At 45.2% G+C, this 61,949-nt stretch overlaps 2 protein-coding genes, 2 long non-coding RNA genes, 1 other non-coding gene and 1 pseudogene across 5 annotated transcripts; 3 read left to right on the forward strand and 3 right to left on the reverse strand.

Annotated features, from left to right (window-relative positions):
• Positions 1-6,585: 6,585 nt before the first annotated feature.
• On the forward strand, positions 6,586-33,607 carry LOC146890759 (uncharacterized). Its single transcript, XR_014998449.2, has 3 exons — positions 6,586-6,792; positions 12,193-12,272; positions 32,589-33,607. It is a non-coding gene; the product is annotated as an uncharacterized LOC146890759 (long non-coding RNA).
• Positions 33,608-36,927: 3,320 nt separating this feature from the next.
• LOC148119112 (non-histone chromosomal protein HMG-14 pseudogene) lies at positions 36,928-38,067 on the forward strand (annotated as a pseudogene).
• Positions 38,068-39,553: 1,486 nt separating this feature from the next.
• Positions 39,554-39,625, reverse strand: Trnae-uuc (transfer RNA glutamic acid (anticodon UUC)). Its single transcript has one exon. It is a non-coding gene; the product is annotated as a tRNA-Glu (tRNA).
• Positions 39,626-40,755: 1,130 nt separating this feature from the next.
• Vma22 (vacuolar ATPase assembly factor VMA22) lies at positions 40,756-44,846 on the reverse strand. The gene is made up of 5 exons (XM_048430394.3): positions 44,587-44,846; positions 44,401-44,504; positions 44,239-44,321; positions 43,391-43,522; positions 40,756-41,772 (listed from the first exon to the last, which is right to left on the reverse strand). Exons 1-5 carry the CDS (start codon positions 44,695-44,697, stop codon positions 41,660-41,662), a joined length of 543 nt encoding a protein of 180 aa, XP_048286351.2. The 5' UTR covers positions 44,698-44,846; the 3' UTR covers positions 40,756-41,659.
• On the forward strand, positions 44,813-50,523 carry Imp4 (IMP U3 small nucleolar ribonucleoprotein 4). Its single transcript, XM_048430393.3, has 10 exons — positions 44,813-44,934; positions 45,079-45,275; positions 45,392-45,500; positions 47,726-47,809; positions 48,404-48,513; positions 48,589-48,721; positions 48,795-48,949; positions 49,041-49,135; positions 49,239-49,312; positions 49,401-50,523. The coding sequence occupies exons 2-10, from the start codon at positions 45,273-45,275 to the stop codon at positions 49,511-49,513; spliced, it is 876 nt and encodes a 291-aa protein (XP_048286350.1). The 5' UTR covers positions 44,813-44,934; positions 45,079-45,272; the 3' UTR covers positions 49,514-50,523.
• A 3,776-nt stretch (positions 50,524-54,299) lies between these two features.
• Positions 54,300-56,939, reverse strand: LOC125397861 (uncharacterized). The gene is made up of 3 exons (XR_007231207.3): positions 56,537-56,939; positions 56,165-56,211; positions 54,300-54,445 (listed from the first exon to the last, which is right to left on the reverse strand). It is a non-coding gene; the product is annotated as an uncharacterized LOC125397861 (long non-coding RNA).
• Between the last annotated feature and the right edge of the window lie 5,010 nt (positions 56,940-61,949).

Consider the following 61,949-nt stretch of genomic DNA (forward strand, 5'->3'; position numbering starts at 1 on the left):
GCTGGCTTGCAACTTCCTATGTAGACTAGGCTGTTCTCAACCACACAGAGATCTACCTGTCTCTGGTCACTTTTATTTTTTATAAGTAAGTGGAGTTCTTACTTGTTGGGTTTATATGTAACTTAAATTTATTCTATGAAATAAATCCATCCCTGAATTTTAGAGCAGCTTCTATAGATGCATTTGTAACTTTGACGAATTGTTCTTGCTGAAGCAGTTTGAGCTCTAATTTGGTCATGTCTAAAGTGGATTTGGAAGAAAGTCATCTTTAACATTTTTTTTCTGTAAGAATGGAGAAAACTAGAATATAAATTAAGGAAACTATATATCATAAAAATCTTTTAATTCTAATGTATTGTTGGTCTTTTGTAGGAAGGAGTTATGCTCTTTTCAAAATTCTTTTGTGCCAACTTTCCAGACTAATTCCCATTAGAACTGCTGGTCATATTCTGGCAAGGTAATAGCCATAGTTATTATAATAACCTTAGTTATCACCTTGTGCCAAAGTGCGGCACTGGTCGTTGTGAAATGCAAAGCAGAATTACAAAATTTAGAGGCTGCTTTGGTTAGCCTATTGAATTGTGTGCTTTAAAAATGGTTAATATCATATTATACAGATTTCATTTTTACCAGCCTCTCTAGGACTAACGTATGTGTTTTATGTTATTAATTCTGCATCTACCATTGATGACCTTCCTGCTCATTGATTTCAAAAGGCTCAGTCTAGACCATTCAGGGCAGGCTCTGTTAATTTCCCTTCCCCAAAACACCAAAGTATCTTGAACTTGTCTATACAGGAAATTATAAACTTGTGTGTGTACTGATTCTGTGTTGCTTGAGGTTAAAGTCCACCTTTGAAACCTCCAAATGGACGCCGTATTTCCCCCAAATGCCTGAGTGGAATAGTGCTTTCAATGGTTATTGAAAGAATAAATGGAAAAACTTTAGTCCAGAGAGTAGAAATTGTGAGAGCTAAAGCTATGTTCTAAGTTTTAACTACACTGCTTAAAAGATCTAGAAAAGAGAAGTGCCTCTAACCTGTGAGCCCCACCTGCCCAAGGATCTGCCAGACTTGCTGGGGCTGTTGTTCCTGTAAGGTAACAATCCACATGTTTGCACTTCTGTGAACAAGGTTGGTTGACCCAAGTACACAGACTGTGCTTGATTACACGTGGGTGGGAGGTACATAGGCAGGAAGTACGTCAGGATATATGCGTGCCCACAATTGGATGAAGGTGGGAAGTCTGTAGTCTTCTGGGTTTTGCCTTTGTAAGCAGCTGGCTGAAGTAATTTGCAGCCATTCTCTGAGAACTCCAGGCATGATCCCAGCAAGTATTTAACGAAGCTTGCTTCAAATTTGGCTCAGAAATTATCAGTGGTCTTATTGCAGTGCTACCAGGAAAATGGAGGGCGTTCTGGGATCTTAGTCTCATTAATTAAAACTTTAAGGCAAACTCCAAGGAAAGCGCAAAGAACATTTTCCTAGAGTTTAAGAGGTAGAGAACAAAGCTAGCAAGCTGTTAATATGGGCATCTGCCTGGAGGAGGGGGTGCTGACGAGAAAGAAGAGTGAGCCATGCCTTTTGCCATGGAGACTGGCCAGCAGCTACAAGAGGGGGCTGCATGGAAGAGAAGCAAGCACAGGGTAGGGGAAAACATCCTTGGGATTTGGGGCCAGTATCTGAAAGAAAAAGAGAAGGAAAGATGAAAAAGAATGTAACATGAGGGGCTGTTTGTTTGTTGGGGGTTTCTGTCCTGCCCAGTACCCCACAGCCGGCAAGCCCAAAGAAAACCACACAAAGATTTCTATTATTTATAAAGCTGATTGGCCCATTAGCTCTAGCCTCTCACTGATTCTCACATCTTGATTAACCCATTTTTCTGATCTATTTTAGCCATGTGGTTCAGTACCTTTTTCAGTGGGGTAGCTCACATCCTGCTGCTTCGGTGGCCTGGGCAGGAGTGGGAGGAATCAACTTCCTCCTCCCCAGAATTCTCCTGCTCTCCTTGCATCATTTCCACTTCCTGTCTGGTTTTCCCGCCTATACCTCCTGCCTGGCCAATCAGCGTTTATTTAAAACATGATTGATAGACTACAGACAATTCTCCTGCACCAAAAGAAAAGGTAGACTTTTCTGAGTAACTCAGAAAGGTCAGCGGGTTCTACGTGCCGCATAACGGAAGAAGTACATTATCTCATAAAGGGATATCAGCCTTTGCAGGGGCCCACAGATGTGAGTGAACCTGTTCCACCTTGGCTAAAGAGAGTTTGAGCTTATTTTTGCTCTTTCAACGTTGTTGACAACAGATGTGGCTACAAACAAGAGATCCTGACCTAGGGTGTTGTTAATTAGTATTTTGGGTATAGAGGTGGATCCACTCCACCCAGACCAAAGGTTGGATAATTCATGTCTATTCCTTATAACATGTTAATTGAAGTCTGTTGCGTCCCCTGCCCCCTTTGGAGTGAAGGATATAAGTGTGTGGAAAATAAACACGGGCTAATCAGTATTCGCTGAATTTCCATCCCAATGCTGTTCTATATTTCTGTCTTTTATTCCTCTCATATCTCGGTTCCTTTTGCTTAATAATTCTAATCCTCACCCTCCTACCCTGGAACGTGCGAATCCTGTCAAGGCTGGACTCCTAAAAGCCCTTCCTCCGCCTAAGTATGTCTACAGGTGAACTGGCTTTCTAGGGGCTGGATCTGACCAGGTGATTGACAGGCTCAGCTGGATTATCTCTTGAAAGAAGGCAACCATAGTAGGTAATGCCTGTGGTGGCTTAGAATGTCATATTCCTTACAAGGGCCAGAGGCGAGACTTAGATTCTATTCTTTTGACTGGAGGGAAATTGCTTCTTTGAATGGATATCAGCAAAACCCAGGGATGCCCTTCTTGTCATTTGGTAACTTAAAGCAATAGGAAAACTGGTGTTTACCTTTCTCTTGTTACCCGGGAAACAGGAGGAAGGGTGCAAAGTCAAGCAAAAGGAGACAGCCTCTTTGATAGCCTTCAGGCTGTAAACCCCTGTAACAGATGTGCCCTCCCCAGCTGCCAAATACAATTCAGAAAGGAAATTGACTTCTGATGGTATCATCTATTTCTGTCCAGCACCTGTTGTTTGTGGACTAGAATTTTTTTTTTTTAATGTGGCATGCCCTCCAGTTCTACATGAGGGGTCAAGCAATTAGAAAGACCCAGAGGTGGGAAGTGGAGACAATGGCGGTCGTCTCAGACACCAGAGATACCCTTTTTTAGTTAGGAAATACAACGGACTTGCCTAATGAGATGTCGGGTGATCGATTGGGATTGTTTGAGGTGATGTGGAATTATAAGAGGAAATCGACCTTGCTAGAAGCAGGTTGGCCTTTCATCGGAACTATCAAGGGCAGCAGGCTCTCTGTGGGAGAGGAGACTGCACCTAGGCGCCAGGGACTTGGATCTTTAAAGAGCAGAAAAGAGAACTTTTAGGGTGGGAGACCCCATCTGCAGATCAGTTCCCGAAGGAAGACTCTATGGGGTAAAAATATCAGCAGTTGGTCTGTTGATCTTATCAGAAGTTTCTTGGAACAACAGCCGTGGGGGTTATCAGTCAAGTCCACTTTCCTGTCCAGTTTCTCAGCCCACTTGAGGCTCTTCGTTCTTTAACCCTTCACCAAGAGCACCACTGCGGAGGGGTCATTAGCCCTTATCAGGGAGAAACTGACCAATAATTGTGTTCCTTCCGGTTTTCACAGCCCGCTTAGCTTCCTGGATGCTGGTGTGGCTGTGCGAAGACGGTGCTTCGGAGGGAAAGAGACAAGGATCAGCCTTAGTTTCGTTTTAAGCGAAAGACTGAGTTGGTGTGTTTTGCACCGTTGAATGGATGAATGGAGGTTTGACGTCGGCAAATGGATAGAAGTGCAAGTGTTGCTCTCTAGGGGCAAGAGTGGGACCTGACAGTGAGGAAATGCAAAAGGCAGGGGGAGGGGAGTAGATGGCGGAAGCCAGCGAGCATCCCAAAGATGGGTATCCTAGGGTGGCAACTTCTTGTTGCCAGAACAACATTGTGGCAGAGGATGGTGGGAAAGAAAAATCCAACAAGGGATGAATACCAACACCAAGGAGAAGGGAAAGAGCCCTGCATGTGTTATCAAGTTTGAGGGTCACAATCTTTACCGAGTGGGGTCTGGCTACACATCCTCAATAAACCAATTAAAAGAGCCAAACTTAAAAGTAGAAAGCCGAAAAAGGAGATTTATCCAATGAGATATATTCTCTCTCTCTCTCTCTCTCTCTCTCTCTCTCTCTCTCTCTCTCTCTCTCCCTCCCTCTCTTCCTCCCCATTTCCCCCTCCCTCTCTCTTTCTCCCTTACCCCAGGTCTTACCATGTATCCCTTGCTGCCTAAAACTTGCTATGTAGATCAGGCTGGCCACAGAGCTCCTCCTTTCTCTGCCTCGCAAGTGCTAAGACTAGAGGTCTGTGCCACCATGCCTGGTAGGAAGACTGTAAGAAAATTAGAATCGTGGATCCTGTGGAGGTGGGCTTGGGCACATGCGTAAGATGTCTGACTACACTGTTCAGAGCCATAGGCTCAAAGCGCCAAATCCCTTGTGTTAAGTAGATGCAGTCTTTATTTTCTGAGCTCTAGGGGCTTCTCGTTGTATCCTTCTGTGGACGCTACATGGGGTATCCACTGGGAGGAGAGGAGGAAGAGAGAGGAGAGATATAAGGGACAGGGAAGGGAAGGGCAAGAGGAAAAGAAGAGGGCCCCAGGGAGGAGTCTTCTCTTAGAAGGTCACCCTCTCGAGTTAGGATGCTGCCCTGCTGTGGTAGTTTGAGTGAGAATGGTCCCATGGGTATAAACATTCCTCTGTCTTTGCTTCCTGACTCTGCACACAGCATGACTAGCTCACTCATGCCTCTGCCACCATACCGTAATCTCTGCCACGATATTCCTGCTGTTATAGTCCCGGGGAAGAAGTTACAGACCACAATGCATATAAAGCCAAATTAGAGTCTTATATTAGCTGGAGACTAATATCTTGGCACCAAGCTCAGGAGTACAATGTTTATAAAGGCAAAAGCCAAAACAGCATCACAGTCAGGTACAGGTCAGGGGACCAGGTAGCATGTGTTTGGGCCATGCACTCAGCAGCTATTGGCGGTGCATCTGGGCATGGTCAGGTGTAAAATGAGCAGCAGGCTGCGTCCCACCACCCGGCTAGCTTTACCCGAAATAATTACATGGAAACTGTATTCTTTTGAACACTGCCTGGCCCATTGTCTTCAGCCCTTTATTAGCTAACTCTCATATATTAATTAACCCATTTCTAATAATCTGTGTAGCACCACTAGGTGGTGGCTTACCGGGAGGATTCTAACTCACATCTATCTTGGGCAGGAGAACCATGGCGACTGCCTCACTGCCTTCTTCCTCCCAGCATTCTGTTCTGTTTACTCCGCCTACCTAATTTTCTGTCCTATCAAAGGCCAAGGCAGTTTCTTTATTAACCAATGAAAGTAACAAATAGACAGATGACCCTCCTCCATCAGTCAGGGTCTTGGGAAGTCCTGAATGCATTGACTGTTTGGGAGTTAAAGGCAGATAAGTAGGGTCAGGTTAAGATCAGAACGAGGTGGTGTTACCTTGGCCACTTCACTGTAAGCCAGCGTAAACCCTTCCTTCCCTAATGTCCCTTCATTGGACATTTTGTTGCTGCACTGAGACAAAAATTAATGTAGGATGTGGAATTGGGGGAGAAGAGTCGTTCTTTAAGCTGTATAGGAGACAAGCAGACAAGAATAACAGAATTTGTTTCTCTATTCGGTTCCACCTATAAGCATTGCTTTATAAATACTCTCTAATCACAACAGATACCTGTCTGACATCTCAAATACAATCATTGGGCTGAAGAGATAATACAGAACTCTTGGTTTAGGTCAAGACAACTGTTTGGAATACCAGTAATAAAAACAAGAAGACTTTGGGGTTGGAGAGATAACTCAGTGGTTTAGAGTTCTTGTTGCAGTGACCCAGGTTTGATTCCCAGCACTCACAGGCTGGCTCACAAACACCTATTACTCCAGTTCCAGAGGACCCAATACCCTCTTCTGCCTTCCTTGAACACCAGGTGTGCATACATATACTATGCAGGCAAAACATTCATACACATAAAATGAAGTAAATATATATTATATATAAATATATTTATTTTATCTATATTATATATATAAATATATATTAGAATATGTTTTTAATATAAAGGCTTGTGTACCTGAAATGCACTTCCAGAGCACTTGAACTCAGGCACGCCAAGTTACTTGCAGGTGCTTGGAAAGGCCCAAGGCATTACTGTACACACTGGGCACAATACTCCAGCCCTGAGAGCGGTAACTGCTACCTGCCCCAGGAGCGGTCAATCTCACGCTTATCAGATTGGACGCTTTCGCTAGTCGTCTCTTCTACAGGGCACGGTTTGTGTTAGCAGCAATAATTTGCATGCGGGCCACAGATTCATATCTATGGCTGAAGTCATAGAGCTGGCGCTGGGGACTGTGGGCCAGAAGAAACCTTTGTCTGGTGCCGCTGTGTTAAGGGGTGGCTCTCAGGCTTTCAAAACCAGCCACCTGAGATTTGACGACCTGAAACGCCGCAGTGTGACCTCCCGTTTAGAGGCTGCTTGTCACTTTCAGCTCCTTCTTAAAATACAACTTTGGATTCTTCGCCTAAGGATTTCCAAACCACCTCTCATTTCACTTAAAAGAGAGATTCACTCTTCTGGGTGGGATCCTAGCCAAGCCCATTGAGGTGAGTCTTGTTGTGGTTGCCCTAAGTGACCCACGTAGCTTATGTGACGTCCAAAGTATAACAACCATCCAAGGGCAGATTTTGCAGAATGAGTAAGGGAAGGTTCCAGGCATATCTTTGTAACTCAGGGTAGGGGCCTCACTATCCTCAATAAATATTTCAAGGAGAAAGTGAAACCGTACCCCGACAGTCTAATTGTTTCTCCTTGGAGCAGCAGTCACACGACCTTGTCTTTCTTCCCCACCAGGTGGGTTCTGTTTGAGTAGATGACATGCGAGCTTGTTTCTGCCTGGGCAGAGGGCACGGACCAGATGGCACATAATACCTGGATTCAGGTGTTTATCCCCGTCATTCATCTTAGTTAATTTTTAACTTTATACCCGATCCCTTTTTAATTAAACCACATGAACATGTGCTATAAGTAAACATAACCATAAGTCTGACCTTATAAATTGTGGTCAGTTTTGTGGTTAGATGGATGTGTGTGTATGAGGATATGGAGGGGGGATGTGTGGAGAGGCGTATGGAGGACGTGTATGGGGATGTATATAGGCATGTGTATGTTCATGTGTGTGTATACTAAGATTCAATGGCCAATGGACAATAATTGCAACTCTTCCCATCAGTAAAGTCACTGCGAACACTAGAAACTGTTCTGTTGCTACATTTAGGTCAATCCCTAAACCATGTGAGTCCGTCCCTGTTGAAATCCTAGCACACACGGGTTTCTGCTATCTCCACTTCCTGTCAAGCCTCTTCTCCCATCTACCATGACTCCCGCCTGACTTTCGGGCCTCTGCAGACATTACAAGTAAAGAAACAAAGCTTTAAGTTTGAAGCCATAATCCATACCTGAGAAAGAATATGTGGTGTCTGACTTAATGAAGCGGTTACTTCCCTCTGCATAGTATTTTCCTGCTCCATTGTGTAGACGGACCACACTTTCGCTGTCTGTTCATCAACCGATGTGCACTAGATTGGTTTCGTTTCCTAGCTCTGTGGATAGAGCAACAGGGAACACAGGTATGCAAAGGTCTCTGCTGCAGGAACCAGTTTTTTTGACTATCTGCCCATGAGTGACATTGCTGAACCATACAATAGATCTATTTCTAGTCTTTCTGAGAAACTTCCAGACTGATTCCCATGGTGACTGTACTATTTTACACTACCACCAACAATCTATAGTGGTTCCATTTTTCATATCAGTATTTTGACATTTGTGTGCTTGATGATGGCCATCACAACTGGGATAAGATGAAATCGCAGAGAAATTTTAATCTGCGTTTTCCTGATGGCTAAGGATGTTGAACAGTTATGTAAGAGTTTATCAGTCATTTATTTATATTTCTTCTTTTGAGAACGCTCTGTTCATGACCTACTTTTTAATTGGGTTGTTTATTTTCTTGATATTTACTTTTTGAGTTCTTGGTATTTTTGGTTGTGAACCTAGTTTTTAATGGCTCAATCTTCTCTCCAAGTCCACTTTTTGAATTCTTTATATATTCTAGGCAGGAATCCTCTGTAAGAAATATTGCAAAGATTTTCTCCCATTCTGTGAACAGTCTTTTTTTTCTGGTTGACAGTTCCTCTTCTTTACGTAGTTTTTTAGTTTCATGAGATCCTATTAGACAACTCTCAAGGAGTTGGTGGATTTGTAAAAACACAAGCTACACATGAGTACTAATTATATATAATTTGTCAAAGCAGTAGAAAAGGCCAATAGAAAAATAGAAAAGACAAGTAATAGATTTCAAAATAAGGAAAAATAATTATAAGAGATGTTCAATATCTCTCATAATCTCAGTGCATCTAAGGTAAAAATGACTGCGATGACATTTAAAAGCCACCAAATAGGACAGTGGTGGTACACACCTTTAATCCCAGCACTTTAATCCCAGCCAGAGGCAGAGCCCAGGCGGATCTCTATGAGTTCAAGGCCAGCCTGGTCTACAGAGTGAGTTCCAGAACTGGCTCTAAACTACAGAGAAACCCTGTCTCGAAAAACCAAAGTAAAATAAATAAATAAATAAAGCCACCAAATAAGCAAAGGTAAGTTTTTGAAACATTTTATTGTAGAGGTGGGAAGGAAAACGGTATGGCACCAAATAATCAACTGATGTACTTTCTGCCCAGTCATTCCAAGCAGGTGGCCTAGACCTAGTCACAGTCACGTAAAGTGGCATGTATACAACCCTTCTCACTTCACCATTGTTGGACAGACAAAAGTCTTTGAAAACAGTCTAAAAGCTTATCTGTTTTGTTCAAATGTTTTTTTTGAGATAAGGTCTTGTTATGTAGACTATGGGAGGAGGAAGGCTGAACTCAAATACATAATCCTTCATCCTTCATCCTCACATAGACTAAGATTACATGTATGGACTACCATGCCTAAAGCAATAATTCTCTTGGGTTTTTTTTTTTTCGGGGGGAGATGTAGCAAGGCCACAGAATATATAACATTGTAAAATCTCATTAAAATGTATTGAAAATATGTTGAATCTTTTTGCATATGTAGGGTTAAGGGCATAGTTGAATGGCAAAACACGTGTCTAGCAAGCCCAACGTCCTGGACTTGTTCTCCAGTATAGCAGCAACAGGAGCATGCCCAGTCTAGGAAGATAGCTCAGTGGTAGAGAGCTTGTGTGAGACTCTGAGTTCAATCTTCAGTAATTGTGTGTGTGTGTGTGTGTGTGTGCGTGTCTGTGTGTGTGTGTGTGTGGTGTGCAGTACTCTTCTACTATGCATATGTTTACAATTTAAATGACATACAGTTTCACGCATTTTTGACTTTCAGTTTATTTTATATTAGTCAAAGTCCACAAAAAATCACATTATCACACCTGTGTACTTGACACCAGCGAGTTGTTCCACCACCACCACCTCCTCTCAGCTGGTAGGTTTTTTTTTTAACTTTCATGACTACACATTTCAGGGCAGGGGAGGAGGGTGGGAGAAGGCATGCATTCTCTTGCCCTAGTCTGGTTATTCATATTCATCTGTAGCTTAGTTACTGAAGTCTTCAGCTGGCTGGTGGGTACCACACACCTCTGTGCTTGGTTCTTCCGTTACATAAGCCTTGCATCTTCGTCCTGCGAAGCCAGCTTCAGCATACTTCCAAACACCTGGACCTTTTCTCCCCTGTCACTGCTGAAGCTCATGACTCATATCCCCCTTCAACCCCTCATAAAAGTTCCTGCCTCTTCACTTTTTCAGAAGTTTGAGGTGGTAACATGTCTTAACTCGATCCCCATCTCCTCAAGGGTCACCCACATGTTCATGTAGCCTCACTGTCCCCATTATAGATCAAGGAGGAGATCCTGTCTACCCAAATCCAACCTGCTGGGGTCTTCTTGCCTCTTCACTAGAAACTGTCCCTCTGTAAAGGATCGCCCCTCTGAGTGCAGAGTCTTCCACATTTGTCTCATCTAAAATTCCTCCCTGATGGAAGGATTACTTTTGTAATCCTCGTGCTTTGGAAGTAAAGACAGGAAGATCAGGTGTAGACGGAAGTTTCTGTCCCATCCAGTTCCATAGTCATTCAGTCCCAAATAAACACACAGAGGCTTATATTAATTATAAACTATTTGGCCTATTGCTTGGGCTTATTATTAATGAGTTCTTAGGACTTAAATTTACCCATAATTCCTGTCTATATTTAGCCAAGTGGCTTGGTACCTTTTCTCAGGAAGGCATTCTCATCTTGCTTCCTCTGTGTCTATCTGGTTGATCACTGCATCTCTGCCTTTCCTCTTCCCAGAATTCTCCTAGTCTGATCACCCTGCCTATACTTCCTGCCTGGCTACTGGCCAATCAGCATTTTATTAAAACAATAGGAGTGACAAATCTTTACAGTGTACAAGAGCATTCTCCCACAGCAATCAGAAGTTCCAGGCCAGCTTGGGTTGCATGAGGCCCCGTCTCAAAAAACTAAAAAGAAAAAAGAATCTTTTTTCCTCTCTCACTTCTGGTCACCTCCATGTAAGTGAGGCTGCGCGCCTCCTCCTTTGCCTCCACAGCCTCTTTTCCTTCACTGTGGAATTCCCAGTGACTTGGTGTCCACAGTCCCACTGTTCTAGTTCAAAACTGTTCTCGTTAAGGTTGTAACTGTCTCCTCAAATGTTGTAGCCAATGGCTAAATTTCAATCTTTATCTTAAGAGACCTGTTCCTGGGGGTTCATTCCCATAACCAGGAAGTGCATTTGTTTTTCCTTCCCTTTTCCTTCCTTTCTTTATTTTTTTTTTCTTTTGGTGGTGGTAGCAGTAGCAGCAGGAGTTTGGGAGTAAGACGAACTTACTCTACGTAGCACAGGCTAGCCTCATACTTACAATCCTCCTTTTCTGCATTCAGTGCTACAGTGATTTTAAGACTCTTGATATGTGATCCTAACCCTGCATCTCTAAAGATGAACCTTCCTTCCTAAGCACATACTTAACATCTTCATGTGGGTACAGCATGGGGCACATCTGAGCAAAGAAAAATGCATGTCTGACCTCACTTCCATTCTACTGCCTATGTCATTGTCACAGCAGGAACTTGATGGCATGCTAACATGATAAGAATAAGAAATATGAAAACCACAGTGTATAGGCTGGAGAGGGGGCTCAACAGTTAAGAGCACTTGTTGCTTTTACAGAGCACCTGGATTCCCACATAGTACAATCATCCGCAACTCCAGTTCCAGGAGATTTGATAAGTGCACATGGTGTTCTTATGTCCATGCATGCAAAGCATTCATATACATAAATTTAAAGAAATAAAATTTTAAAATAAAACGTGAACACCCCACTGCAGCGTAAAAAGGCTAGTTGTAAAATGTGGATGGGGTTTGGAACCAGAAAGCAATGGAAACAACTGCTTCTCGGAGGGCAGAGAGCCTCGAGAGCACGCCTGGAGAGAAGAAGACCTAATGGCCGCCATCATCCTGCTGGGAGGGAAGCAAGGAAGGCAGATCTCAGGCTCATCTTCCTCCTACCCTTTTAGCTTCCACTGCTTCCTTTAGTTGGTAGAACTCTATATGCAAGAAGACCGGGTGCTGATTGGTACTGTTCATGCCACTGGAGAGCTCAGTCTAGAAGGATGGAGAGCAGACCAGGAAGACCAAATGGAAGCTCTCTATGTGAGATGCTGATCTTGGTTGCCAACCTGGCTACATCTGGAATTGACTAAAACCCACGCAGATGAGCACACCTATGAGGGATTCCCTCCCTCTTTTAAAGTCATTTGAAATAGGAAGAACCATTCCTAATCCAGATCTTTAAGGTGGGAAGACACACCTTCAGTCTGGGACATACCTTTCTATGAAGGGTGTGGAAGAGCGTTTGCTCTCATTTTGCCTGCTTGCTCTCGCTCTCACGCTAAGGCCTTTCCTTGCATTAAAACCTGCTTCTTTGGGATTCCAGTGTGTACTGAAGACCATATGAGACACCCAGACTCACGGACTAAACAACTACGGGATACTGGATTCTTGGACCTTCTGTTGGTAAGCAGCCATTGTTCAAATAGCTGGACCACAGCCTGTAAGTCATTCTAATAAATTCCCTTTAATCAATCAATCTATCTATCTATCTATCTATCTATCTATCTATCTCTCTATCTACCTATCTCTCTATATATAATCTGTTGGTTTTTGTTAGCTCAGTGGCTACATCTGAATCTACTGATATTTTAACTATTATGTGTGGTTCCTCAGTCAGCACCCCACTGCTCAGGTCATGGTCTGACAAAATGTCAGGTTCCCCAGAACCCAGCTCTGCCATTGCCACCAAATGTAGCTTTTTAAAATAAATCTTTATTGTTCTATTTACCGAAAAAGACTTGGGAGTCAGATGTTGAGGTGAAAACCTGCTAGCTCAGAAAAGCCAAGAAGCAACCAGCTGATCTTCCTTTTTGTCTAGTCACCCAGCAAGAACAGCATCTCTCCAGCTGTCCCAAACCAAAAAGACCACAGAAAATCTCCAAGTCCCTCCCTACCACTTCCTGTGTGTCTCTCTGTTTCCCAGGTTCCTCCATACTCTCTAGGGCCAGTTCCTGTCAACGATGGATCCACCCCCTGATCCAATGTTGATTTTATTAACGAAGAGTTGGCTTTCACAGTATGATCAAATACCCCACAACAAGATAGATAGATAGATAGATAGATAGATAGATAGATAGATAGTTAGATAGATAGATAGATCATTCCGTAAGCTCTGTTCCTTTAGAGAGCCCTGAATATCACACCATGTCAGATTCTTTCTGCTGGCACCAAACATACAGCTGAGGTTTGCGGCCCTTGACATAGTTTGTATATGTTCCATCTCTTGACCCTGAGTGTTCTTTCTGTCTCCTTCCCTTTGAAGCTGGCTTGATCTCCCTTTTCAACTATCTTTCTGCTTCTGGTTAAGCTTGTAGATCCCCAAGTATTTGGCATCATGAAGGACTAGGGGGCATTTAGTCTGCTTCCTGATCTTTGGGGAAAAGCAGTGCTAAGCAGTAGCTGATAATTTATTTCCCTCAGTAAAAGCTCTTGGCAAATTTCCAGCAGGGGACTCATCTTCCAATAGGATTTAGAAGTATCTTATCAAGTCTAGGCCCGGAAATGGGACACTCATTGGGAGAAAGGGCAGAACAGAGATTTTTGCCTAGAAGCAATGGTTAACATTTGACTATTACTGAAAATCTTTTCTACGAATTTTCTAATGTTTAGAGACAAAACATTTTCTTTTTCTCTCACAGTGAGATTCCTTTTAGTCATCACACGTCACTGTGGCAAAAATTTGCCTCGCTTTAAGATCTCTTGTTTTGTTTGGGACTGGAAATTAAGACTTATTCTTTCAAGCCTTTGTAGTTTGGTATTTATGGGTTTCAATGGAACTGACAAATAATCAGGAAAATTTTTATATGAAGGGAAAGTGGTTGTCATGTATTCCTCTCCTTATTCTGGGATGCTCCCCACTTCTGTTTCAGAAGAGGGTCCCTGAAATTGTCTTTTGTGAGCTCCACTAACTTTAATCACAGAAAGGGACATCTCACACAGGTTGGATTGAAAAGAGAGCCTTATCCCTTGAATGACAGTCTGGGGTAGAAGGAAGCATGCACTCAGCATCTAAGTGACCCTCAAAACATCAACATGAATCCTTGGCTGAAGCAAGTGAGGAGCCTGAGACCATAATACCAGCTAACGGAAAGACTTAGAGAAGAGGGTTTTGAGTTCAATGGCAGTTGAGGCAACAGAGCAAAACCCTACTCTCAAAACAAACAACAACAACGACGAAAGGAATTAAAACCAAACCCAAACCATCCTTGCTTGGATTCTGGATCGGCAGGCTCATTTGAAGAATGAAGCTCCTAGCTAAACGGGGTTGCTGAATGGGAGTTGTGTGAATCTAGGCAGCTGCTTCCATCTCACTAGAAAGGAAACTAATTAAAAGGGCATTTAGCAGCATATGGAATCCCTAGGGCCGCTGCCACTGCTGCTCCAGGAATGTGAGCTCACCCGGGCAAGGTCGGAGCGTCTGCCTTTGTGTCAGTTCTGAGCCTGCTTGATAGCTCAGGCAGCTGGTGTGCAGCTCCTCTCCTGGGAGGGCATGTGTTTCAGAAACTTCAGAGGTGACATGTTTCCTAAGTGCAGAGAGGGCTTCCAGATGCCACAGGACAAAACAATGATCACAGCCCTTACAACAGCCAGTGCCTTGGTTTCTGGGAGAACTGGTCTTCAGAAGCAAGCCTACGCAGACAAAGAAAAACCTAACTGTAGCCCAAGTCACGTTATAGGACCTCTGAATCAACCGGGCTTTGGCCTTTGAACCCTAGCCTGTTTATATACTCTGATATGGTTTTCTTGGCTCACAGTCTCCATTCCCCTTGGAGCTGACTGCCTGTCACTTGTCAACAAGAGAGTTCTGCCTTGTTTGGAACTGCACCGCCAGTCCTGTGGAGACCTTCTTGCTACTTGCTTGGGGAAATTTTTCCAAAGTTTTCTCAGCCAGTGCCTTCTGAATACTCTAGAGGCATTGGTACAGACGTGCCTGGGGGAGGAGGGGGAGCTGCTGTGCCCATCAGCCAGCCTTGCTGGTCAGCAGCTTCTGCCTTGGCCTGTATAGATCCCCAGATTCTCTCCACTGTCTGCCATTTGGCCTGCATTCCAAAGAACATCGCTGTCAGCAGTGTTGACACAGAGCATACACAGGACATCCTCCATGCCAGCTGCAACGCCAAGATAGGCACTTGGTCTCTAAAATGTGTGACCCTGTACAGAGAACCACCGGTCAGCATGTGATTTAAGGGGTTGGTATATAGGTCAGATTAACCCGTGATTAGCTTTCTGCTATAGGACGCATCGTGATAATCTATTATGTTTGGGAATGAATATTTTGGAGAATGAGAAATCTAATTTCTCAGAATCCAAAACTTGTTTCTCAAGAATGGTTATGGACCCCCTGGAAACAATGGTTTCTGTCTCATTTGATGTCATTCAGAAACGTAGTCTGAAGTCTCTCGAGCTTCTTGGGTTTGGGAAGATGACCCCTTACGCCTTGTTTCCGTTTCCTAGGGAACTAGTAAGTTCCAGGTTACCTAGAGGTGGCAAGGAGCATAAAGGGAAAGCCCTGGGGCAGCCAGGTGAATGAAGAACCTAGTTTGGAGGTTGACCTTTGCTCCTCTGGTAGCCCCCAAGGTGTCTAGGCACTAACTCACCTGGAATGCCCGTGAACCGATGACACATTGGTGGTCATTGTGTTATTGGGGTGCAGAAATGTACTGCATTGTGATCGCTGGTCTTCAGAGGAACTGAGGGTGAACAATTTTCGTACTGGCTGGTTTTGTGTTATCAACTTGGCACAAGCTATAGTCCTCAGAGAGGAAGGAGCCTCAGTAAAGAAGCCGCCTCCATGAGATCCAGCTGTAAGGCATTCTCTCAAATAGTGATCAGTTGGGGGAGGGCTCAGCCCACAGTGGGTGGAGCCATCCCTGGGTTAGTGGCCCAGGATTCTATATGAAAACAGGCTAAACAGGCCAGGGGAAGCAAGTCAGTAAGCAGCACGCCTCAATGACCTCTGCCTCCAGGTTCCTGCCCTGCTTTTGTGTCTGTCCTGACTTCCTTCAGTGATGAACAGCAATGTTGAAGTGTAAGCCAAATAAATCCTTTCCTCCCCAACTTGCTTTTTGGTTGGTCATGGTGTTTCATTGTAGCAATAGACACCCTGACTATGACAACTTCTAAGCCGTCTGGTATAAGGTGACAAATTTAGACTCTAGGTCTTCCTTTTGCTGTAGGATTTGAAGAGGGGCTACTGAGTTAATAGCAGGACAATAGCGCTTTAACTTTTCCAACAATGTGGACAGCATTTAACTTCTCCCGGAGCTTCTGGACTCTGGGTTTTATTACCCTTACTAATGGGATTTCCCTCTGAGCCTAGAGACCCAAGAGGCTGGTGGGCCTGTGCTTGGGGTATTAGGAAATGAAAGCAGGCTTTAGAACAACCAAGCAATTCAAAGTCTCTCTCTCCTTTCCCCATAAACAGATTATGCATTAGCTTGATTAGGAATGTGTAAATAAGTTGTTTCCTTCCCCTTATTTTCAACCCTTGCTCTGCAAAATCCATTTTTTTCCCCTCTGACGGTGGAAGGAACTGATGTAATTGTTCTGTGTGGAAGACAATGAAGAGGCTTTGGGTCCTTGCCAAGTACGTTTCTTGCCAGGGCCCCTTTCCTCTACTCAGTTTAATTATGAGTAATTGTTTGGGTTGTGATGGAAGAAATATTAGAGAATGGAAAGAAAGAACAGAGTTCAGAATATTGCTGCAACTGATTCATGCTTTGGCAAGAACCCTTAACTAGATTTTATGCTTCGGTCTTGGGACCGTAAACAGGGGAGCTTTGCCATATAAGCACATAAAGTTCGACTCAACAACCTATTTTGAAAAAGTAGAAGGATTTGAAAAATGTAGGACCAGCACTAGCCGTTGGGTAAATTCCATGTCAATCATGGGCAGTGGCCCCAGCCGAGGGCCGAAGTTATTTTAAGCTGGATGCTAGCGAGCACCGCTTATATTTAGCTGGTGCGCCAATTTTTTTTATGGCTTACTTTTCGTATATTTGATAATTCTTGCGTTTTACAGAAAAGCCCTGACTAGCTTTTACTATATATGCTCAGAGAAGGATGCGAAGCCAAGAGCGTGGTGAATCGTTCAAGAAAGCTGGGGAAAACAGACGCGGTTTTCAGATGGGGGCCTGAACTGTGTCAACCTGGAGGCTGAGCATCCTTGAGCAACCGTTCCTAGAGTGAGCACGGGCAGGCGACTCAGAAAGCAGGCTCCACAGGAAGGCTGACTTGGAGACTTGTTTTATTCATTTTTGTTTACTTAGTTATTTACTTATTTGGCCAAAGAATTAAGCCTAGGGCCTTCCGAATGTTCAGCGCTCTCTGCTTGAACTGTGCCTTCGGCCCTTCTGGTTTGTCTTTCCAGAACGGCCTCACTGAGCCGCCACAGCTGACCTGTGGCCGGGCTTTGGTTCGAAATCCCCCTTTCTCAGCCTCTGGAGTAGCTGCACTCACAAGCCTGTACCACAGAGCCTGACTCTGTTTCTGTTTCCTAATTAATAAACTGAGAGACAAATACAGGAAAGCATTTAAAAGAAAAAAAGAAAAAAAAAAACTAAAAGGGGCCAGAGAGATGGCTCAATCGTTAAGGGCACTTAGTGTTCTTCCAGAGGACCCAGCTTCAATTTCCAGAACCCATGAGGCATCTTAGGTTTGTCTGTAACTCCAGTTCCAGAGGATCCAGCGCCCTCTTCTGGCCACTGCGGGTGCCAGCCATGCAAGCAGTACACAGACATACTTGCAAGCAAAACTCAAATACACACAATATTGTTTTTTAAAAAAAAATGAACCCTTAAAATGATCTACTATGTCGCTACCTGAAGATAGCACCTGGAAGTTTATAAGTTTACCTAAATTTTTATACATAGGCATTAATTTCTGAATAATAAACATTGTAAGCTACTTTGCAATGTACTCTTTGCCATTAAAAACACCTCCCAAGTATTTCCCTTGCTTTTAACTCCAGCAGAGCAGGTGTTAGGGTCTAATGTGATTACATTGAACAGTTGTGTGTTGGTGTAAATGTATGTGTTTGTGTAAATGTATAGTGGTTAATTTGTGTTTGTTTGGATGTCATTACATCCTAGGCAAATCACCAGGTGAGGGAACCCTCTGGTGGGAGGTAGTGTTTAGTGATTTGAAATCTGAAGGGCATCTCTACGATATAAACATATCAGCTCCTTCTATCACACCTTAGGAAAGGCTTTCGGGTTGTTTACCTTTACATTCGGTTGAGGATTTGTTTCACTTTGTTTTGTTCTGATGAAGCACAGGCTGGCCTAGAACTTGATATATAGCCAAGGATGACTTTGAACTTCTGATTCTTCCACCTCTGTGTCCCAAGTGCTGGGATTATAGACACCTTCTATCACACCTGATATAGGTGGTACTGGGGGACTGAACCCAGGACTCGATGCACTCTAAAAAAAAAAATACTCTATCAACTGAGCCACATTTCCATCTAGGAATTTTTTTAATAGAAAAATTTATAATCATATGTAACCACATATGTTGGATTTTTCCCTTTATATTTTTAATTAACTTTTATGCCCAGAGATGTCTTTGGGCCCTGACTTAGTTAAGGTTTTTTATTGTTGTGAAGAGACACCATGGCCACAGCAACTCTTAGAAAGAAAACATTTAACTGGGGTGACTGGCTTACAGTTTCAGCAGTTCAGTCCGTTATCATCATGACAAGGAGCATAGTGACTTGCGGGCAGATACGGTGCGGCTATGTCTTGACCAGAAGGCAGCAGCAAGTCAACTGAAACACCAGGCAGTGTCCTGAGCATAAGGAAACCTCAAAGCCCGCCTCCACAGTGACACACTTCCTCCAACAAGGCCATATCCACTCCAACAAAGCTGCATCTCCTAATAGTGCCACTGCCTCTGAAATTATGGGGTCACTTACATTTAAACTGCCACAGGCCCCAACTTCAGACACTCATTCCCCCATGTTTCCATCCTATTTGTTCTTGGACATGTGTTAGATTTAACACCCTGCTATGGCTTGGTTTCTTTGTCTGTGCAACGTGTAGGTGACTTCTGGCTACCCCTGCATGTATCTAGGCCTTGCTTGTGTTTTAAATTGTTTTGCCTTCTCTTGCTCGTCATCAGATTGCCTGAGCTAAGATGACATCATCCATGCTATTGTTTCTGACAGGGTAAATCTATCCTCTTATTCCCTGTCTTTTCAGAATCTGCTTGACTGTTTGTCCCTGTTTAGGTTCTTTTTCCCCCAGATTAGTTCTTTTTATTAATTTAAGATTTATTTGATCAAGTATTGTTTAGAGAGTTTTCCTCTCGGAAGCATCCTGTTTATCTCGATGCTTCTAAATAGCTGTTAAAATATTTACATTTGTATTCTTTCTAATAGAAATCTTCAAGTAGATACACTATGGAAATAGATTAACAATGCTTTTATGAAATCAGCAAGGAGTCCAGGTGCTGGCGCACATCTTTAATCCCAGCACTTGGGAGGCAGAGCCAGGATCTCAGAGTCTGAGGCCAGCTTGGTCGGCAGAGAGGGTTGCAGGATAGCCAGGAGGGATACACAGAGAAACCCTGTCTCAAAAACCCAAAAGCAAACAAACATACAAAATTCAGCTATGATAAAATAAAACACAATAGCTAATAGTACTTTGTGATCTCCTGAGAAACTCTGTTTATTGAAAAGAATGTGATTGTTTCTATTCTTGAATATCAAAGGAAGAATTAAAAAATTATTTTTCTCAGATATATTAGTCACAGGGACATTTTAAGATTTCCATAATTTGTGTTTGTTGAAAACTTTTAATTATGTTACCATTTTTTGATCCTGACAAATCTAGTCAGAAATTGAAAATAATCACTGTTTTAGTACATTTCTTCTTTATAAAACCACCACTGATTAAGTCTTGCTTAATTGAGTCAAAGCACCCATTGGGGCTTTCACTAATAAAGAGGGTAGCACCGTGGTTTCTTGATCTCCTGCTCTGGACGACAGACTCGATTCAGACCTGGTACTTACAGATACTGGTAACTGGGCAGTTCTTACCGAGCCTAGCTCGTTTCCCAAGATGGAAGAAAATGCTCCGTCAACCACGCTACAGACAGCGTCACCTGAAAGCACTTTGGCTTTATCCTGGGGAAACGACAGTGACCCATCTCTACCTAAATAGTCACCTGTGAAACCATTCTGGAAAATGAAACATCAGCAACCATCCAGATCCTCCTGCTCAGCACTGCTAAGAACGGGAACAGGAAATGCCCCCAAACACCGCTAACAGGAAATTAAAGGCAGGAAGTGATCTTAAAGTTTAGCCCTCAAGAAATACAAACAACTTTCCCTTGCAGCTGAAGGTGGATAATTCTGAAACAAAGGAAGTCTAAATGAATTTTAATAGAGTCAGGAGAAGAAAATGTGGTGTGTGTGTGTGTGTGTGTTCACACATGATTTCCAGTCATACTAGTTGGAATTCTAACAAATAGCAAAGTGTTTACTGCCCTGTCTATCCACAACTCCTGTCTTAACCAGTTTCCTTGTAGCTATATGTTAGTCTAGACAGTTAGCACTTAAATTTTTATCTCCAGCAGTGAATGGGTCTATATATTTCATCATCCGTTAAAAAAACATTTTAAAACACACCATTTTAATCCTTCATTTCTCCTCATCCAATTTTGACGTGATATTTAAGTTTAAATTTTTGTCTTGTCCATGAATCATGCACTATAAATCGACAAATGAAGGAATGATTCAAAAGAATGTTTCTTTTAGAATAATTTATCTTTCTGGGCAGTGGTGGCACACGCCTTTAATCCCAGCACTCAGAAGGTAGAGGCAGGCAGATCTTGAGGCCAGCCTGGTCGACAACAGCTAGTTCCAGGACTAATTCCAAAGCAACACAGAGAAATCCTGTCTCAAAAAAAAAAAAAAAAGAAGAAGAAGAAACAAAGAAAGAAAGAAAAATAAAGAATAATTTATCTTAAATTTTAGAACCATTTTTAAAATACAAATCCCACTTCTCTCTCTCTCTCTCTCTCTCTCAATCAAGGAAGAGATTGTTGAGGGTTTTCTGGTAAAGTGTTGAGACTAGCATGAATTAGAAATGTTTGATTTCATTGCATAGATATTTAATGAAAGCAATGGTACCCTAAATAGCTGTGGGCATTTATGACAAACACTTAAGTAAACCTCACTTCTAAGTTATAGTAAACTATGGATATTTGTTGTCTTTGTTGTTTATTGTATGGTTCAGAGGTGATCCACAGCATATTAATTCATTGGCCAGGTCAGGACGCTCCTTAGGGTCATGCTCTTAGGGTCTTGGGTCATGGCCATCAATTGTTACTGTCTCAAAGAATCCTTGGAAGACACGATATTGTAAGGTAGATCTCTATATAAACTGCCAACATGACCGCTCTATGATACGGGAAGGTTTCATTGTGGATATGAGAGAAAGAACAGCCAGAGGTATCTGGAAGAGTCCAGAGCAGAGAGAGAAAGAAGTAAATGGAACATGGCTAGAAGACTGGACATGGCCGGGGACATCTGTAAGAAAGGGGAGAAGAGTAGGGGATAGAAGAGAGAGAGAGAGAGAGAGAGAGAGAGAGAGAGAGAGAGAGAGAGAGAGAGAGAGAACAGTGTGACTAGCAGACGCTGGAGCGAACTAATGCGAACAGCTGGGTTATAAGAAGGGTGAGCAGCCGTGGGGAGATGGCCCCATGCGCTGGAGGGATTTTGGGTAGAGGAGGAAGTGAGAGGGGCTATGATGCTAATTGGACAGACAAATGCTCTTTTTGCTGGAGATAAGGAAAATGACTTCTTTCGGTAGGCGGGAACCAGCTTCCCAAGTTCCCGAGGAATGCTGGCTTTTATCTAACTGCTAGCTTTTAGCTAATCCTCCTTTAGTCCAGGTTGAGCTCATTTCTGGGTATTTGGACTGCCTTTTGTAGTTTGGGGAATTGGAGTTTCCTTTGGGCCTGCTAATCTCTCCCATTTGAGAGAAAGCAAGAACACTCATAGACTTCCTCTTGCGCCTCATTGGCCTGCTCTGGGCCGTGAGTCTGGAACTAATCCACGACCGACCAAGGGAAGCAAACAACTGTGGTTCACTGGGCTAACCAGGGCTCTCAGTGGGAGCCACACGGGAAAGGTATAAACATGCAAAACATAGGAAGTTCTATTAGCAATTAAGAAAGGGATTGTAGGCACGCACCATTAACATCCTTTTCTTAATTGCTAGGCATGGTGGTACATGACTGTAATCTAGTGCTCGGGAGGCAGAGGCAGGCAGATTTCTAAGAATTTGAGGCCAGCCTGGTCTACATACAGAATTCTGGGGCTACATAGTGAGATTCTAAAAAAGCAGTATATGTGTGTTGTGGGGAGCCAATGCACACTTAGTTTGAAAAGACTGTGTTTCTTTAGCTGGGTGGCTGTGGTGGCGGCAGCGATGGCACATGTCTTTAATCCCAGCAGAGGCAGGCAGAGCTCAATGAGTGTGAGGCCACCTGGTCTATAGAGCAAGTTCTAGAACAAGAGCAACACAAGAAGCCATCTCAGGAAAAAAACAATCCAAAAACCAAACCAAAACAAAAAAATTGTACTTCTTTGCTAAACAAATTAAGAGAAAGTTTATACACATATGTTTTGACTATCACAAAGAACAATAAATAATAAAAATACCACTATTCTTTTACAGTTGACCTGTTCTCTAAGTACATACACCGGGCCACTGGGACTGAATCCAGCTTAGAAGCTACTTCTTCCAACGCTGTTGGAAGTGCTTTGGCATTTTCTTACTATGAAACAATTTTCCACTCACAGAATGGTGAAAACCATTATCTGGAAAAAACTCACCTCTGTCCTTTTAAGAGGTGTTAGCACTGGGTTCTGAACAAATGCCATCCGTGGAACGGCTCCTGCCACAGACTCGGGTAGAGGACTCTCCTTCTGTTTTCAATCTGACATAGGCATGGGGGTGGGTTCCCCAAGGCAAGAGAAATGTGACTTTATATGACACCTTCCTTCTGCGGGCTCACCCCCACTTGGGTGGACGTGGGGATGTTTCTGTAACCCGTTCCTTATTCTCAGACTCTGAGAACCTACGTAAGCTCAGCCAGACACTGGTCAGATTTTCCTGATGTCAGATTTGGTCATCAGCGCTAACAGCCAGCTATACGTCGGTCCCATGGTCTCTGCAGCTGACGGGGTTGGAAGTCCCAGGAGGAATGTGAGCACCACACAGGCTCTGCCGTGGCCGTCCAAGAGTTTGCAGGTTGAGTCAGATTATCTCACCGTCTGGTCTTTTGCATTTCCACCCTCCCTCCTGCTGGGTTTTCCCTATCTGTCTCTTGTCTGTCCTGTCCCCTCGATCAAAGGCAGGCTCAGAAGGGAATGAGACACGCTCACCAACACATGACATGCTGTGTGTGTGTGTGTGTGTGTGTGTGTGCACATACACACACACACACAGGACTGCACGCTTGGTGTGTTAGTCTTCCCTTTGAAGTTCTAAGTTTCACAAATCTGATCCAAGGGGTATGTATCTAATTATGATGTTTCAGTTTTCCGTAGACGCCCATAAGATTTGCTGTTGTTGAATTTAGGGTTTTGTTTGATGGTTTTATTTTTCTTTTGCTGGGGATTAGAATTCATCCTGAGAGCATTCACAAACTTCCTTCTGGCTTCTACTCTGTGAGAGAGATCTACTGAACACTGAAAATGGGGATTAGAAGAAGTGCCTGTTAATCCAAAAGATGGGAAGAGAGAGAGACTGCTGACCTCAATAATCAATGCCAAATTAATGAAAGCAAACAATTAATTAAAGCAAACAATTAATTAAAGCAAACACAGGTTGCATCCCTCTAAGGCAGGATTCAAGAGGTCAGCAGCGGACATGGGCAAGATAAGGGTTTTTACAAAAAGCTCAAGGGCAGGGGTTTACAAATATGGGATATGGTGGACACACAGGCGGGTTTACAGAAGCAGAACATAAGATGCTCATAACAACAGGAGGGCAGAGTTACTACGAGCAAAACTAAGGTTGCAAGATGGGCCTAACAACTTTTTAAAACAAAGGCATGGTTGCCATTTACTTCAATAGGCAGTTTAGAACCATTTGTAGTTAAGGTTACAAGTGGAACAGAACCCAGTCTTTGAGAAAGAGAGATTTAATCACAGACAGGAATGAACCTAGTTTGTCTTTATTGAAAGATGGCTTTCAAGCCCAAGATGAAGGCAGGCTGGTTCACCAATAACAGATGACCTACAGGGGGCTGAAAGACGGCATGGTAGTTAAGAACATGTTTGCTCTTGCTGAGGATCCAGACTTGGTTCCCAGAACGCACAGCCATCTGTAACTCCGAGGGATCTGACAATCTTTTCTGATCCCTGTGGACACTGGGAATGCATGTGTTACATTTACATACATGTGGACAAAACATAAAACATACAAATCTAAAAAAATACACATAAAATGCATACATCCAAACATTGTTTTAAAAAAACGACAAACAAGCTAAAACAAAAACTAGATGATGTAACGGCCAGGAGGTAAACCCACCAGATTAGTGAATTATGGGAAGAACGGGCTGCTATGCTGGGACCCACAGTCTTAACGTCCTAGGCAGTCTTCTGGCTTTAGGAAGCTAGAATATTAGGAATACATTTGAAATTAAGACTGTATGCATGTCTTATCTACAGTCCTGCATTTGGGAAGCAGAGGCAGGAGGATGGCAAGTTGGTCAGCTTGACCAGAGAGATCCTGACTCAAGAAAACAAACAAACAAACACACTAAAAACGAAAGAAAAAATATCAAGAAACAAGAAATTCAGGGGTAAATTTGCACCAGAAAATAAATTATGCTATGCTTTAAAGAGTAAACTTAGCGCTGACTTAGAATCGAGGGTTTACAAGGGGTGAGAGAAAACAGCCCTAGCTCAGCCGAGGACTCCAGCGTGTAAGTTTTCATCTGAGGAAAAGGGAACAATGCAAAAAATAAGGCTTATTTCTGATTAATCGTCTGGATCAAGAATAGACCTCACTTGAAGACTGAGACCCAAGAAGACTAGGGAGAGATTGGGGGGGGCACTCATTGCTTTTTCCCTGCTTAGTCTAATATCTGCTGATTTGGGAGTCTCGGGAGGCAGTTGTCTTGATTTTAGACACCTTGAGAACCACGAAACACAATTCTGGAGAAGCTGTGAGCTCTATGAGGTTCCTCCAGGGTTCAGTTCACCAGTCTCAGGAACAAAAACAGAAATCAGAATACTTTCTAGAAACTTCTATCACCCCGCTTTACAAGCCTCCAATAATAACTATAGAAAAGAGACTACGTTCTCTGCATGAGGGAAGAGATCATCTCCATGTCTGGACACCTTCTTGCTGGGTCCTTTAGAGTAAGATCACATCTGACAGACTGGAGAGAATCTGAACCACTCCTGCTATGTTGTTTTTACTCAGAGGAAAGCAAACTGCACCCTGAAGGCAGCCGCCGGGGGAAGCCAAGGGGACCAAACTCTGCTGTGAGACTAGGCCAGGACTCGCAATGGGAAAGCAGCTGCTCAAAGCCCTGTTCGCCGGTGTCTGTTCCTGCAGATGGCAGACTAAGGTTGGAGATAAGTAGGATTTATGGGAGGGGTCTCCCCAAAGGGTCCGGCACACAGTCCTCTTTCTAGTCAAACAGAAAAACCTCATTTATCTGTTAACAACGTCCAGGAGAAAATGGCCCTTGGAGATGCTATCTGTGGAAAGCCTTTGTGCCCTGTAACAGAAGCTGTTTGTGTCGGTGGAGGTGAAGGAGCCATTGTGGCTTTGAATTCTCAGCCTTTGCTGAGAAGTTGCTGCCCAGGACTTCTCATTTACAGCACCTGACACGGCCGTGGCTGCCAGGACCCATTAGTACCGTCTGGATGGCTGCCTCTGCCAATTAGAAAGAATTTAGCATTAATGAGGGTCTGGACAACTAAATTGCTACCCGTTGCTGACTCAAGAGACAACCGGGAGAGATGCATACGCCTTCAAAGATGTAGATATTTGTTTTTCCATCCTAGCATAAGCACACCACACTCATTATGTCCATAATGCATTTATCTTGGCAGCCGACCTATTTACTGCTGCTGATTACGTCAGCGCTCAGATCTGCTGCCCAGTTCAAGCTTTGAGTCAGTCCAGGGCGGTCCAGTTCAAGTTATCTCCCCTGCCCCCAGAGTTACCTTCCAATTGCTCTAGCTCTTCTGAGTTTTCTCTTACTAGCAACACAGACATTTCTGTGTCTCAATCAGAGGTTCTCAGGGGCGTGGAGTGATTGTTTCAAGGATGGGCGGGAGACTTTTATGAGAGCATGTTGGATTGTCTTAATTGGACATTTTAGAAGGCAAGAATCAGGCCTTCTAAGCTTCAGGAAACACATTAGGATTGATCTGCCCCATAAAACATTGCCCCACCCCAAAATGTCCTAAGGGAGTCCAAGCCGGGGAATGTTTCCAAATGCCTAACTCGCAGGCCTGGTGGGCCCCTCCTAGGAATTCCACATATTTCCCCCGCCAACAGCACACCTCCTGAGACATTCAGACAGTCACACAGTCAGTGTGGTCATGCCACAGAGTAACGGGCAGCAAAACGGCTCTCACAGCAAATTACGGTACAAGCTAGAGGCGCTTGTATTAGAGAGGGAACCGTAAAGAAACTGCCAAAATGGCCGCTCCATTAGAGAGGATTATATGGTGAACAGGGCAGAGACCAGGCCAGACCTAGCCAAGCAGAGAAGGGAGACTTCCTGGAGAGGCGAGAACCAGCAAGAGGGAGAACAGTAGAGAATCCTAAGGAGGATGAGTAACTGCAGGAGGGAAGCCGTGAGCTGAGCATGCCTGGGAGCTTGAGGTAGAGGCAGGGTGAGAGGGGCCAGGATGCTAGTGTGGGGATTTGAAATATAGAATATGTACTTGCAAGTAGGTACTGAGGGGGCCTGGAGGTCGGCACGGGCTTTGGTAAGCAGTCACGGGTTTATGCCAATGGAAAGTCCAGGGCCCTCCTGCCAGAGGCAAGGGAAATGATTCCTTCTGGCAGATGGAGAAGCTGATACGCAAATTCCTGCCGCATTCTGGCTTTTATCTAACCAGATACCTTTCTATAGTCCAGCTTGAATTGGGCCAAAAGTGTCATTTCTGGATACATGCACTATCCCTTTGGAGTCTGGGAAACTGGAGTTTCCTTTGGACCTGACATTGCCTATCTGAGTTAACAAAACAAAACAAAACAAAACAAAAAACCCTGAATTTAAGAGTCAGTCTCCTGTCTCCTAGTGGTGTGACCTTTGCTGGATGGTTTAAGTTTAGTAATCTGTTTCCATGGCAGCAAAAGGAAGCTGGTGTCTTAGTCGCTGTTCTATTTGCTGTGAAGAGACACCATGACCAACTCTTATAAAGGAAAACTTTTAATCGGGCTGGCTTACAGTTTCCGAAGTTTAATTCATTACCAGCATGTCTGGAACCATGCTGGTGTGCAGACAGACATGGTGCTGGAGAAGGAGCCAGGAGTTCTACATCCAGATCCACAGGCAGCAGGGAGAGACAGACAGACAGACACACACACACACACACACACAGAGAGAGAGGGGGGAAGTGGGGAGAGAGATCCTCTGGGCCTGGCAGGGATTTCTGAAACCCCAAAGCCCACCCTCAGTGACAGCCGTCTTCCAGTAAGTCCGCACCGACTCCAACAAGGAAACACCCCCAATAATGACATTCCCTTGTGACCAAGCATTCAAACCTGCGCACCTATGGGGGCCATTCTTATCCAGAAAGCCTAACTCATTCTGACAATAGTGGTGTTCACCTGTCATCCCACAGACAGGATGCAGGCTGCCCCCTCCCAGTGAGAGGACAGCCTATGCTACATAGCTAGGCCCTCACTCAGAAAACTACAACCAAACTGGTCTATCTCTATCAGCAAGGGGCACCTGGTGAGTTGTGGGCCAGATCACTTTGCAAATAAGGAATATTTGCACACACAATACCTGTCAGGTCAATATGACTGCACACACAATACCTGTCAGGGCAGCATGGCTGCACACGATACCTGTCAGATTAACATGGCTGCACACACAATACCTGCCGAGTTAACATGGCTGCACACAATACCTCTCAGATTAACATGGCTGCACACAATACCTCTCAGATTAACATGGCTACACACACAATACCTGTCAAGTTAACATGGCTGCACACACAATACCTGTCAGGTTAACATGGCTGCACACACAATACCTGTCAGGTTAACATGGCTGCACACACAATACCTGTCAGGTTAACATGGCTGCACACAATACCTGTCAGGGCAGCATGGCTGCACACGATACCTCTCAGATTAACATGGCTACACACACAATACCTGTCAGGTTAACATGGCTGCACACACAATACCTGTCAGGCTAACATGGCTGCACACACAATACCTGTCAGGTTAACATGGCTGCACACAATACCTGTCAGGGCAGCATGGTCTGCTGCTCCTACTGTTGGGGATACTAGGGAAGAGAGGAAGTCCAAAATCCAGTCTCCGGAGAGTGAAGGAGCTGAGATTTGGTCTGTAAGTCACACTCCTGAGGTTGATTTAGAAAGGTACTTGTCACTCACGTCATGGCCATGGAGTGTGGCAGCACAGCAGGGACTAGAGAGTGAAACACTAAGGGTCACGTGTGAAAGTTGTCACTTTCCAGAGGAAGACAGGGTGCCCTTCCTCACCTGGGCTTCATCTGAGGAACAAAGCCTGTGTGAAAACAAGCCCGAGAAACATACAGAGAAAGGTGGGACCCCAAAGATCTTCCAGGGGACCCACATGGCCCAATTCTCCTTGGCTCTGTTCCCTGCTCATTAGCCCACTCCCACTCTCAAGCATGTGTTTTCTTTCTTAATAAACTTCCTCTACCAGGACAAGTGAGGCTACACAGAGAAACCCTGCCTTGAAAAGCTGGTGCAGGAGAAATATCTGTATTCTGTCAATCATATTTTAATAAAACGCTGATTGGCCAGGCAGGCAGTATAGGTGGGAAAACCAGACAGGAGGTAGAGGTGATGCAATGAGAACAGGAGAATTCTGGGAAGCAGAGAGGTTCCTCTGCCACTCCTGCGCAGATCACTGAGGAGGCAGCATGTAACTTGCCCAGCTGAGAAAGGTACGGAGCCATTATGGCTAACATAGATGAGAATAATGGGTTAATATAAGTTATAAGAGTTAACAAGAAGCCTGACCTAATGGGCCAATCAGTTTATAACCTTATGGAGTCCTGTGTGTAATTTCTGTTTGGGATTTGCCTGCTGTGGGGTACTGGGCGGGACAGATACCCCAACAAGCTGGCCCCTCACACTACAAAAAGCCAAATTAATTAATTAATCAAAAATAAAAAATAAACGTTCTCTATTTCTGCTCCTAACCACGTGTCCCTGGTACGATCCTTTGCTCTAGGTCATAAGAGCCTACCCTCTGAAGCCATATCTGGGGTTCAACAGCCTTCCTGTAGGCAAGGCAGCACCTCCAAAATAACCACTCAGAAACTTAATATTAATTGTAAATGCTTGGCCATTAGCTCAGACTTGTTACTAGCTACCTCTTTTACTTTAAATTAACCTATAGTTCTTATCTACCCTCTGCCATGTGGCTAATGCTTGCTACCTCATTTTCTACAAGTCTTATTTCCTCTGAGTCTGCTGGCATCTCCTCTGACTCCACCCTTCTTTAAACCCAGCATCCTTAGTTTGGTTGTCCTGCCTATACTTCTTGTCTATCTACAGGCCAGTCAGTTTTTTATTAAACTGATTCAAGTGTCAAATTTCTACAGTGTACAAAAGGATTATTCTACAGCACCTATCTAAGCCTTGCAGGTCACTCACTCTGAGTGTCCTTGGTTTTACTGACCTCTGTGTCAAACTTAAAAGGCATGAATTTGTCTCCATCTGACCTTCCCCTGGCAGCTGCTGGGATTTCAACTTGCCTGGTGTATTGTTTTATTCTCTAACTTGAATAAAATTGTCCTTGAGCCTAGTATGAAGTGCTTTATTAATGAGACTAAAAACCTAAAAGGGAGCCCTAGTCTCCCTGGTAACAGTAGGACACATGTTTCCATGGCTGTATATGAGAAAGATCAAGTTTTCGTTTTTCTAGAGACAATGTCACACAGATGTTAATAACCTTTAACTCCTCCCCCACTTTTTTTTTGGCTTTTTGTCGTGCTGGATTCTGGGCAGAGAACTGTTGTGGAATATTAATTTAAGATGTGTTACATTCGCTTATGCTGTGGAACATTTGTTAAATGATGCAAAGACGTGCTGCATTCTTTTGTGTTGCATTTGTTTAACTCTGTGAAGCTGTGTTTCTTTGCCTGCCTAAAACACCTGATTGGTCTAATAAAGAGCTGAGTGGCCAATAGCTAGGCAAGAGAGAGAAACAAATGGGGCTGGTGGGCAGAGAGAATAAATAAAAGAAATGAGAAAGGGAGAGAAGGAGGAAGCCAACCAGCAACACAGCAAGACACAGAATAAGGAGGAAAAGAAAAGATAGACAGAAATAGAAAAAAGCCCAGAGGCAAAAAGTAGATGGAATATCAAGTTAAGGAAAGCTGGCTAGAAACAAGCCAAGCTAAGGCCGGGCATTCATAAGTAAGAAAAAGTCTCCCAGTATTTATTTGGGAGCTGGGTGGCAGGTCCCCAAAGAGTAAGAGCGAAACCAACCAACTGCAGAGTTGGGACAGAATCTCCCAGAAGTCAAGAGAAAGATCTAACTGGGGACAGTAGGGACTGTGTGGGGAAGGGTGGTTTTCAGTGCTCTGTCATGTGGGATAACCGCAAATCCTGCGAACGCGCTCTGACCTGAGATATTTGCTCAGCCTTACAGGTAACCAGGGACGCACACAGCAAGCTAAGCTACTGAGCTGCTTCGCTGGGGGAGGGGTGTCCTGGGGAACTGGGTGGTGGATGTGAGAAGGCCTGATTCCTGTAAGTTGAGCATAAAACTCAGAGATCCGCCTGCCTCTGTCTCCCTAGTGCTGGGATTAAAGGTGTGCACCACCACCGCCTGGCTCTCACTCAGTCTTTTAGCTATAGTAGTGCATACAAATAAAGGATCCTAGTGTTTTGGGTGGCAAAATTCACAGATTAACTCATTTCATTTAAAACCAAACAAAAGTAAAGTTATTGTAGAAAATTTAGAAGACAGATAAGCAAAAATAAGGAAAGTTTATTTTTCTACCACATAGAGAAAATAACCATGACTAACCCTTTGAGGATATCCTTCAAACATTACTACGATTCTTGTACATTTAAGAATATTAAATAGCCAAGTAGTGTGGACACATGCCTTTAATCTCAGCAGTTGGGAGTCAGAAGCAGACAGATCTCTATAAGTTTGAGGCCAGCTTTATCTATAGAGAGAGTTCCAGGACAGCCAGGAGTGCTATACAAAGAAACCTGTCTCAAAAAGAACAAAAAGAAAAAAGAAAACGGAATTATTGGGCTGGAGAGATGACTCAGTGTTTAAGCACACTGGCTGCTCTTCCAGAGGCCCTGAGTTCAAGTCCCAGCAACCACATGGTGGCTCACAACCAATCTATAACGATAGCTGGTGCCCTCTCCTGGTCTGTAGGCATGCATGCAGACAGAACATTGTATACTTAATAAATAAATCTTTAAAAAAAAAAGAAAAGAAATACTAAATGAGAGTTGGGAATTGTAATTCATTGCTGAAACATGAAGACTGCTTTGAGTTTGGGGCTAGCCTTGAAACTAGCCTAGTGAGACTCTTTCTCAAACAGCAAAAATAAAGATAATAAAGTAAGTGAAGATGGTTATGTTTTTCATTTATCTACAAATACATATCATTTTCATATATCGAGATGTATTAACTAATTATGCTATTGGGGCCTCTCTAGCTTGGCTGAATTTGCCGTCAGGGATTCAGAGGTGGTGGATGGGTTTTAGAAATAAGCCGGGTCACAGTACCAGTAGTAAGTGTCCCTTGTGTTCTTCTGACCTGGAGACCTGATTCATATCCGCTTAGAGACCAGGAAGGTGGGGTCAAGGAAAAAGTTCCATCTGTCTGCAAACAATGCTCGGTACTCTGATGGCTGGAAACGGAGCTATGCTTCCTTGCTGTCTTCAGAAACCTCAATTCTCACCTCAGATGGGAAAGGAGAGTTGACTCTGGAGCCAAGTATGAGTGACCACGGCCCAGGAACACAGATGTAGGCAATCCAAATTCCATGTTCCAGTGTGGCAACAGTTTGATGAAGTTTGGCTTTGTTTTTATGAGGTGGGATAATATTTTTTAATTAAAATGATATTACAGCATTTCCCCACTCCCTGACCTCCCTCCAACACCACCCATGTCCTCCACCCTCATTCCCTTTCAAATGTATGGCCTCTTTTATTATTATGTGCACACACATACAAATATATAAATGTGACCTCCTGAGTCCATTTAGTGTGTTTTATGTGTCTATGATTTCAGGACTGACCAGTTTGTATTAAATGACCCATTAGGGGGCATGACAAGATATCTCTAAAAGTGCAATATCACACTCATATCACAGCTATCTAATTAGACTTGAGGCTCCCCAGTAAGAGGGAAATCCATGCTTGATACTAGAAACCTAGCCAATTACCCAGGCAGGGCTCCTGAGGCCCTGGGTCTTAGAAGAGCATCTACCTCTGCCACTTTAAACTTATCCTTGTTCCCACAGATAGGTGTAGGTACCACCCCTCAGAAGAAGCCTGTCTACAGTAAATGGAGACCATCAGAGAAAACCACAACTGGATGCAAAGCAGAGACCCGCTGGTTGTGGGGAGCCAGCCCCAATGGATACATCGACAACACGGCTCCTGCACCTACGCTTCAGAGAACATCTTGGAAAAGGGAGAAGGGAGACTATAAGAGACAGAGGACCACTTCCTGTTATTTTAATTTTAATTTTTGTGAGTTCTTGCTGCCACATCATCAATATGAATTCTTGGCTTCACAAATTTTGTTGTGGTATAAATTATGTTTACACTTAATTAAAGGCTTGCTCGTGTTTCTTTAGCAGGATGACTAGAGTCTCAGTGCGTTGAGCCCTCTGGATCTGTGGCCTCGCTTCTGTTTGGTGGTCCAGGCCTGATGTCCACTTCTGTCACCTTCAAGCTGGTCCTCATCACCACACCAGTATCAAGTTGATAATGGATGCTGTGATACAAATCAACAAGTTTTTTCAAGTTGAGGTTTTTTTCCCTTGTGTGTGCTGAAACTATTATGTGACAAGCAAAACATATTCTTCTATCCTCCTGTCGGCACTTTCATTAGCTTTTGCTTTATGTATTCTCATTATAACTATAAGGACTGTCAGTTCTAGGAAAATGAGTTTAAAATCCCATGAGAAATAATCAGAGCTGCTCTGGGCGGTGGTGGCTCAAGCCTTTAATCCCAGCACTCGGGAGGCAGAGGTAGTCAGAATTTTGTGAGTCTGAGGCCAGCCTGGTCTACAGTGTGAATTCCAGGACAAGCCAGGAATTCCAGACAGAAAAACCCTGTCTCTAATAACCAAAAGAAAAAAAAAAATCAGGGCTGCTACAACACCAAACCGGCCGCCATTCTTTTGGGCAGATAACACACATTCTCTCCTATGTGCAGTTATGTGCTGTACAAACAAAATGATCATTTAGTGATGCCCTGGGCACATCGTCTCTTCCTCACTTTGTAATGGCTCCACGCTGAAAGAGATCATAAATCAAGCTAAGGAGCACCTTCCGCTTCCTTCCATTAGGATTGCAGAGGCCGCTTCCTGAGCTCCTGTGGTGATATTTCATTTGTGTTTTAATAAATAAAGCTTGCGTGAAGTTCAGAGAGTAAAACAGCCGCACTGATCAGTCTCACAGACCAAGCAGTGGTGACACACACACTTTAATCACAGTAGCCACACTAGTTTGCCATAAAAACCAGGCAGTAGTGGTGCATGCTTTTAATCCCAGTTCTAGAGAGGAATATAAAACAGGAGGAGACAGCTCTGAGACACAGTCTCATTCTGAGATTCCTGGAGTCAGGATCCCCATTTCAGACTGAGGTAGAGGTAAGAGCCAGTGGTTGGCTGTTTTGCTTTTCTGACCTTCGGGTGAAACCCCAATTTCTGTCTCTGGATTTTATTAATCATGTTACAAGCTTCAATAACAAAACATCAATCTTGAAAAACCATCGAGGTTCATTTAATAGACTACTTGGTTGAGAGTGAAAGTCTTTTATCTCCATTCTTTGTTACTATAGTAATCCTGACCGTGGCTAACAAATGAGAACAGTATTCTTAAGTAGGGATCTGGGATGTGCTCACAGATATCTCCCTCCCTCAGAATAGTCAGCAGCAAATGCTTTGTGTCTGAGGCCTTAAATGACATCACTTTGCTCTGTAATCATACAAGATATAGCCACAAAACCAAACCCTTAACACTATGATTTTAGTGAACGGAGCTGGAAATAAGTGTGGGAGTTTTCTGCCCTCTAGTGGTTTATCTTCTCAACCACAGACACGGCCTAGAGGCTAATTTTAAAGGGGTTTGGGTTAGAAGCATACTAGAGGCATACTCATAGAGAAGCAAACTCAGCTCTGGACTTCCAGGGTTTGATGGGAGTACTAGGGAACATTAACATATAGAGAGTTGATTTTACGCATTCTAAATAAGGCTACTGGGTGAGTATATATTCATAAATTTGAAATCATTTTGGCAAAATATTGTGAGAATTCTCCCGTAGAGTAATTTTGGTATAAAGTAATTGATGGGCTCTACAATAACTTTTAGACCAAACGTTATCTTTTAGAAGTGCATTAGTGATTAAATTATCTCTGGAACCCACATTAAGGACAGAGGTGACTCCTGCAAATTGTCCTTTGACATCCACACATGCACTGTGGTCTGTGCACCTTCATGCATGCACACATACACACAGCAAATGTAAGTTAAAAACAAAACAAAACAAAAACAAAGACAAAAAACTATAATCAGGCATGGTGGTCACACTCGCGCCTATTGTCTCCTTCTTGCCCCCGTGAAACTGTCTCCTCCCACCAAGTCCTCTTCCCGGTTCCACATCCCAGTGTCTTCGTTTGCCATAACTATGTACCGCTGTTCCCTAGGCTCCCCGTGCCTCTGCCCTCTGTCTTCATCTTCACGTTCTTTCTTTTCTCCATTGTCACTGATAACCCCTGAGACCAATTCATGCTTCTCATATTCACACGGGTGTGGGTCCGTCCTCTGGGGCATGGGCACAGGTAACCTCCCATTGGCCGCATCCTAAGGGAGAGCGACTCGCCCTCTCTCCACAGCTGATTGCTCCTCCGTAAGGATGGGACCTTGTGGTCTTCGCTCATCTACACAGTCACTCACTGTCAACTACATACTTTGTTTTCTTGGTGTTTAGTTTTTTGTTTGTTTTAGGGTTTTTCTTTGTTTTAAGTTTATATATATATATATATATATATATATATATATATATATATATATATATCTTATAACACTAAATCTCTGTCAGATGAATACCTCACAAAAAATTTCTCCCATTCTGTGGGCTACCTCTTCACTCAATTTTCTTTGCTGTACCAAAGTGTTTAAGTCTCCTGGGGTCCCACTTGTCGGTTGTTAGGTCTTATTTCCTGGACAGCTAGAATCCTAGCCAGAAAATCTGTACCTATCTATATGTTGTAGTGCATTTTCTACTTTCCGACATGGTTTCTTATTATTGAGCCTTATGTTTGAGGTCCTTGATCCATTTAGAGTTGAGTTTTGAGCCGGGTGAGAGATAGAGATCTGGTCTCATTCTTCTTCATCTTGAATTTCATTTTCCCCAGCACCATTTGTTAAAGATGCTGCCTTTTCTCCAATGTTTATTTTTAGCATCTTTGCCAAAAAACCAAGTGACTGAAGAATTATATGGACTTAGGTTTGCGTCCTCAATACTATTCCCTCCATTTCTGTTCTAGCGCCATGCTGTTTTTATGTCTATGGCTCAGTGGTATAATTTGAAATGAGGTAAGATGTTACCTCCTGTGGTATTCTTTTTGTTCAGAGTTCTTTTGAATATTCTTGGTCTTTCGTTCTTCCAAATACATTTTAATTTTCTTTCTATGTGAAGAATTAATTTTTGTTGTTGTTTGCTTGCTTGCTTTTATGAGACAGGGTTTCTCTTTGTAGCCCTGGCTGTCCTGGAACTCACTCTGTAGACCAGGCTGACACTGAACTCACAGAGATCCTCCAGCCTCTGCCTCCCATGAGCTAGGATTAAAGACATGTGCCACCATGCCTGACAGGGTGTTTTAAAGACAAAAGAAAGAGGAAGACTCAAACAAACAAAATTGGAAATTGGGAAATCCTGTTATAAATATCTGTACTCCACTAAATAGGGAACTCTAAAAGAAATGGATTAATTTCTATACACATATACCAAAACAAAAAAGAACACTTAAAGTTGGGAGGGAGATATGTTGGGGAAGACCTTGGGAGCAGTAGAAGGAATAGGGGCTAGGTATGATTAAGATATATTTTATACATGTGTAAAATTTTCAGAGAACGAATAAGGAAATAAAAGATTTTTCATAAAAGAGGGAGAATGTGTTCATTTTAGAAATAAGGGTAATCTACAGTAAGTAACTTCAGTGGCTGTGATAAGAAAGCACAACCCTAATCCGGCTCCAAGCAGGCCTTTATGCCCAATAAATACTGCAGAGAGGATCACTATGCAGGGCAGGAGGGACGCTCAGTGGTTAAGAGCATGTACTGCTCTTTTAGAGGAACTGCGTCCATCTCCTATACCCTCCTCAGGGGGATTACAAATGCCCGGAACTCCTACTCCATGGAATCTGGCCTCTGAGGGCACCTGGCCAGAGGCACCTGGCCTCTGCACGCACATGGCGTACACACACACACACACACACACACACACACACACACACAATGGAAATAAATATTTTTTTTAAAGAAGGAATCACAGTGAGGGAAGGCCAGGAGAGATGATATCATTTTGATAGTGTGAGGTAACCAATGTCAATATTTGAAAGGTGAGCAGTCCGTGCGGCGGCGGCTCCGTGACAGGTTCGGCCTCGCACGCGCCTCCCATCCAGGCCGCCACGATGCCCAAGAGGAAGGTTAGCGCGGATGGAGCGGCGAAGGCGGAGCCCAAGAGCCGCTCCGCGAGGCTGTCGGCCAAGCCCGCCCCTGCCAAGGTGGACGCGAAGCCGAAGAAGGCCGCGGGAAAGGATAAGTCATCAGATAAAAAAAGTGCAAGCAAAAGGGAAGAGGGGAGCAAAGAGCAAACAGGCTGAAGTGGCCGACCAGCAAACCGCGGATCTGCCCACAGAGAACGGAGAGACCGAAAACCAGAGTCCAGCCTCTGAAGGAGAAGAGAAAGAAACCAAGTCCGACTAACCATCCATCATGTCTGTCAGTGTCCCGCCTCCCTTCTTGTGCAATCCAGAGGAATATTTTTATCAACTATTTTGTAAATGCGAGTTTTTTAGTAGCTCTAGAAACATTTTTAAAAGGTGGGGAGAAATCCTGCCTCATCCCATTTTTTAAGTGTAAATGATTTGTTTAAGAGGTTAAATCACTTGCTGGTTGTTTATTTTTTGGTACAACCAGAAAATAGCAGGATACTGAATCAGGAGAGGCTGTGACTGTCTCGGGGGTCACCATAACATTCCGTAGAGGGGGCTAGTTTTATATCCTACAACACAAAGCATATACTAAGAGGTAATTTGGAGTCTTGGTCGTGCATTTGTGTCTGGAATATTTTCAGTTATATCTGGTGTCGTGTTTCGTAGAACTGTTGGCTAAAAACCCACTCCTCGGCCCTTCCCCTGTCAGGACTGTCTGCTCATGGCGGTCCATCTTCCTAACAAGTGTGACAATGTGCTGTGAAACATTGAACTTTTTGAGTGTGTCCTGTGCGTGGCATAAAATGGTGAGTCAGTGGAGTTGAGGATTGCGAGCAATTTATTATTATGTGAGGTCTTGGAGAAGGATTGCCAAGTTTGGGGATGGAACATCACTTGGAATAGGTTCAAAGAGAAACAACACATGGCTCTTTTGGGTACATGAACACAATGTATGACTCCTCAGAGTTTGGGTACATGTTTTAAGAATTGAAATGTCTGTGTACTTTACTCCTCAACCAATAAAATCTCCGTTGTGAAAGAGAAAAAAGAATATTTGAAAGGTGAAGACAGGAAGGAGTTCCTCGAGCAAACTGGCTAGAGTAGCTGAACCGGAGAGCTCTCCTGCTTGACAGGGCTCTCTCTTGTGAGGCCTGGTGGTTATGACATGCGAGCACAGTACAGGCAGTCTTGCGTGTTCACGAAGAGCCTGGAGTGAAACCTATACGGCTTTAGACTTGACCTGACGAGGTAGACAGGCATCAAGAGAGAGGAGGAGGAGGAGGAGGAGGAGGAGGAGGAGGATGATGATTGGTGGTGGTGGTGGTGGTGGTTTTGAGACAGGGTTTCTCTGTAGCTTTGAAGCCTGTCCTGGAACTCCCGCTTGTAGACCAGGCTGGCCTCGAACTCACAGAGATCCGCCTGTCTCTGCCTCCTGAGTGCTGGGACTAAAGGCGTGGGCCACCACGGCCCGATGAGAGGGTAAATTATTGTAGGTGTCAATCTTCACGCCTTCCATGTAGACAACTTTTAAATCACCTGCGTTATGAACCAATACATAGCAATATACAACCAGTATAAGACGGAACAATCTGACTTCCTCAAGGCCCATTTCTAGAGCAGTGGCCCAAGATTCCTGCATCCCTGTGACTCGTCTGCCCTCTGAGCATCCACAATTTAGATATAATTTGCTTTTCTAGTGTCAAAGACAACACTGATGACTGAAAAACTTGCTGTCATCTGTGCTTCATAGTTCAGTAAGTTACTTCAGGCTGCCACTATAGGGGCCACTGTTGGCATGTCTCCTGAAGCTCTTCTCAACACCAGGGTGTGTAGAAACAGTGGTGGTCGTCTGAGCCCAGTGCAGTGGTGCATATCTGTAATCAGGAAACAAGACAGGTTAGGGAGTTAAAGGCAGGGCGAGGATACCTACAGGGAACCGATCTCAGACGAGGAACGTTTGAAGTTAGTCCCATACTGGAGGGAGGAATCACACCCAGCACACTCAGCTGAGAAGGAAAGAACCCTGCCAGGCCGACGGATAAGACAGACAAACCTCATCAAGGAAGAGGCTAGTTCGCAATTGCCGCTCGCAACCCCGTGCATCTTACTTGCTGAAGGATGCGGCGCCTGCCCCTACCGCCATCCCCGCTTTCTGCTCAGTCTCTAGATCGCCTCTTTACTAGTTCTACTCCACATTTCCCTTCTTCTCAAGGCCAGAAAATACGGGAAGGGGCCGGCAGAAGGAACTTCCGTATCCACACCCCAAAGTGTTATTTTGAAAAATTAAATATTACTTTTAACTTCAATATCTATAGCTTTGCATTTGAAATGATATTTGATATAAGCAGTTACCGCTGGACAAAATAACTAGTTATTGTTGTGATGAATGCGGAAGTCAATTCATAGACTGATAAAAGCCGTCGGGGCATTTTCCTGAGCCTTCCGCACTCAACTCTACGATCTTGCGAGGTGTTAAGAGTCGCAAAGATGACGAGAATAGCGGCGAACTACTTTTTCAGGACAAAAATGGCATCTTGTTCCCATACCGGGAGTCGAACCCGGGCCGCCTGGGTGAAAACCAGGAATCCTAACCGCTAGACCATATGGGAGCTGCCGGCAGGTGTCTCTGCTTTGGCTAGTATGTTATCTACGTCAGCAGGGACGCTTGCCCAAACCCCACCCCCTAAATTTTTCAGCATCTTCACTTCCTGGGGATCCTCCGACTGTCCCAGTCGTGTGACCAGGAGGATGGAATCCTCCTTCTCTGTGAGTGGAAATGGGGCGGAAGTCAGCAGCTAAGCACTTTGCGGAGCTCTGTCTTCACCCTGTCTCTGCAGCAGCGGCGGCAGCGGCAGTGTCGCGCTTACCGGAGCCTGCCACACACGGAGCCCAGCCGCGCAGTAAATACCTTTGTGGGCTCGATCTAGATTCAGTTCCGTGGACAGTGACGTGATCAGCGTTCCAGAGTCCCTCCCGCAAGAAGAATTTAGGGTCATTACGACTGTGTTCGGTCCTTTCTGCCTGCGGAGGTGTCGCTTTATTGACAGTAGAATGTTAAGAAACTCATGGTGGATGCCTTTAATGTTTCCAAAACTCGGAAGGCAAAAACTGGTTTGAGTTCTTGTAAGGTCCCACCCCTCCTGATTTACACACTCTGCCCTTCTCAAATGAAAACCTAAAGGGCTGGGAGCCGTTTTCTCTTTAGTCACTATAGCCCAAAGCATACAGGTCCCAGAGAATCTGGAAGGGAAGTGCTCGCTTCTCACACAGGCTTGTAATCTGAAGCTAGTCTTTTTGCTGCTTCTCATCAAAAATTGGTAACAACCTGATGAATAATTTTCAGATACTCAACCAGAAAAATTTACAGCCTGAACTTTGATAGAAAAGCTGGGTGCACGATTCACTCAACAACCCAGCGAAACCACAGCAACCACAATTCCTTTATTATTGCATTAATACAATCCCAATCCAAAAATCATATAGATTCAACTTTCCTTAAAGATTGATTGAAGAGAGTCTGGAGTGATGGTTCAGTGGTTAAGGCACTCCCTGGCGGCTCTTCAGGAGGACCCGGGTTTCCCAGCAGCCATGAGGCTGCTCACAACCACCTGGAACTTAAGATCCAGTCCCCTCTTCTGGCCGTTCAGGGCATAAGGCAACCCACATGGTGCACAGGCTCACATGCTGGCAAAACACTCATAAATAAAATACGATAGACTTAAGAAACCAAAGAGCTTGGTGACAGTTACTGTAGCTTTCACTTTCTTTATTCACGTTTTCTGTAGTTTTACATATTTTTACAATTAAGAAGTAGAAAAACCAAAATAAACAAAATCGACAAATTGGGAAGAAATATTTACACCCCATAAACAGCGAACCTCCCTCCCCAATAACAAGTCTCCAGACACTGCTCAAGTTAGCGCAGTAGAAAAGTGCAGCGGGGTACAGTTCCAGACGGAGGAATCCAAGTTCAGCAAGCAAAGAGGCTGGACTTCAATCCTATATAAAGTGGGAAGGTCCCTTCAATTCCCCTGAAAGAATGTCAAAGTTTTTTGGTTCTTTTCCTTTCATAATAGAATACTCCCTCCTCCCTGACAGTCTACTCTGGTGTGTGTGTGTGCACTGTCTTATACTATTTTAAAGAAAAAGTCTGTTGCCCAGGCTAGTCTCTAACTGCAGGGCGTAAGTGATCCTCCTGCCTCAGCCTCTAGAGTTGCTGGGATTAGTAGTCAGCATGCACTACCATGCCCAGCCAGAGGTATTTCTATTGAATGGCATTATCCTGATCTGGCTTAAGTTCCCAGACTCCTTTTCTCCCGTCACCATGCGTGCAGTGTTCCGTTATCCCGCTTGGCCCGTGCGAGGTTATTCGCTTGTTCTCTAACTTGCCCAAAGGGCGGGAGGCTCTATGAGAACACGGACCTGGAAGTGGTTTCCTACAAGCCGCTTTTGACACTGCTCAGCTTGCCTCAGTAAACTTCAGAACTCAACTTCCTGATTCACAGAGCTGGAAAGGACGCAGACTAAGGACATTCCGAGGAGGGGCATTAGCTGAGACAGGGGCTATTATGAAAGAAAGATGGCCTGAGTAAGGCAGTGGCATCCAAGAAGACTATGCTCAGTGCTCCGGAAGTAGATGCAGGTCAGGCAGGGCCAGGGTCCAACTCCTTCAGTCTTTTCTGGAGGCCCCGGAGCTGATCCCGACCCCAGCTGATTCGAGTCTGGAGGCTGGCTATATCTGCAGCCAGCTGAAGGCCTGGGGAGAGAAGAAGAATGTCACCTCGGTATGACACATGGACCCCCTCCCCATTCCCCCAGGGACTGCAGGAGTCTCAGACTGCTCTGGCCTCTATGAGAGTCTAAACATTCCAGGTGTGACATCACTTGATTCACACCCTCACCTCCTTAGCACCTCACTTGTGCTAAACCAGCATACCCTCTAAAACAAAAACACCTCTCTGATCTACTATGCTGGCCAGGGATGAGGGCCTCACAGACCACAAACCTCACGGTTTTGTGAGGTTTCCCCATTTCCTCCATCCAGCAAACTCCACCACTGCTCTGAGCTGCTCTCCCTCACCCTTCCTTTGCACCTGATCCTGAACCCCTCTCGATCCACCTCCAGGCTGCACCCCCTCTGCTCTCTACTCCTCAACTTCACCCAGTAGGTCAGCCAGTCCTGTCTTTATCCTCAGGGCAGCAGGACTGTCCCTGTTCCTCCGGGGAAGGCTTTCTCAGAATTCCTAGATTCTAGGATTCCCCCAGTCTGTGAGCCCTATTCTTCAGTGTCTTCTTAGGTACTCCCTGGCCCTCAGCTATCTCATCTCAAGGTGTCTGTGCATGGTTGTCAACAGCTTGGGAAATTAAACATCAGTACTCTACACTGGACTTCCGAACCTCCCTCCAGTGCAGATGCTGGTGCTGAACCACAAAAACTAGCACACGCTCGCCACTCAGCTTCCCTCAGCGGCCGCCTGGAAGCCTGCCCACCACCACAGGTGAAACAGCTCTAGCCTCCCAACGTTCTAAGAGGACTCTTCTCTTTCCCTCAGTCCTGCGTCTAAGCCGTTAGCAAACACTGGGAACTTCCACTCTTTAAAAAAACATGTTCCCACTGTTTACCCCCCTTCCAAGGCCTCTACCTACATCCCGTGACTGGTCCATCCTGGCACCTGTTTCTGCTCTCTGCTCTCCAGTCTGTCCCCACTCGGCATCCCAAGGATTCTTGTAACTCTGTTGGCCCTACTGATTCATCCTGATTCTGTACCCACCCATAGAACCTCACTAAGGTCTGGCTCCCTGGCCCCAGCTCTTGGTATTCCTGCTCTGTTGACTCCATTCCAGCCCTTTGACCACCTCTGCCAGATAACCTCCCCCCCAACACACACACCCAGGACTTCTACCCTAGTGACTAGACAAGTTAGGGCCTAGTTGGTCTCTTTAGCTAGAACATAGTTCCTCCAGATCCCTTACAAAGTTCTTCCTTCATCTCCTCAGAGAGGCCTTTCCTTGTCTCATCTTCATAAACCAGCTCCTCAGTCCACTCTCTCCCACGTTACTTTTCTCATGACTTTCAGAGCCTGGAACTATAATAAAAGTCTATTTGTTTGCCTATCTAGTTATACATTGTTTTTCTCCTGTATAGGATAAACATTCCGTTTGATCCCTGCTGCTATTATATCCCTTAGCAGTTGACAAACATGAACCTAGAATACTGAGAACAGCAGTGAGTGCTTTTGGGGAAAACCCCCAGCAGACATGCAACACAGTTTGCTAGTGAAAACCTGCAGAGTCCTCCCACGGTGCTAGCATACACGGGCTCTCTATGGGCTAGAATCCAGTACATGGCTACAAAGCCAACAGGGTTCACTTACCATCCCGGAAGCTGGCCTGGGCTTGCCGAAGACTATGAGGAACCAAGATTCCAAACCAGTTCAAGGGATCTTGAGGGACCACAGAGGCCCCTGACTCTTGGGTCTTAGTAGGGCCCTTGCGCCTACGCAGAGCTGGAGAAAGAAAAGTTAAAGACCATACAGTCCTCGTGACTACAAAGAACTCATTAATCTAGTTCACGGTTCTGGAAAATACTCCCAACAAGCTGGGCGATGATGGGTACATCTTTAATCCCATCACTCGGAGGCAGAGGCAGGAAGATCTCTGTAAATTCAAGGCCAACCTGGTCTACAGAGTAAGTCCAAGGACAGCTAGGGTTTTTACACAGAGAAACCCTGTCTGGAAAAACCAAAAAAAAAGGAAAAGGAAAAAAAAAAGAGTAAAGAAAAGAAATTTTCCCCCAACCTTTATGTGTGTCCAGAAACAGTACTAGCCTTCCCTTTGTAATCAGGTGACGGTCTACTGACTCCATAATAGAGGATTCTGTTTGCCTTTAACAAGATCACAGACTGACCTTGCCCGTTTTCCCTAAATTTTCTATAAGACCCTGAAATTCCCCATTCTTTGTCTCAGGAATGATTAACTGGGATTAGAGGTTTATTTCCAAGGAACACGTATGTACAGAGATGCATATTTTCCGTTCAGCTGATGAAACTTCCTTTGGCTGCAAAACCTCGCCCACTATAAAACGCCCCATCTAATAACTCGCTATCAAAGTATAAGGAAAAGCCGTCCAGTCCCCAACTTAGACACGCTCCATTAACCAGATCCAAATTAAGTCATCTAAACGTTCAGTGAGTTTGAGCTGACAGGAGAAAAGGGAACTCACATGCTTCGCGGGGCCCCAATTCCTCGGGGGTCTGGGAGTCAGCTTTGATCACCCTGAAGGTCTGGGGTCCATCCTGGGCCTCGCTGAAGGAAAAGGGAAGATGGATCTCTGGCCACAAAGGCCTACGTCCTGCCCACCCACTCTCCATCGAGGGTGCCTCACCTGGCGCGCACGCAGACCTGAGGCTCCATACGCGAGGCATACTGCAGGGGCCCTACCGACTTGGCGCCCATGGCATAGCGAGCCTTGGCAAGCGAGAGCCAACCCTGGGGGAGGCAGGAGAGACTTGAGACTCGGTTTCCCCCCTGTGCCCGCCGTCTGTCCCTCCCTCCATTCCCCGTGGTCCACCTCCTCCACCCGGGCATTCAGCGCCGCCCGTTTCGCCTCTAGCTCCTCCAGGTCGCTGAGCAGCTGCAGGAACATCGAGTCCAGCTCCTCTCGCAGGGCCGAGACCTCCATGGCTCAGCCCCTCTCGGGACGCGGAGGAGCTAAGCCACCTCCTTCCAAGCCGCCTAGTCACCGCCCACTTGGATAGCAGCCAATCGGCGTCTGAGATCCGCCTTTAGGGGGCGTTCCTAGTCGTGACCCGGAAGCCAAAGGCGACGATCTCCGGGTGGCTCGCATCAACGGCTAAGGCACTCCGGGAACCGGGACGTGGGATATTTCCCGAGTCAGACGGCTATGAAGAGTCGGGCTGTAAGCTTAGTTCCAGGAAGTTTCCCGCTAGTTCCCCGCTTCTTCTCTTGGCGAGCCGGCTGTTTGATCGTTCAGGCACTAGTGAAGCCGCGGGCAGGCTCGTCTGTCTGGGCTGTCTTAAAGCACGTGATATTCCGAATCCAGGTACCTGATTGGCTGCTTGGCTGACCAATACCCTTGCGATGCCCTCCGCCGTTCGCCATCTTAACCTGGGGCACTCCGGACGGCAGCCCAGTAGAATGAAGCCTCTCGGCCTTCTTGGTTGAGGGCGGAAGTGAGCGATGCGTGGTGCCGGCGGCGCCTAAAGATCAGAGACTCGTGTGGAAGCGGCGCTCATCATGGTAGGATGGTTGGAGTTCGTGATTTGGCTTGATGGTGGTGGTGAAGGGGGTTCGTGGAGGGCTGGGTTGAGGTCCTCGGTGATCGGGAGTGGAAAGCGACCGTTTCTGTTTTCTAGCTCCGTCGGGAGGCTCGCCTGCGCCGGGAGTACCTGTACCGCAAGGCCCGGGAGGATGCGCAGCGATCGGTTCAGGAGAAGAAAGAGCGAGTCAAGCGTGCTCTTGAAGGTAAACCCTCTTCCCCATCCTGGCGGGGTACCAGTCCTTGATAGAGCACGCGTTTGAACTTGGCGTATTTGTGTTAGTGTGGCCGAACATCGTTTCGTTCTTTGCCTGTTAGGTACGACCTCTCACTCGTTTCAGAATGGCCCCACCATATGGTGATATGGCCATTTGTGCTGCAGTCTCGCACGTTTACAAATTGGTTGTTAGTTTCGTTTGCAGAATATCTCGTTTTTCGAGTTAGAAGTTTAAAACTTTTCTTTTATCAATGTCTCCATTTTTGTCCCATTAAACGAAGTTTCTCTATCACAGAGCTTAATTAGAAATGTCATATTTATCCCTATTTCATCGGTTCTGTATCCAGGGAGGTTTATGTCTCCTTTCCATTGTTCATCATCCCTGGTACATTTTATGACTATAAAGTATGTATGTGTCACGCGAAGTTTGCTTGAGTTAGGAAGCATAATGTCAGGGCCAGGACTGTACCTCAGTTATTAGACTGCTTGCCTAACATGATACCAGCCTAACTAAGCTGAGCCTAGTAGCCTATGCCTGTAATCCCGAACTGGGGACGTAGAGGCAGTGCTTTCTCTGACTGCGTGAGTTCCAGATCAGCTTGGCCTGCGTGAGCATAGCACTAAGTGTCTGTGACCCATCTTCATAACTTTAAAAAAAAATGAGGTGACAGAAAAGATGACTCAAGGGTTAAGAGCACTTAACTTAACAAGGGTTAAGAGCATTGCTCTTACAGAGAACCAAAATTCATTTTCCAGTACCCACATGGAGTGGCTCACAACTGCCTATAACCCCAGCTCCAGGGGATCCAGTGTCTTCTGGCCTCAGCAGCCACCCTCACATGTGTTCATGTAAACTCAGACAGACACACAAGCACAAAAATAAAAAGGGGAAAGTGATCAATATATTAACATTTATAATAATCATTGTGTTAAATATTGCTTTAGAAGGAACCATTTTGTTGTTTTGGTTTGGTTTTGCTGAGTGATAGTGGTGCCCGCCTTTAATTCCAGAACTAGGGAGGCAGAGGCAGGTGGATTTCTGAGTTCAGGACCTACCTGGTCTACAGAGCAGGCTGGGCTACACAAAGAAACCCTGTCTCAAAAAAAGAAAGAAACCAATTTTTAAGCTATTATTTGTGCTTATATTATACCTACTTAGTTTTAAGTCTAATGATTTTAGAGTATATGTGTTTGGCCTCTTTATTTGTTTGGGTGAGAGTGCTCAGTATTTCTAATTGTTTCTAAGATCCAATTAAATTCCTTCTTGTGAGTGACTGGGGAATCCTTTCCACATGGCAGATGGGGCCTGTTTGCAATTGGTAGCTAGAAGGAGTGCTGTTGCTGAGACCCTCCCCTCCACCCCCACATACTGGAGAGCTGAACTGGGCCCATGGATTGGGGTGCTCAATGTGTTTTATTTTCCAGAGTGGACACATCACAGCTTAGCCCCTGACTACCCCACTTTATTCCCAGAAGAAATCTCTGACCCACAACCAGCAGAGGCCACTCACCTTGAAGTATTCTGTGCATCAAGACTAGCAGTGTTCTTTTTATACTGTTTTGCAGTTACTGTTTTTGGGACTAGGTCTGCTTTGTAGCCTTGGCTGGCCTGTATTCACTGTGTAGACCAGGCTAGCTTCAAATTCACAGAGATCCATCTGCCTCTGTCTCCTAAGCCCTGGAATCAAAGGCATGAACCTCCACACCCAGCTTAGTATCCTTGTGTGAAGACTTTGGGGTCACGGGTCTTTCTTCCTACATTAAGAACAGTCTGGGTGTTTTTTTGTTTGTTTTGTTTTTTTATAATGTTCCTCAGGACCGGGGTCCTCGACCTGTAAACACAATGCCCATCGTTGAGTTACCAAAACTTCTTTAAATTTTTGTGTGGTTATAAAAATAATACATTAAAAAACGAGCTCCCCAGGGGCCATAAGTTGACAATTAGGTGGGAAGTCGGTAACTAGGTGTGGTGGCATTCCTTGTAATCGCAACAGTTAAAAGCTAAAACTACGCACATCTCCAGAGCATTTCTCAAATGAAGTAAGTAACATAACTGGTCTATTGCTTCTCTGGTCCTCTATTTCTGTACTGACTCCGTTAAGAAAGAAGTACTGTGCTTTCCCATCAACTTTGTGCAGACTATTAAACCACAGTGTCACATAAATTTATGGGCCCTGCTTGTGTCTCACTCAGCTCCTTGTCTTTTCCTTACAGAAAACCAGCTGATTCCCTCTGACCTGCGCCGAGAGGCTCTAGCCTTACAGGGGTCCCTGGAGTTTGATGATGCTGGCGGCGAAGGTAGAACTGTGCTGTGCAACTGTCTTCCACACTGAACAACTTCTCTGCACACTGGGCTCCTTGTCCTCTTCGGCCACACTGGGCAGTTTCCCACCTGATGGATGGAAGTGTCCAGGTGTTTCTGTGCCTGTCCCCCACTTCACTCCTGTTCGCCTGCGTGGCATCATAGGGCTCTCCCTAAATGGGGGCTTTTAGTTTCGTTTACAAAACGATGAACACGGTAGCTTTTGCTCTTAGCTTACTCCCCCTCATGGGACTGTCTGCTGGGGCAGAGCCCTGTCCTTAGCTCACTCCCCACTGAGTGTCTGCTGGGGCAGAGCCCTGTCCTCAGCACTGCACCCTCATGTCTCATCATTGCATTATTTAATAAGCGGGGAAGGGACCACAGAGGTTACAGATATTTGTTGTGGGGAAAGGGAGTCTCCCACCTCTTGTTCCAGCAGTTCAGAACTCTGCCACCACAGCACACTTCCTTGCTCAGCAGTGCTGGGTAGCCAAGGGTAGCTGCCCTCCTGGCCGCTGGAGGTGCATTGCCATCAGTGAAGGTTCTCTTGAGCAGACTCAGCATTTTCTTGTCTCTTGCTCTCCCGACAGGTGTGACCAGCCATGTTGATGATGAATATCGATGGGCTGGGGTTGAGGATCCCAAGATCATGATCACTACCTCCCGAGACCCCAGTTCTCGCCTGAAGATGTTTGCAAAGGTACTAGGGGGCGGGGAGTAGGGGATGCCCACGGTCATTGGCCCCAATTCTAATTTGACATTGGTCTATGGGCAGGAACTGAAACTGGTGTTCCCGGGTGCCCAGCGCATGAACCGCGGTCGGCATGAGGTTGGAGCGCTGGTGCGGGCTTGCAAAGCCAATGGGGTCACCGACCTGTTGGTTGTCCATGAGCACCGAGGCACACCTGGTAAGGTCTGCCACGGGGGAAGGGAGCTGGGGCTGTTCTCATGGCAGAGTGTCTGACAGCCTATACCCTACAGTGGGGCTCATTGTTAGCCATCTGCCGTTCGGTCCTACGGCGTACTTCACACTGTGCAATGTGGTTATGCGGCATGACATCCCTGACCTGGGTACCATGTCAGAGGCCAAGCCTCACCTCATCACTCACGGCTTCACCTCACGGTTGGGCAAGCGGGTAAGTATGGGAGCCTTGGGGTGGTGGTGGTGGGTGGGGAGTAAGGATCAGGCCAGCAGTTTGTGACTGATTGTCTCTTCCTGTGCCCCAGGTGTCTGATATCCTTCGTTACCTATTCCCTGTGCCCAAAGACGACAGCCATCGGGTCATCACCTTTGCAAACCAGGATGACTACATTTCCTTCCGGTGGGTCTCTGGGCTGCATCTGGGACCCCATGACCTTCGTAACCTTTTGGCTGAGCCATAGCCCTACTGAGGCACAACCTATCTCTGCTTGCTTTCTCCCCAGGCACCATGTCTACAAGAAGACAGACCACCGCAATGTGGAGCTGACTGAGGTTGGGCCTCGGTTTGAACTGAAGTGTGAGTTTGGAGCTTTAGTTTATGCCTGGGAGAGGTAAAGGAGGGGCTTGGTTGTGCCTGGGATGACGTCTTTTCCCCCTGACCCTAGTATACATGATTCGCCTGGGCACACTGGAGCAGGAGGCCACGGCAGACGTAGAGTGGCGCTGGCACCCCTATACCAACACTGCCCGCAAGAGGGTCTTCCTGAGCGCTGAGTGACCTGTGAGCTACTGGCCAGTCAGGATGTGGACTTGGACTTCTGGGGCAGGGGCTCGTCACAGACAGATTTACTAATCCCAAGTGGGGGCTGGAAGGATCCAAAATAAACCCTCTGTCGTCATGCTACCCAAGTGCCTCTCACTGATCACAGTGGACCTACTCTGTCAGGCCAAATCTGAAAGATGAAGCCCACAGTGTGTCTGTGAGTTGAAGACCTAATGACTGTGGAGTGTCCTCAGGCCTTGTTTATGTGGAGTATAAACAACCCCTCACAGGCTGGAGATGGTGGTACAGACTCCCCACTGGAAAATAAGTGGTTGTTTTGGGAGTTGGGCCCTGTGATCGCTTATCTCGGTTTAGGGTAAGTCTTTTTCACCAGCAGCAAGCTGACCCCATTCGAGTGCCAGCCTAACTTGTCAGTTTAACAAGGTCCCTCTGCCAAGCAGGTGCATCCTCCCTCTTTCCCGGGAGACATGGTGACACCAACAACCTGCCTGCCCTTCCTCTAACTCTTGCAGATGGGCCTATCCAACAGTACACAGGAGGTGCCTCAAGATTCTAAGTCTGTGCCCCAGCCTCTCCCAACTTACGCCTTTTCTGTACCCAAATTTCTGTACATGCCCAGGGACCCTGGGTTTATGTAGAGTGGTTGTCAAGACCCTGCCAATGCACTAGAGTTTACAGAGAGAGCTGTGATGAGATCTGCCATGCAGTTGGGAGGAGACCTCTGAAGAAGCGTGCCAGGGCAGGATAAGACATGTCCGCATGGAATCCTGAGACCCGAATTAGTGTGCGATAACAGAAGCCATCTGAATGACATAGAGACCATGTAAGAAGAGGAGAAAGGGAGGCATAGGACCCTCGGAGGCCGCTGTGTTGGAAAGTCTGGGGTGAAACCACCATTACAGCTCATGAATCCAGTTCCTCTGCAAGGCCTTGGGGAGAATGGAAGAATGAGCCTTTGTTTGTGTGTGTCTATTGTTGAAATTTTAAAAGTAAAATCAAAATCATGTGGTGTCCTGTGTTTCTTATAGCTGCCATAAGGAATTACTGGGGACCAGGTAATTTAACAGAAATTGTTAGTTTTAGAGTCATGGTGCAAGGTCAAGGTGTTCGCCCCCTTCTAAGTCTGTGTGTGTCGGGTGGGGATCTGTTGCTCTTTCGCTTGTGATGACTGCCAGCAACCCTGGGCATTCCTTATTGTCGACTCTAGCGCACCAGTGCCAGCCTTTGTCTTCCATGCTTCCGCCTATCAAATTTCATGAATGCTTCTCTTAGAAGAACCTTTGTCAGAGTGGTTACAGCCCATGATCTGGGATAGTCTTATTTACACAATTTTGAACTCGGTTATATCTGCAGAGACCCACCTTCCTTCTCTCTCTCTCTCTCTCCCTCTCTCTCTTCCTTCCTTTCTTAATTTCTTTTTTTCTCTCTATTGATTTTTATTGAGCTATACATTTTTCTTTGCTTTTCTCCCTGCCTCTCCCCTCCCCTTCAACTCTCTCCCATCATCCCAGTGCTCCCAATTTACTTGAGAGATCTTGTGTTTTTCTACTTCCCATGTAAATTAGATCCTTGTGTGTCTCTCTTAGGGTCCTCATTGTTGTCTAGGTTCTCTGGAATTGTGAATTGTAGTCTGTGTAAATGTACCACATTTTCCTTACCCATTCATCAGTCGAGGGGAGAGACCCTTCTTTCAAATGCACTTGCAGTTACAGATTTTAAGGATTAGAATGTCTTTTTCTTTTTTAATTTTATGTGTAAAAGTGTTTTGCCTGCATATATGTCTGTCCACTTGCAGGTCTGGTGCCTGAGGAGGCCAGAAGAGGTTGTAAGATCCCTAGGTCTGGAGTTAGACACTTTTTAGCCATCATATGGATGCTGGAAATTGAACCTTGGTCTTAAAGAACATCTAGTATTCTTTTTCTTTTTTTTTTTTTCTTTTGGTTTTTCAAGATGGTTTCTCTGTATGGTTCCTTGCTGTCCTGGAACTAGCTCTGTAGACCAGGCTGGCTTAGAACTCAGAGATCTACCTGCTTCTTCCTACTGAGTGCTGAAATTAAAGGTGTAGACCACCACTGCTGGCAGCATCTAGTCTTCTTAAGCACTGAGCATGCTTATATATGAATTCGTTCTTTGTTGTGACTTTCTCCACACTCTTTGTCCTGTGTGTTTAATTTTTTAAATTATTTTGATATGACACACAGTTTCTTTTCTGGTCTTGCCCATTTGGTGTTCTGTGGGCGTCTTATATCTCTTTGGGCATCTCTTCACCTAGAGTTGGGAGATTGTTTTCCATAATTTTAAATAAAATATTTCCTGTTCATTTGACATGCAATTCCTATTCTTGTATGCCTAAAATTTTGCCTTTTTGTGATGTCCCAAAGATCTTGTGTGTTCCATTCACATGCTTTTTTAAATTTTTCATTGACCTAGACTGGGTGGTGAGATTCTACCTTGTTTTGAAGCCCTGAAATTCCCTCCTATGCATGATTCTTTATATTTATGGAGCTTCCCACTGAACTTTATTTGGCCTATTGCATTTTTCATTTTCATCTTCATCTTGGTTCAGTTTTCCCTCAATATTTTTCTCTATCAAATTCTATTTTGGGGGCTGGAAAGATTGTTGGGAGAGGCACAATCGCACAGAAACCATATTTGCAATACTGTTTGGCCAATAACTTAAGTATATCTCTAGCTTGCTCTTATATCCTAAACTAACCCATCTTCATTAATCTACCTCATCATGAGGTTGTGGCCTACACACAGTTTCAGCACATCTGTCTCCGGCGGCTACATGGCTTCCCCCTGACTCCACCTAGTCTCTCAATATATCTTTCAGCCTGGCTTTACTCTGTTAAACCATTGGCTGAAAGCAGCTTCTTTATTAGCCAGTGGCAATAAAATATATTCACAACATACATCACCTCCCACATCAAGAAATGGCTTAACAGATAAGAGCACTGGCCCTTCCAGAGGACCTGGGTTTAATTCCCAGCACCCGCATGGAAGCTCACCACTGTCTGTAACTTCAGTTCCAAAGGATCTAACATCCTCACACAGAGATACATGCAGGCAAAACACCAATTCAATGACATAAAAATAAGTACATACATGTTTAAAAAAATTCTATTTTCATATCCTGAATTGACTTTATTCCATCCAGCTGTTTGTATTCCCTTGGAGTATATCCATGTTCTTTCTGAGATCACATTTATCATTCTTTTAAATTATGTGTCTGAAATTACATGTGAATCATTTTTATTGGGAGCCATTCCTGTGGGGTTGGTCATTTTTGGAGGGAACATTGTCTTGGTCTTTCATATTCCTGTTAGGTTTTGTGCTGGGACATACCCATCATTGTTAGTATTTTTGTTGTCATTATTTATATTTATTTAGAGACAGGGTTTGTTTGTGTAATCCTGGCTGTCCTGGAACTCACTGTGTAGACCATGCTGGCCTCAGACTTAGAAAGATCCACCTGCCTCTGTCTCCCAAATGCTGAGATCAAAGTTGTATGCCGTCTCCGCCCAGCTGTTAAATTTTTAAAATTTAAATTCAGATTGCCTTTCTATTTTAGTGGGAATGTTTCCAGTGTTCAGGAAAGACAAGTAAAGTTGAGATGACATTTTCTTCTTTTAGACCATTGTTCTGGGCCTTATGCTCTCTCCCTGACCTCGGTGGTGGCAAGATAGAGTCACTGTCCAGCAGTAAACCCACCATGAGAGTGGAGTGTTAGTTGACTGCGAAACACACATTTCCTAAAATACTAACTGGGGGGACTGAAGGGCCGCCAATTGCACTGTGTGTGCTAGTTAGTGTATTGGTTACTGTGGGTGTGAGCAGAGAGAAAAACCACAGCGGGATTGGTAATTACTATTAGGTCACTGTAAAGTGGAGGGGCTCGTGTCAAAGAAGGAATGATTGGAACACGAGGTGAGATGTGGGAGATTGGGTTATCAGAGTAAACTGGAAAGAAATCTCAGAGATGTACACTCAAATAATGGACACCATTCTCATCGCTCAAGAGTCACAAGAGACGTGAACTCCAGGCAGCCTATGTTCTTTGGGAGAGAAAAGATTAGGGTACAGGGGGAAAGAAAAAGATGGTGCAAACAGTCAGAGACTAAGGTGGTCTGCTAAGTTGACCTTGAATATCATACAAATCAGGAAGAGAAGAGCTGTGGAGAGGAACAGAGCTGGGTGGAGGCTCAGTGTGGAGCCAGATTCTGTTTGGTGACTCCCTGATTTAGTAGGGTGATGGTGAAGATCTGTTTGTGTGTGGGCGCTCTTACCACTATCGGGCAGCCAGAGCTGGTGCTGGAACCGAAGCTGGACAGAGGCACGGGCATCTATCTAGCCATTCAGGGTGAGCTAGAAACCCGGAGGTAGGTTTAAAATGATATGCACAGAGCTGTGCAGCCATCACCATGACTTTAGTTCCTTTCTGTCCCCATAAACAGAAACCTCACATTCACTGCTACAGAAGCTGTTAGGAGGAGAACCAGGGCTCTGGAAACCCTAACAATCTGTTCCACCACACTTTCTCAAGAGACCAATTACACAGACACATTATAAGGAAAAGTATGGAAAGGAAATTCAATGAAGTTACATAGGGAAAAGCAACAAAGAGGTCCAGTGACCTCCCACCCCAAGTTCATCTTTGGGTCCTGATATGAGGTTTAGGTTTAGAAGACTAAAGGTAATCTGTAGTTAAGCAGTCCTGGACAGGGTTTGGTGCCATTCGTCACTGCGGGCTTTGGTCATCTTGTTTATCTCTGTCTTGGCTCCAGACTCTCCTGCAAGGTGATCTAAGTCAGAACTGAGTGAACTCTCCCTGGGAGACACATACCCCTCCCTGGCACCACGCTTCAGCCTTTTCCTTTTCACATGAGTCTCCTGAAGAAATTCCAGGTCCTTGGAGATTGCTACCTAAGTAGTCTGATAGGAGAAGAGAGGGACACAGAGGGCCTCTGTTTAAGACATCTTTCTGCCAGGATGGGCACGCCTGAAGCAATGACTCCAATTCCTTCCAACCACCTGTAACCATGACCTGAGCCCCTTGCAAGCAAGCACTGACCTACTTCTGGTCTCTTCAGGCCTGCCTCTTTCTCCTCACATGAGTACAATCATGTGATATGTTGTCCTTTGTGACTTAATTCTTTAACCCAGCATAATGTTTTCAAAAGCTTATATTGTAGCATATTTCTTACTGCCTAATAATATTCCTCCGCAGGTATAAGACCATGTTTATCAGTCAGTTGATGGAAGTTTAGGTTTTGGTTATTTTTGTTCTAAGTGTCTTGTTAAGTTTCTCTTTGTCTTTGTAATTTATCTATTTAGGAAATAGGCTTCTCTGTAGTTTGCACAGTTTGACACTGGTGCTATTTAACTTGCACCTGCGCATTATATTTCCTCTGAATTAATATGTTTGATTGTTCTTTTTTTGTTGTTTTAAAACAGGGTCTTGTGTAGCCCTGACTGTCCTGAAATTTATTGTGGAGACCAGACTGGCCTTGAACTTACCTCCTGCCTTTGCCTCCTCCCAAATGCTGAGTTGAAAAGTATGTTCTACCATGCCTGATCTGATCATTCACTTCTAAATAAAGTATCAGAGGAAGTCTGCTTAGGCCAAGTTAACATCAGATGGGATCTACAGGCCAGCAATGCGGGTTTCTGATTAGATCCATCATTAAGAGCCCCTGGTGCTGCCAGCAACATGTGTGAGCCCTTGTCTGAGTAAATTTCCTCCAAGGGAATGGCAGGTAGGTGAGGCCTGCCTTGGGGGAAAGTTAATATGTAGATTTTAAGGATGTCAACTTCTGAACCAGCAAATGGCTCAGCAGGTAAAGGTACTTACTGCCAATCCTGACAAGCTGAGATCAGTCCCCAAGTCCCCATGAAGGAAGGAGAGAACCCAAACCCACAAGTTGTTCTCTCCACATATGCCTCCATGCACAAAAAAATAAACAAAAATATAAAACCTTTCGCAGGGCGATGGTGGCACATGCCATTAATCCCAGCACATGGGAGCAGGGGGAATTCCAGGATAGCCATGGCAACACAGAGAAACCTTGTCTCAAAACCAAACGTAAAAAGAATGTCATTTTAGCCTGTTCCTTTGCTTTTTCAAGACAGGGTTTCTTTGTGTAGCCCGTCTATCCCGGAACTCACTCTGTAGACCAGGCTGACCTTGAACTCAGAGATCCACCTGCCTCTGCCTCTCTGCCTCTCTGCCTCTCTGCCTTTGCCTCTGCCTCTGCCTGAGTGCTGGGATTAAAGGCGTGAATCACTACCACTGGGAAGATACCATTTTCAAATTTGGAAATGGCATTAAACTCATGGTCCTGGTAGCTCCAGGATCCTGGGATCTCCGTTACAATTTAGGCTTTACCTTCACAGCTTCATGCAGTGACCTCTTTTACCTACCCTGCCACACAATGCCCGGCTGTAGCGCATGACACTGATCTGCGCTCTATGAGCCACCATACAGTTCGTGAGCCAGGCAAGGGGCTGGAGATTGAAACACACAATGACACACAGACAGAGACAGGTCATCCTTGATGCCCCAAGAATGTCCCTTTAGTGTGTTCAGGGGCAGCTTATATAGGGATAGCCACGCCCCAGCCAAATCCACCAGAAATCACTCACCTGCCATCAGGAATTCCCAAGGGTCTCGTTCTCAGAGCAGCTGCAGACTGTCTCAGAGCAGAGGAAAACAGGTTGTTGACAAGATATTTAGGATCTGGGGTTTCACTGCTCCCAACACCTGGCTTTATCTGTTCTTTGAAACCATGGACTATGACTCTTTGAACCCCTCAATCTTGCATCTTTCATGGCTGAAAATCCAGGACCCACATAGATGGTGCTATCAAGTTCTGCTGCTAGAGATACAATGTAGCCTGGTGTCCTTGGACCACAGCTGCACCAAATTGGTGCTAGCCTGGGGAGACACTTTACTAAGCCGTTCCTTTCCAGGAACAGGGAACCCCCAGCGTCAGTTCGGGCTCTTCCTTACAATACCTTTGCACTTTGACAGGTTGGAGCTTTGGGTGGATGGGATTTTGCCCGCAGGACATCATTCCTGTAATCCAATGCATTGGCAGATGCTTCTCGGTGGTGCTGATCGCTCTAACAGTGTGGCTGCATCCTCATCACCAGCCTGAGAGTTCCCATCTTTGTCCACTAGCTTTACACTCAGTTTCACCCCAGTTCTCAGGACATGGCGGAATGAAGCCATTTCTTCGGCTAGCACACAGATGTAAGCCCTTTGGGCTCCACTGGCAGTTTTCAATTGCTTTTCCAGCCCACCGTTCTAAATTCCTCTCCTTCCTCCAATCAAACAAGTTCCCATGGTCAACAAACCACAGGGTCCGACAGCAGATGTCCCACTTCTCGGTCTCAATTTATGTCAAAACGCCCTGAGAGGTCTCTTGAGGAAGGAAGGGTTAATTTTGACTCTCAGTTCAAACACAGTCCCTCGGGACAGGGAAGTTATGGCAGCAAGAACTTGAACTAACATAGGAAGCCGAGTGTGGGGAACACTGCTTCTCAGCTTCCTTTTTATTCAGTGCAGAATTTAAACCCAGGGAATGGTGCCGCCTATTTTTAGGATGGTTCTTGCCTCAGTTTAATCTGTATTAATGCCTCACATACTTGGCTAGAGCAGCGCTTCTCAACCTTCCTAGTGCTGCGACCCTTTGATACAGTTCCTTATGTTGTAGTGACCCCCAACCATAAAGTTATTTTTGTTGCTACTTCATACATATTTATATATAGCTGTAATTTTGAAGCTGTTTTGAATCGTAATATAAATATTGTTGGAGACAGAGGTTTGCCAAGAAGTTGCAACCCGCAGGTTGAAGATGACTGGTCTAGAGGCCTCTCACTGATCTAGAGATTTCTCAGAGGTGTGCCTGAAGGTTTACCTCATAGGTGGTTTTAGATCGTTAATAGTCAGCTGTACTATCACTATTTAGCCTCTAGAGGGCGCTAAAGTGTAGTGTGGCATTCTCTTTATGATGTGTACCTGTAGGCTCGAGATGCTGATGTTGTTCCAAAAAAGGAATCGTTGATTCAGAATATGGAAACCTCTGAGGAGATTGGGGAACCCCAGAGGAGCTCTCCAGAAAGTCCTGGCACTGCTGGGCTCAAACTCCTGCTTGTAGAAGGAGAGGGTTGTGCATTCTGTTTTCCGAATGTCAAGCTTGTGAATGGCTAGGGTGTCAGCTTGCGAAACCTGAGCGTTTTAACAGTGACGCAGTGAAGTGTGTGTGGGTGGGAGGGATGTTTGACAATGTCTTCTATCCATTCGGTTTGTTGAATTTTTTGGTCCAGTGGAAAAGAAAGCTTGAGAATAATTGGGTATTAGGGGTTATCATCAAAGAATAATTGGGTATTAGGGGTTATCATCAAAGAATCTCCCTACAAGCCTCCTGAGTTAAAGCACTGTCTCCCAGGTTCTCCACTGTCGTTTCTTTTTCCCTTTGACACAACAGTTCAGGCTGACCCCTCACAGCACCCGTCAACCCAGTCCTCAGCTCTTGAGTGGCCAGTGGACCAAGGACTCTGAGTGTTATAACTACATAGACCCTCAGATCCAGTTAGAGTCAAACATTCCTGCCCTCTTTGCCAGCAACCAGTCAGACCGGTTTTACCTAGACAGAGTTCTGCTCCAGTTTGCTTTCGGTTGCTGTGACAAGCACCGTGACCAAAAGCATCTTGAGGAGGGAAGGGTTTACTTGGCTTACAAGTTACTATTGTTTACAATGGGTAGAACATGTTAATACTTTCTTATTGCACAAGGGCAGAACCAGGAAACAGTTATAATCAGATCAAAGCAAACCCCAGCTGCAACATCATTGCTCAAATTTTGCAACTCAGTGTTTGACAGTTGGTATTCATTCACAATCTTCTGAGCTCCAAAGGACGGGCAGCCTGTGGTGCTTTGAATGAGAATGACTCCCATGGGCACATTATTTAAATGTTTGATTCCCTTGGTGGACTGCTTAAGAGGTGTAGCCTTGCCGCAGAAGGTGTGACACTGGGTGGGCTTTGAGGTCTCGAAAGCCCTTACCAGGCCCAGTCTTGCCTTCTCTGTTTGCTGCTTGATGATATGTAAGCTCTCAGCTTTTGCTCCAGCACCATGCCCGTCTGCCTGCTGCCATACACCCTACCATGAAGGTCATGTATGCAATCCCTGAATTAAATGCTTTCTTTTATAAACTGCCTCTGTCACGTCTCTTCACAGCAACAGAACAGTAAGACACAGCCCCACCTCTCTGCTTCTGCTATCTGCAGCACACACAGCTTGTCCAGTAAGCTTAGGCTGGCTCCTCTCTGTTAACTGTCCTTGACTGATCTCCCACAGTCTCCAATATGCTGGGGTCTTCACTGCAGCTAGGAAGGCTGTGCCTTCACCAGTGGCTTCTCTTGACTTCCTCATGAACTCTGGCTCTTTCACATGGTGCCAAACGTCAGCTTCTCTCCGTAACCCCCCTGCAATGCTGATTTCCACTAAAATGGAGACTGCGCCTTTACCAGTGGCCTCTCTGCAGAAAGTCTGCCACCAGCCACAGTACCAAATCTGCTACATTTGATGACCCCTTCATGCCTACAAACCAATTCCCTCTGGGAGGCTCTTATCCATTACCAAGTTCAGCTATGAACTAGAGATGCACCCAGCCCAGCCCACAGCTGCTGTATACTGACCCGGAAGAAATAATTTCCAGATTTCGCCTCAGTGATGCTGGTCTCTTAATAATTGCAGCTGCTTTCTCAGCATCTGTCACCCCAGTAAAACAAAGAAGGCTTCACTTCCAGATTCTGGATTCAAATATACCACACAAATGGAACTGAGAAAGATTCTCAAACTTCCCTCGGAAACACTGTAAGCCAGGCTCCGTTATCTTCCCTTCCAAGGTCCTACAGAACAGTTCGCTAACACTCAGTGGCTTTTCCAGTCCAAAGAGCCCAAATCCTCCACAGTCCTCCCCAAAAGCAACATTGTCAGGTTCAGAGCAGCAAAAACCCACTCCTGGTATCAATTTCTGATCTAGTTTGTTTGCAGTAGCAGTTACAAACATCGTGACCAAAAGCACCTTGGGGCGTGTGCTGGCTAGTTTATATCAGCCTGAGACAAACTGACGTCAAACCGACGTCGTTTGGGAAAAGGAAACCTCAACTGATAAGTACCCCCCACCAGATTTGCCTGTGGCCTAAAGAGTGATTGGTGTGGGAGGACCCAAGCTCACGGTGCTCCTAGTACCATCCCTGCGCTGGTGGTCCGGAGTGCTCTAGGAAAGCAATTCAGCAAAGCCAGGAAGGACACGCCATGGCCTCTGCCTCAGTTCCTGCCTACCAGGTTCCTGCCTTGAGTTCCTGCTGGGACTTCATTGGATGATAAACTGTGGTTTGGAAGGGGGTAGGTGAAATAAATCCTTTCCTCCCCTAGCTGTTTATGGTCATGGTGAACATGGTAATAGAAACCCTATCTAAAGGAAGAAAGAGTTGATTTGACTTACAGGTTACTGTCTATCACTGAGAGAAGTCACATAAAAAACTCAAGTGGGAACCTGGGGGCAGGAACGGAGGCAGAGTCCCCTGAGGACTGCTGTATCACTGGCTTGCTTCCTTCTACTGACTGTGTAGTCAGCTTTCTTCAAATATTTTTTTTTTCCTGTCAGTTTTCTTATACATCCCAGGAACACCTACCTGCCTGGGGTAGCACCACCCACAATGAGCCAGATCCCTTACATCAATTAGCAATTGAAAACAATATGTCTACATTCACATCCACAGGCAGTCTGGTGTAATGGGGATAGTTCAACGGAGGTTTCCTCTTCTCAGGTGTGTCAAGCTGACAATCAAGATTAACCATTAAGATAGACAGAATCCCAAGAGAATAGACTCCCATCTGGATAGCCAGACAGAAATTTAGATGAGAAGGCAGACATCTAGACAGATCAGGGGTTCCAGGGAAATAGAGCCCCCCCTTCCTTGCTGACTAAAATTAATCCCAGCCAAGCAGAAGACAAAGCATCTCCACCAATTAAGTCACCCCAGTGGAGACCCATCACCCGTCCAGTCAGTATTCAGATGCACAGATTTACTTATTAGCCAAACTTGAGCCTATGAGAGAAACAACCTTTTTCTGCAGAAAGGATACCTCCTTCTGGAGAAATAGACTCCCCTGGGCCTCCCCGCTGGATTCTCATTCCCTGCTTGCACAGATCTCCAGCTTCCAAAGCAGAGATTCTCCATGCACTGATCAGCTTTCCTGTTCCCCTGCCTATTACCATAGCTGACCATTGACCTCTCAGTGCTGCCACCTCTCCTGGTTACCACCAGTATCCGGTGGCCACTGCCCATCAGTGATATCTACTGCTCCTCCATGGAGACCTTTCCCGATCGCTTAGAGACACTCCTCCATTTGTTCCGGAATCACCTGGCTTAGAACGACTGCCATTAGTAATCTGGGAGACCCAGCTTCTGGGACTCCTATTTTCACGGAGTTCATAGACCTGTGTGCTGCCTGCCTGAGTCACCCGCCACCCGTGTCCATCCAACAGGCACCAGCAGTCCCGCTGGCATTGACTGGTCACCTGCTTCCTTGGGAACCAATCCTCCAAGTCTCTAAGGCCCCTCAGTTAATGAATTGGCCTTCACCCTGCCCCAGGTGACACCATCTTCCAATCACTGCTGGTCACGTAACTGACCTCCAGTGAGCCCACAATTCCTGTCCATTCTCGGTGATCCCTGCTGACCCCCTTAGAACACACAAACATGAACAGTGGCTCCCCAATAATTCATGATAGTCTTGATCGTATTCCTTCCACTGCCCTCTCTAATCCCCTTCCTCTTCTTGCAGACCCCCTTTATCACAAGCCCCCTCCTACTTGCGTGTCCTTGGTGTGTATGTGCCCCACTGCAGTGAGCTGGGGTTTTCTGAATAGGCATGGGTAGGGCGGGTTCACTTACTTGAGTGAGGGAAACTTACCAGTGACTGCACTATTGAGGAATGTGATGCCCGTATGACTTCTCAGAGAGGGATGAGGCCTGCTGAGTCCCTCTCATTCACGATGGCACTTTGCTAAGCCCAGAGTTATGGGTTCATGGGTGCAACTGCTATGCCATACCCAGAAGACAATATTTTATGGCACCCTCATCTTCTGGCTCTGTTGTTCTTCCTGCCCCCATCCCCACCCTGCAACATTCCCTGAGCCCTGGAGAGGGTGGTACAGATGTCCCTTTTAGGGCTGAACACCCAACAGTCACTCACCCTCAGAGCTTTAACCAGTCTGATTTTACCCTCATCTCTCAATATTTAAGCTAGGTCCAGCAAACTAGAATCTGCAAAATAAAAAAAAATGTAATGAAATTAAAGGATTGTTTCCAATGCAGTGTTTAAAACATTTTTAAAAATTTGGCCAGGTAG

The sequence above is a fragment of the Myodes glareolus genome, chromosome 18, assembly GCF_982192425.1.
Source record: "Myodes glareolus chromosome 18, mMyoGla1.1, whole genome shotgun sequence".
NCBI classification, from domain to species: domain Eukaryota; kingdom Metazoa; phylum Chordata; class Mammalia; order Rodentia; family Cricetidae; genus Myodes; species Myodes glareolus.

What these genes read in the sequence shown, in the direction of transcription:
- Imp4 (XM_048430393.3), top strand. An exon ending in AGTCAAGCGTGCTCTTGAAG is followed by an intron (nt 45,501 to 47,725) that starts GTAAACCCTCTT and finishes TTTTCCTTACAG; the next exon opens with AAAACCAGCTGATTCCCTCT. An exon ending in TGATGATGCTGGCGGCGAAG is followed by an intron (nt 47,810 to 48,403) that starts GTAGAACTGTGC and finishes CTCTCCCGACAG; the next exon opens with GTGTGACCAGCCATGTTGAT.
- Vma22 (XM_048430394.3), bottom strand. Translation starts at nt 44,697, where the DNA reads ATGGAGGTCTCGGCCCTGCGAGAGGAGCTGGACTCGATGTTCCTGCAG. An exon ending in TGAATGCCCGGGTGGAGGAG is followed by an intron (nt 44,505 to 44,586) that starts GTGGACCACGGG and finishes TGCCTCCCCCAG; the next exon opens with GGTTGGCTCTCGCTTGCCAA. An exon ending in CAGGTCTGCGTGCGCGCCAG is followed by an intron (nt 44,322 to 44,400) that starts GTGAGGCACCCT and finishes CTTTTCCTTCAG; the next exon opens with CGAGGCCCAGGATGGACCCC.